At 49.7% G+C, this 71,641-nt stretch overlaps 3 protein-coding genes across 7 annotated transcripts in view; 1 reads left to right on the top strand and 2 right to left on the bottom strand.

The window, feature by feature from the left end:
* LOC144732758 (uncharacterized) overlaps window positions 1-10,021 on the bottom strand; it is a 14,594-nt gene extending 4,573 nt beyond the window's left edge. The window contains exons 1-7 of the mRNA XM_078614335.1: window positions 9,802-10,021; window positions 6,040-6,217; window positions 5,577-5,701; window positions 3,754-3,942; window positions 1,903-2,913; window positions 705-820; window positions 276-411 (exon numbers count right to left, since the gene is read on the bottom strand). Coding sequence (XP_078470461.1) covers window positions 276-411; window positions 705-820; window positions 1,903-2,913; window positions 3,754-3,942; window positions 5,577-5,701; window positions 6,040-6,173 — 1,711 coding nt within the window. The 5' untranslated portion in view covers window positions 6,174-6,217; window positions 9,802-10,021. The remainder of the gene's footprint in view (window positions 1-275; window positions 412-704; window positions 821-1,902; window positions 2,914-3,753; window positions 3,943-5,576; window positions 5,702-6,039; window positions 6,218-9,801) is intronic.
* Window positions 10,022-33,566: 23,545 nt separating this feature from the next.
* On the bottom strand, window positions 33,567-48,668 carry LOC144732794 (protein BTG1-like). Of its 3 annotated transcripts, none has more exons than XM_078614391.1 (4): window positions 48,279-48,668; window positions 46,460-46,538; window positions 40,321-40,435; window positions 33,567-35,916 (listed from the first exon to the last, which is right to left on the bottom strand). In XM_078614391.1, the coding sequence occupies exons 2-4, from the start codon at window positions 46,490-46,492 to the stop codon at window positions 35,315-35,317; spliced, it is 750 nt and encodes a 249-aa protein (XP_078470517.1). In that variant the 5' UTR covers window positions 46,493-46,538; window positions 48,279-48,668; the 3' UTR covers window positions 33,567-35,314. The 3 variants fall into 3 exon arrangements, with proteins under 3 accessions (XP_078470517.1, XP_078470519.1, XP_078470518.1); XM_078614393.1 differs by having other exon boundaries at window positions 46,490-46,538; window positions 48,279-48,667; XM_078614392.1 differs by lacking the exon at window positions 46,460-46,538 and having other exon boundaries at window positions 48,279-48,664.
* A 6,313-nt stretch (window positions 48,669-54,981) lies between these two features.
* Window positions 54,982-71,641, top strand: part of LOC144732795 (nuclear respiratory factor 1-like) — an 18,672-nt gene continuing 2,012 nt past the window's right edge. For all 3 annotated transcript variants that reach the window (XR_013588253.1, XR_013588254.1, XM_078614394.1), the window contains exons 1-12: window positions 54,982-55,514; window positions 59,537-59,704; window positions 61,580-61,700; window positions 62,183-62,297; window positions 64,806-64,932; window positions 65,468-65,608; window positions 66,743-66,901; window positions 67,779-67,994; window positions 68,994-69,095; window positions 70,479-70,633; window positions 70,964-71,073; window positions 71,332-71,641. The exon at window positions 71,332-71,641 is cut by the window's right edge. Coding sequence is in view for 1 of the 3 variants with exons in the window: in XM_078614394.1 (XP_078470520.1) it covers window positions 59,573-59,704; window positions 61,580-61,700; window positions 62,183-62,297; window positions 64,806-64,932; window positions 65,468-65,608; window positions 66,743-66,901; window positions 67,779-67,994; window positions 68,994-69,095; window positions 70,479-70,633; window positions 70,964-71,073; window positions 71,332-71,561 (1,608 nt within the window). In the remaining 2 variants the exon portion in view is untranslated. The remainder of the gene's footprint in view (window positions 55,515-59,536; window positions 59,705-61,579; window positions 61,701-62,182; window positions 62,298-64,805; window positions 64,933-65,467; window positions 65,609-66,742; window positions 66,902-67,778; window positions 67,995-68,993; window positions 69,096-70,478; window positions 70,634-70,963; window positions 71,074-71,331) is intronic.

Below are 71,641 nucleotides of genomic sequence, written 5' to 3' on the forward strand. Positions count from 1 at the left end.
GATAAACGGGCGCGGCACGGGGCTGGAGAAGAGATGGACCGATGCAGTGCAGGAGGATGTGGAGCTGACTGGACTTGCAGATGACTGGCACCTGCGATGTCAAGGTTGGCCTCTGAGTTAGTGAACTGATAACACCTGGGTTCTGTCCCATGACCTGCCAGTTTTCGACACTTCACGTGACCTCAAAGTGCACTTAGCCTGGCACAAGTGCCGTGGTAATGTCATCACCACTCAGTGTAAAATGGCGGCTGTTGTTGTTGTTGTTATCTCCTCACAGGCGAAGGTGTTGCGGTCGATGAACTTGAGTTTGTTGTCGTTGATTTTGAGCTCCTCGAGGGATGGCGGCAGTGGCGATGGGATGGTCGTGAGCGCATTGCCGTCGAGGAACAGCCGCTTCAACGTCGTCACATTCTACCGGGGTCAGGGTTCAAAGCTCAATCACACGACACATTGATCACGTGACACATCAATCACGTGACACATCAATCACGTGACACATCAATCACACGCCACATCGATCACGTGACATCAATCACGTGACACATAAATCACGTGACACATCAATCACACGACACGTCAATCACGTGACACATCGACCACATGACACATTGATCACGTGACACATCAATCACACAGCACATCGATCACACAGCACATCGATCGCACGACACGACAAAGTGGCAGATCGCCGTGCGGTGCGACACCTCAAAGGTTCCGTCTCTGATGCCGTGGCTCGTGAGTTGGTTCCTGCTCAGGTCGATCCACTCGATGCGTGGAAGCCCGCGGAATGTTCCGGCCTCAATCACCGCAATCGCGTTCCCTGCCACGAGACGACGGGAATATGTAATCGCGCGTGCCGTCGGTTGCACGGCTTTCGCGGAATGGACACCGCGCTGAGTCAGCATGCCCGAATGCACGTCGAGCAGCTGACCGCAGCAGCGCGTGGTCCCGTTGCGGTGCGGGGGACGGTGCCGCTATGGTGCGGTTACGGTGCTGCGATCCGCCGCTACGGTATTGGTACAGTGTAGCGCTGGTTCAAAGTTCAAAGTTCAAAGTTAATGTATTAGGTATAGCCCTGTGAGCCATTCGGCTCTTGAATCGGGTGCAACCGCAACAAACAAAAAACTAAAACATGAACAGAAAATCCAAGAAAAGACAGCAAAATATTCCACAAAAAGCACCGTACACCAACGCTGTGTGCAAAAATCCCAGTGGGATGCAAGTCAAACAACAACAACAACCACAAGACAACTTTAGATTAAGGCCATCAGTCTAACTCTGTACTACAACAAACAAGCATGGCCAAACGGTACCGCTACGGTACCACTACGGTGCGGCTACGGTGCCGCGTGGTGACCGCAACAAGTGCCCATCAGTCTGCGGACAGTGTGCGCTGATCGCTTTGTGCGCTCCGCGAGCCACTCGAGCAATTTTGGGCCAAACGCGGCGAAATTGGTCCGTGAATCTGTCACACGGTGCGGCTTGCTCCTGCAAGTTACGCCAGGGGACCTCGAGCGTCCACCGGTGAAGCAGACGACGCGTCGCACGTTCACGGTTGACACGCGCGCACACCGCAGTATTATCAATAATGATAATCATTTACGTTCATAAAGGGCTGCCCAGCCAGATCAGAACCGCAACCTCAGAAGCAAGCGGCGAACGCGCCGCTGCTGGGCCGCGTGGCCGAGCGACTTCCCGCTGCTCGAAACCGAGTGGCCGTCGGTCGGTGTGCTCCACTCCCGTGTACAGCCCCGAGGCCAGTGGTGGCAATGGCAGAGCTCCTACGGCAGGAGGGAGCCTCTCCGTAGCACGGCGACTTGGCTTCCCCACAGAGCGGCGCCCGCGTTATCCCGCCCCCGGAGGGGCGACTGAGCGCTCAACCGCCGCCGCCGCCGCCGTCACCTGTGAGGTAGAGCTGCAGGAGGTGCGCGTCGGTCAGGGGCGGCACGTACACCAGCTTGGCCGAGTTGCACGTCAGCGTCGTGTCCTCCGACTTGCACCCCCTCGGCAGCTCCGGGGCAAACGGCGCGGCCGGCGCCAACGTCGCCCCCTCCCCGGGGGGGTCCTCGCCGGGCGGCACGAAACCCCTCGGCAGCACGGGGACCGCCGGCGGACGCGGACGCGGACGCGGCCTCGGCGCCGGCGGCCGTGGCGCCGGCTGCAGGACCGGCGGCAGGACCGGCGGCGCCGGCGGTAGCCGCTCGCTCGGCACGTCGTCCGGCACGTCGCCGCGTGCCCCCGCTCGCTCGCTCGCTCCGGTGGGACCGGCGAGCGCGGGCGTCGCCGGCGCGGCCGCCCGCGCCGCCACCTCCTCCTGCTCCTGCAAGCGCAGCTCCTCCTCCAGGTAGCGCTGACGCTTCTCCTCTTCCTCCCGGCGCTTCTGCTCCCGCCGCCGCGCTCGCTCCGCCGCGTCCGGTTTCGCCGGCGCCGCCGCTGCTGGAGGAGGCGGCGGCCCGTCCGGCGATGCTCCACGATGGATTTCCGGCGCGGGGCCTTCAAATCGGCCGTCCGGATTCGGCGGGGCAGGCGCCAGCGCTGCCTTCTCCTCCTGCTCCTTCTCTCGCTCCTGCTGCTGCTGCTGCTCCTGCTGCTGCTGCTGCTGCTCCTGCTGCTGCTGCTGCTCTTGCTGCTGCTGCTGCTGCTGCTGCTCCTGCTGCTGCTGCTGCTGCTGCTCCTGCTGCTGCTGCTGCTCTTGCTGCTGCTGCTGCTCCTGCTGCTGCTGCTCCTGCTGCTGCTGCTGCTGCTCCTGCTGCTGCTGCTCCTGCTGCTGCTGTTGCTGCTCTTTTACGCCACCAACCTCATCGTCGGGTTTCTTGCGGCCTTTCTTGCTTCCCCGAGCGCGCTTCTTCTGATTCTCCGCTTCCGCTGCTTCTCCGGTCTGCGCCGTCCCCTGCTGCGGCTCTGGGTCTGGCTCTGCAATGGCGAGGGGCACGGCCACGGGCGGTTACTTTGGGGCGCGGTTACCGGCTCTCGCGGCGGTGGCCGGTGGTGCGATGTGCCGGGGACGTCACGCCGTCACTCCTCACATCACCACACGTGCATCGGCACTGTGCAGAACACTTCATAGCGCGCCTTGTGGCGTCCTCTGGTCTAACACCGTTTTGAGACGAGGCTCAAAAGAAAGCTGTCTCTGGTGTGGGCCAATCAGTTGCAAAGACAATGCATAAACTATCAGAGTGTGTTTTTTGGCTTGCATTCTGACCACAAGTATTGTGGTTAATGCAGACATGATTCCTTGTTCCTTGTATAGATTTCGGTTTGGTGTTTTAAGATCTTAACACAGCTGTTTTGTTGCCAGAACAAAGGGGAAAACCTATTCTCACTTCATAGTCATGTTGAGTTTAGTGACGGTTAGAGGGTGTGAGGGTGTAGTGGTTAGCGCACTGCGCTACGAACCCGCAGACCCGAGTTCGATTCCCGCTCACGGGCAACACCCAGGGCCTCCTCCCCTAGGTCGACTCAGCCTCAAATGAGTACCTGGTGCGACGTGTAAACATCGCCACTGGGGAAACAAAGGCGGTCGGGCGTGGTGCTGGCCACCCACCCCCTCGTGTGCCGTGCCGGCCTTCATAGGCGCTCGCTAACAGCACTTGCCCCTACGGTCTGTTAAGCCTACAGTATATGGGGAGATCTTCATATTTGTTTTGCTGGCGGCGGTGGTGGTGGCCACGTCAGCATCACTCTCTGCGGTGGCTGGTGGCGGTGGTTACCGGTGTTCTGGCACACAGGGCAGCACGTGGCGGCGGTGGTTACCGGTGTTCTGGCACACAGGGCAGCACGTGGCGGCGGTGCGCGCCGTCCTCGGGCAGTGCGGACGAGGGCAGTCGACCTCGTCGCAGGCGACGGCGCCGCGCTTGCACACGCACGTCACGCACGGCTTGGGGGACCACACGGCCCCGTCGAACATCTGCATGCCGCTAAACGCACAGTGGCCCGTGCGGCCTAGCGGAGGGGTAGAGGCGGCAACATCATCGCCGTCGTCGGTTTTATCATCGGTGTTATCATCTTCACTGTCGTCATCCGTTTTATCATCAGCGTCATAATCACTGCTATCATCAATGTCATCATCATCAGTGCCATCATCAGTGTTATCATCATTACTGTCATCATCATGAATGTCATCATCAGTGTTATCATTATGATCAATGTTATCATCATCAATGTCATCATCATCAATGTCATCATCATCAGCAGTGTCATCATCATCAGCAGTGTCATCATCATCATCATCAATGTTATCATCAATATCATCATCAGTGTCATCGTCATCATCAGTGTCATCATCAAAGTACTCCTATGTGTGTTTGTGTCGCCGCATGGCAGTCATTCGTCTCGTATCACTTTATGTGGTTTGTATGTGGCGAGTAGTGGCGCAGCGGTTAGTGCATTAGAGATGCTATTAGCATCATTTTGCGTTTCTTAAATTACTAGCTGCATTACATTACATTAGTGCGCTGAACTACGAACCCGGCATCCCGAGTTCGATTCCCGCTCACGGCCAACACCAGTAACGATTACCTGCACCGGTCATGGGCCTCCCCTAAGTCGACTCAGCCTCAAAAGAGTACCTGGTGTGCTGTGTAAACATCGCCACTGGGCAGACAAAGGCGGCCAGGTGTGGTGCTGGCCACCCACCCCCTCGCGTGTCGTACCGGCCTTCATAGGTGCCCGCTAACAGCACTTGCCCCAACAGTCTGTTAAGGCTACACGGGGGATCTTTGTCTTTGTTAATGTGGCAGTCCTCCTCCTTAACCGCCTTCCGTTCCTCTCTCAAAGCTCATCTCTTACCCATCGTCCACCGTCTTCCCTCCCCGCGCCCCTCCACTCTTTCCCATCCCTCCCCTTACCCTTTCATGATCTCTAAGTGCCCCCTATCGCGGTCACTCATTCCTCAACCCTTGCACGCCCTGCCACCTACATCATTCTGTTTTATCACCGTTTTTTTTTTTCAACTATGTCGAGCGCCTTGAGTGAAGGCGCCCTAAATATAAACAATAATATCAGAAAAGGTCGTGCAAGTCACCGTGTGCCCAAGCAGCTTCTGTTGGGCCGGATTAGAGGGGCGAAACGGGCTGTAGAAGAGATGGGCTGGAACGGTAAGGCGAGGATGTGGGGTTGGACTTGTCGACGACTGGTACCAGCGGTGTCATGGTCGGCCTCCGTGGAGGAGGCTCATTGAGGACACTACCGGGCAGTGCCAGGCTAGGTGCACTTTGAGGCTACTGGGCAGTTGGAGGCAGTCGCCCTCCAGCAACGATGGAGGGAGCGACGCTCACAACAACGAGAGGAGCACCGGGTGGCTAAAACGCTGAAAGTTGGCGCAGTGGCGAGTACGGTCGGTGCATCTACCAGTCATCTCAGTCAACCCACGGCACCTGGGTCTGTTCCGTGGCCTCCTGCCAGCGTGCCTTCGACACTTCACGTGGGCCTCAAAGTGCACCTAGCCTGGCACGAGCGTCGTGGTGACGACCCCGCCACTCAGCGGCGAACGGCGGTTGTCGTCGTCGTCGTTGTCGTCGTCGTCGTTGTCGTCGTCGTTGTTGTTGTCACCGCGTGGCAATCGTCCATCGTCGCACCTGGCAGGACGTCGTAGCTGGAGCCGGTGCCGCCCTCGTCAGGACCCGGGACGACGAGAGCCACCACGCCGCCCGCGTCGCCTCCGTGGCGACCGCGTGGAGGGGCGGAGAGAGCGGAGGGCGACCTGGGACGGGGGCATGAAGTAAACCGAGACCGCACGGCGAGAATGGAGATGATGATGAGTAATTTATTGATTATATTATGAAGACCGTGACTGATGATGATGATCACGGTGGACGCTGATGAGTGGTGATGTTGATGAAAGTGGTGATGGTAACAGAGATGATGAGTCACGATGGCGATGATGATGGAGCACGGTGTTAACGATGACAATCAGAGATGATCAATTGTGGTAACGATGGTGGTTACAGACGTGATGATGATGATAACGATAACATTGATGCTCGTGACAATGCTGCTGCTGATGCTGCCAACGCTGTCGCGTTAGCGGTGCTGCCTGACCTCTGTTGACCCCAAGGGTTGGGACGCCTCCGAGCGGAATTCTGGGGGGCTGCGTTCACAGGGAGCGGCCCCCAAGCGACGACCACCGCCACCACCGCCGCCACCACCACCGCCAGCCGAATGATGTCCCCCATCGCCGCCTGCGGTGACCACAACGAAGCTTGCTCCCTCGACTGTGCTGCGGCCGTCGCAAGGATAAGGAGTGCACTCGTAAATCTCGCAGAGCGCGCATCTACTGCTACCCTTCGCTGTTATTTGTTTCTAGCCACTTGCTTAGCGTGTGTCGATCTTGCTCTGACATAGTTTTTTTATTACTCACTGTCTGTTGTTGTCGTATCCTCAAATCTTGTAACTCAATTTTAACCCACTTCCCAATGTGGTATCGACTGCAAACTTGGTATACTTATGTCGTACTGATGACAATACTATATTCTATCAGTAAAAATAAAAAATAAAAAATTTTACATTCTTTTTTCCTGTTATGTTTCGGCTTGGGTCTAATTGACCACGGCCCCTTACGTTATGGAAAGCTTCGGGGCCACTTCCTGGAGTCGTGGAGTTCTGCCATTACTAGTACATTTCATAAAAGCGTGTTTTTTAAAAAGTGTTTTAAAATATTACTTATTTTGTATTGTTCACGTAACTCGCTGACCCCCCCTCCTTCCCTGCCGTCCCTGCTGGACGTCTGTGAAAAAGAGTTTCACAGCTAATCAGATTCCCCCTCCAGAATAAATAAAAGATTCCGATTCTAATTCTCAATTTAGATTCGTTCACCCGCGGCGAGAGAGCGAGAACGATCCCAGAGGCGCGCGAAACCGCAGACACGCAGGAAGGCAGCCACAACCGACGCCGACAATTTCCCGAGTTCTGTGGTCCTACACTGAGCGAGTTGTTTATACACACGGGAGGAAACCAGGAGCACCAGGAGGACTTCCCACGCGTGCAAGCGAGCAGCACCCCCCTATCCCGTGCAGACGGAACAGATGGAGATTAGTCCACACTCGCTGTAACCCCCTTCTCCCGGCAAGCCAGGGTTATGGCATCTCGACGCCCACGGAGAAGGGAGTTTCGCGTCATTTGCGCGATCCGCTAATCCTCGCTGCCTCTACCGCCCGCCCTGCCGGCTCCGTCGAACGTTGCAATCGCGGGACCACAAGAGGTGGCGGTGGGCCCGCTTGGGAAGCCCGTCATCCAGCAGTGGATTGACCATGGCTGCTGCTGCTGCTGATGACGGTGGTGGTTCACCACGGAGCACGGGCAACGAGGGTCGTGAATTTTTGTGACTTTTGGGCAGCGTTCTCAGAGGCTACTGTGAGCTGCGTGCGAGAACACATTTTTTTACTTTTTTTTAGCGAGAGAGTACAGTACGGGCAGTGGCCAAAAGTGGGTCGATAAAATCTCGAGAGGTGGTGGCGGCGGTGGTGGGGTGGCTCCTTTTCATGTTGGGAAAGAAAAAAATCCCATACTTCACCGCTTGACTTCTAGAAAGTGCCCTCCAACAGCCTTGCAAAAGGTGCCAGTGTGCTCAGAGCAAACACGCGGTGGGGGATGGTGGGGGTGGTGGGCATTCTACCACCCCCGCGCCCACTCGCCCACAGCAATATTCACAGATCCTTTGGGTCTCTCGGTAAAGTCACGTAGATAGGTTCAAAGAAAATAACAAAAAACGACGGCGTTTCGATCGCAACACAAGCGTTCTTCATCCTGATGACGGATGCTTACGATCGAAATGTATTCCCGCACGCATTGTTATTTTAATCTATCTTCGTGACTTTACCGAAAGACCCAAAGAATATGAATTCCTGCAGTCACGAAAGCTTTAAGTCAATATTCACAGACCCGGCCCAAAAGCTGCCATAGACAGAGCCCTCGCTTTGTGGCCGTGCCCAAAGTATTTTCGCTACCTCCATCCACCACGCCCACAATTTCCGAGCCCCCACCAGTCGTGGCCTCTTTTCTTCTCTCTCTCTCTGCGTTTTTATATTTTCACCACACTGGCACCTCGCAGCAAAGACAACGCCTGGTTTCGATTAACAACACGGGAGCCTCTCTTTTTGGAGTTTGTACGTTCTCTCTCTCTCTCTCCACACCACCGTTCTGCATGGGCGTTACTCCGTGTTCTCCAGTTTCCTCTGAAAGCTGACAAAATATGTATTTAAAAGTTACTCAATGCCAAAACAAATCACTTGGCAGGATCCTCCTGAAAAATGGAGTCTTGACACTCACCTAGGCTTCCACAGGTGAACAAGCAGACAACGTTTACAAACATACAAAGCATTGGCAGTGTCGACGTTGAGGCCAGAGGTGGATCTACAAACTTCACAGGGAGGGGGGGTGGGAGACTAGGGGGGGGGGGGTGGTGGATGGGCCCGGTCCCGAATTGTGGACATTTTTAAACAAGGGCCCTACATTTAAAATAGCAGCAAACGTATTCTCTCTCGTAATTATTAGTACAGTACCTAATGTCCTTGGGTCTCAAGGTGATGGGGTGGGAATCTTGGGGAGGGAATCGCCCCCCCCCTCCCCCCTTGGATGCAGCCTCTTGAACTCGCCCGCTTGCCTGCCCACGAGATCACCACACGTGAGATTCTGGTGGTCATTCCGCTTGGCCGGCCCCAACCTTGGATTCAACCCCAGGAACTCCTCGGTCGTTGCCAGCTCAAATCAGCACTCCACAACATCTGACCTCTACGCCACCCAGCAACCCAGCCACCTCTCTGGACTGCGCCAAGTTTCGCAGTGTGGTCACTTCCAAACGAGTGTACGCGCTTCTAGAGAGCGAGCGCAAACACGCGGCTTCATCTCACGAGACGCGGGCATTAACACACTTTGGCGCGTTCAAGATTATCGTTGAATATTTTTTATATTTATTCAAGCGATCTTTTCAAACGAAGTCACAGGTTTTATTTTTGACGCAAGTAAAACAATCACACGAAGCGTGCGCTATATTTTATTACGGGGGAAGTGGGGGTAGAGGAAATAGTTTTAAGCAAAGTTTGTATAAAAATAATATTTTATTGTGTTTTATTTTTATTATTTCCCTTTTACGTGATTTTACCGAAAGAACCAAGAAGATGAATCCCTGCAGTCACGAAAGCTTTAAATCGAAAAGTTTGTATACGCAAGAGACACCCGTGTTGGCGTGTCCTGATTGAACATCCTCTCCCCCCGTGGGTACGTTGGTACAATGGTTCCGATCGCATTTCGAGACGGCTAGGCGCACACGAATACGGATTGAGAGGCTCCTTGCCGATGAACATCTTCTGGAAGTTCATCAGCATTGGCTCAAGCAGCCTTCTGATGGGGGCAATGAACGTGGCAACCGGTCCAGAATTTGCTTGCGTTGCACCATTGCAGCTGGAATTAGGGCCTCCTTCCAAGGCTCTACGGCTGATGGGACGTGGACAAAATGTTATATTTTTAACGTAGAGGGGTAGATGTGGAAATGAGGCAAATCGTCCGTTTAATGAACACTGCAACCTGAGTTTGATTTCCGAACCACGGTTAACATTAAATTATGTCAGCGTCTCGCACCGTACCTAACACATCTCTCAGCACTTGCTCTGCATTCTCAATGGACTGGTCAACACGGCAGCTTCACAGCCCCGAACGCATCTCTCTGCACTCATCCCCTCCCCCCTAAAAAACCACCAAGCTCACAACACCGATGGCCCACCAAACTCGCAACATCCGATGGCCCACCAAACTCGCAACGCTCTTCGCTCCACGCGCATCCCAAACACGTCGCCCCATCGTCCTTACCTTTGTTGGACAGCAGCTCTTCCCTGCCTTTCGTGGACTCGAATCTTAGTTCGAAGATGTGTACATGCCTCGATGTTTGGTAAGTGCGCGTGCTGGGAGGGAGGGTGGGGGGAGGAATCAGTGTCGTGCTTGGCAAGATGCTGTCGGTGAGATCGTGAACTGAGTTCACAGTGTCTGGATTTCTCTCTACATCAACATGCCCTTCCCTTCCACATGGCCCAACACACGCACGAAAGCTGCCAGACGACTTAGCATGCACCCAGATTTCCCTCCTTCCCTCCCTCCCCAAAACTTTGCCACGCGTTTTTTATTTATTTTTTCCCTCCATAGGACTTAATTTTTGCAAGTGGGCACACCGCATCGAGTTTACCTTTCGCCATGACCAACTACTATTGGCACGACGAATGGTGAGGTTCGTTAGCTGACCTCATTTTCACTAAAAGGAATTTCGTCTCTTGCCCATAGCTGCACCCCCCCCCCCCCACTTAAGCAGGAAACGTACAGTATTTTAAACACATCCCATCAGCCACATGACCCTCCCTGGGAGGGCATCGTTTCAAGCAGCATTGGTTGGACGCACAGAGCAGACTCTGAGCCGGTTATAGTGTCTCGTCAGCATACTCTTAGTTTTTTCGGTAAAGTCACATAGGTAAAAAATGAAATTAATAAAAAATTAAGTAATAAAAAAAATAAAAAAAAATCACGACGTTTCGGAGGCAACACAAGTCTCCGTCATCAGGTGGGACCGTCACAGCCAGATTTGCTGTATTTTTTACCTACGTGACTTTACCGACAAAACTAAGAGTATGAATCCTTGCAATCACGAAAGCTTCAAATCTAGTCTCGTCAGCAGTCTGGCTTTCTTGAACCAGTGCTGATGAACCCGGTAAACATGCAACGTTGTCCGGTTGCACCAATGTTGCTGCAACGTTCCATGTTCATTGGGGAACTGCCAGTTGCGCGTAGGCAAGAACTGCACTCTGCGTTGTTTTGCTTGCGTTGAACAAATGCGACTAAATTTTGATTTAAAGCTTTCGTGACTGCAGGGATTCATATTCTTGGTTCTTTCGGTAAAGTCACGTAGAAGGGAAAAAATAAAATAATAAAAATATAAAACAATAAAATAAAATGACGATTGCTTGTGTTGCAGTCGAAACGTCGTGAGAATTATATTGTTTTATATTTGTATTATTTTGTTTTTTCCCTTCTACGTGACTTTACCGACAGAACCAAGAATATAAATGCGACTAAATGACGTATTCCCAGAAGGCCGTGCGCCCGGCTGATGGGATGTGTACAACGCCAAAACAACAAGATGTTATCCGTTCATGTGGAGGGGCTGATGTTGTTGGAAGAAGGACGGGTTTGTCATCCTGATTCATTTTGCTGCTTAAATCCTCCACAAGGTGGGGGGGGGCAGTCGAGTACAAATCGAGACGCATGTCTGTTCTCCTACACACGCTGGGAGAGAGGAGAGAGAAGCTGCCGATGATGGGAGCGAATTGTGAGGGCCGGGGAAGTGATGCGGATTGTTGCAGGAAATGATGTGGTCGCTTCAAATATACAGATGGCAACAGCACCCCCCGCCCCACACTCGCCCCGCTCCCCAATCCCAAACTCCGCTTTACCCAAAAAGCACCCACAAACACAACCTGGAATTTGTTAGCAAATAAGCCTGGAATTTGTTCAAACGTGAGCACAGCCACGCGGAATGCGAGCCCCACACGGCATGCACGCACACACGTGGCAAGAGCCTTTTATTTTTTGAGGCCGTTCGCAAACTGGACTCGAAAATCCAAGAGGCGCGCACGTTCTGTGCGTCACGGTGGCATGAATGTTCACTCCCTCGCCAGGTGTGCAGGAGGTCGTGGGTTCGATCCCAACCCTTGTGATTGCCTCTCTCCGCCCGCAGAATCGACGCCGCGTTTGCGAGTATTTTTTGGCCTGCTACAGTGAGGGAAAAAAGTATTTGATCCCCTGATGATTTTGTACGTTTGCCCACTGACAAAGAAATGGTGGAGAGTTTGGAATCTGATTGATGGATTGCTTCTGTGAACAGGTGTCTTTTATACAGGTAACAAGCTGAGATTAGGAGCACTCCCTTTAAGAGTGTGCTCCTAATCTCAGCTCGTTACCTGTATAAAAGACACCTGGGAGCCAGAAATCTTTCTGATTGAGAGGGGGTCAAATGCTTATTTCCCTCATTAAAATGCAAATCAATTTATAACATTTTTGACATGCGTTTTTCTGGATTTTTGTTGTTGTTATTCTGTCACTCACTGTTCAAATAAACCTACCATTAAAATTATAGACTGATCGTTTCTTTGTCAGTGGGCAAACGTACAAAATCAGCAGGGGATCAAATACTTTTTTCCCTCACTGTATCAATGTCCACACGATAAGGCACCAATCTTGATTTTAAGCTTTCGTGACTGCAGGAATCCACACTCGTTGGTTCTTTCGGTAAAGTCGCGTAGGTAGAAAATAAAATAAAACAAATCACGACGCTTCGATAAGCCATCACTTCGTTGAGCTATCATTTGTGATGACCAGGTCGCTTCTAAAAAAAAAGAGACATACGGTTCAGTGGACCTTCCCTGGTAACGTGAAGATAGTTCGTGTCGATTCAATCTGTGTATTGTTCGTTGTGAGTATTGCTTATTGCGAGTATTCTTTGTTGTGAGTATTATTGTGAGTATCGTTTGTTGTGAGTATTGTTCGTTGTGAACATTGTTCGCTGTGAGTATTGTTTGTTGTGAGCATTGTTCGTTGTATTGTTCGTTGCGAGCATTGTTCGTTGTGAGCATTGTTCACTGTGAGTATTGTTTGTTGTGAGTATTGTTCGTTGTATTGTTCGTTGTGAGCATTGTTCATTGTCAGTATTGTTTGTTGTGAGTATTGTTCGTTGTATTGTTCGTTGTGAGCATTGTTCACTGTGAGTATTGTTTGTTGTGAATATTGTTCGTTGTATTGTTCGTTGTGAGCATTGTTCGTTGTGAGTATTGTTTGTTGTGAGCATTGTTAGTTGCATTGTTCGTTGTATTGTTCGTTGTGAGCATTATTCGTTGTGAGTATTGTTCACTGTGAGTATTGTTCACTGTGAGCATTGTTCACTGAGCATTGTTCACTGTGAGTATTGTTCTGCTGCGCGTTACACAATTCCCCGTCGACCCAGGGCCCGTGTCCATCAGCGAGGCTCCACGCCGGCGAGCACGTGACCGCCTCAGCAGCACCACGTGACCGCCTCAACAGCACCACGTGACCGCCTCAGCAGCAGCACGTGACCGCCTCAGCAGCACCACGTGACCGCCTCAGCACGTGGCCGCCCGGTCGAGTTGGGGAGTCGCTCCCGCTGGGCGAGGTGCTCCTCACCGTCGCTCCGCGGAGACCCTCCGCTCGCGCACCGCGTGCCCTTCGTCACGGCGTCCGACGTTTCGCGGCGCTCCGCGAGCCTTTTCGGGGGATTCAATCGACGGAAGACGCTCCCAGAGGGGGGCACGTGGCGCGATATGTCGGGGACATCGTCGATGACCATTTCTGACTCCGCACGGCGCGTTCGCGTGACCATTTCCGGCCACTAGGGGCCGCTACATCCACGACGATGTTCAGCACGTGGCTTCAAGCAGCTCCAGAGTCAGGGATGCTGTGCCCGGTGTATCCTGACGGCCATTCAAGTTCTAACAAGCAGCACACATCGGTGCAGTGGCACCCAGAGATCACTCTCGCAGTAGTAACCCCTCCCTGCTCCTCCACTCAACACCTCCCCGGAGCATCGCATCAAACGAAGTCGCATCACAGTTCGTCAATTACAGTCGACAAAATCTGTTGTTAATTACCTGCCAAGTTTATTCTTCTACAGATTTATACGTGAAAAAAATATTGTTCGTGTTGAAAAGTGTCATTTTATTTGAGTGGGTTTTGAGGTCTGAAAATATTTTTTATCTCGGGTTATATAATAGGACCTTTATATGTGGAAAATTGTTTTCGATATACGTTAAGATTTTTTTCACTTCACGTTCAGGTTTTCAAGAACGCAAACCCGAAACGTAATATGGAGGATGTACACCCGTACATCGTTAAAATATACTTACAAAATCCTGCACTCCGTACAACAAGCCAATCAGACACAGAACTAACCCGAAATCCACCCCGACCACCCTTAAGAGGCATCCAATTTAAACGCCTGCGTGTCATTTTTGCTGTTTTTTTCCCTGTATTTTCAGTTTGCACATAGTCACATAGTCACTTTAAGATGTTTTCTTGTTCATGTTTTAGTTTGTTGCGGTTGCACCCGATTCAAGAGCCGAATGGCTCACAGGGCTATACCTAATACATGAACTTGAACTGAAAACTGAAACTGCAGCAAAACATGTGTTTATCTATTTGTTTGTGTTTCTCCCTTGTGAAGGTACTTTGTAGGATGAACGTTGAGATTTGTACGGGGCACCACGGGGTGACCACTAAGGTCTGAGTTGGTCTGTAATAATGTAGGCAGCAAGAGCGCTCTACCTAATAAATGAAAAACAAATGAACTTGAACTTACATTACGAATCAGAAACGAGCTGGATAGATACATCTCACAACATTGTCCCAAACCTCCTACACATTTCACAAGTAGTACTAATCGCATATCTGCATTTCCCATAAATATGCTAAATTCCTCTTGATATGCAAATTATTTTGTCAAGGCGCTCTTCGCCCCCTCCATCCCAGCTTAAATAGTCGCTCCAAGCCTGGGGCTTGTCATTCAGACTCTGTCTTCTCGACAGACCTGTTCTCCACCTGAGGACGGCTGCTTGCGTTGTGGCCGAAACGTCGTGAGAATTATATTATTATGTTTTATTTTTATTATTTTATTATTTCCATTCTACGTGACTTTACCGAAAGAACCACGAAAGCTTTAAATCGAAATTGCCCCAGATGTCCGTGAGTCACCACCCAAAACGCATGAGCGCACAGGCATTCAGATCCTGCAGGGACATCGATCAGTTCCACAGAGTTATCACGAAATATTCCACACGTCACTCCCGTCAACAGGGAGAGAGAGAGAGTCCCCTCCTCGGTATTGAAACCCCAGGGGCATCTACAAACGCAGAAGGCCCTGCTTTGAAGCCTCTATTTTTGGAGCCTACGCGTTCTCCCCGTGGTCACTTGGGGTTTTTTGTTGCGGGTTCCTCCAGATTTTGCCCTGCACGTGTTGGGGGAAGCACGCGCCGTGCGCGTTTATTTGACCGCTGCGATAAATTCCCACGTGCGATGATGATGATAATGATGATGGTGATAATGATGGTGATAATGATGATGATAATGATGATGATAATGATCATAATGATGATGATGATAATGATGATGGTGATAATGATGATGATAATGATGATGGTGATAATGATGATGGTGATGATGATGATGGTGATGATGATAATGATGATGATAATGATGATGGTGATAATGATGATGATAATGATGATGGTGATAATGATGATGATAATGATGATAATGATGATGATGATAATGATGATGATGGTGATAATGATGATGATAATGATGATGATGATGATAATGATGATGATAATGATGATGGTGATGATGATAATGATGATGATAATGATGATGGTGATAATGATGATGATAATGATGATGATAATGATGATGGTGATAATGATGATGGTGATAATGATGATGATAATGATGATGGTGATAATGATGATAATGATGATGGTAATGATGATGGTGATGATGATGATGATCTCGCCACCGCGATGAGTTATCGTGCGTGACCAGGTCGTCTCTGGAAGAATAGAAAAACAAACGCTAATAACTGTGGCCTTTACTTGAGTGAAACAAAAAGTGTAGCTTCATATCAGTTAGCCTCTCTTGATCATCTTGAAATCGATGCTTAAAGGTAAGGAGGGGGACTTTAGCAGAACATTGGACCCAGCGCAGTTCCCTCTTTTTCCCACCCTCTTGCGTGTTTATTTTGATATTCTTTTGGTCTGTCGGTAAAGTCACGGAGATAGGTTCAAATAAAAAAATAAAAATAAAAAACTACGACGTTTCGATCGCAAACGGTAGTCACCAGGCCATCATAGTGCAGCCAATCCCATACAATGTCAACAATGATCTCCGCATATAAAGACCGGCACGACCTGTAATGCCGGAAAACACGTGCTTATTGTTGGAATGTACCACACATCGAAAATGTGAACAAAAATACAATCTAAAAGACAAAAAACAGTCAGTTTAACACGTAGGCTTTCGCGACCAATATCCATAACAGGGGGTTTTGGGTGAGATGGCTCAAAAACTAACCCAAAAATGTACCCAAAACTTCTATTATGGAGAAAAGATAGTGGTGGAGATGATGATGATGATTAGACTGTAAGAATGGACGGAAACCCTGGCTCAGTTGAACGGACTTAGAAAATCCATCAGCAGCAGGCGATCCACTGCTGGATGAAATCCACAAAAGTTGCGACCATGTAACGCAGAAATAATCCGCATCCTTGTGGATAAATTAAGAAATAAAGAAATAATTGCCCCTCCGCATGAGAAATATAAGTGTATCTGACACCTCTCATCAGCCACGCGGCCTTGTGGGAGTGCATCATTTCAGTGAAAACTCTGCACCAGTTTCGACGTTGGGTGTCTCATCGGCAGAATCAGTTTCACCGCCACAAATGAACACGGTGACGGGCAGAATCTCCAGTGCATTGTTTGCTTTTTTTTAGCTTCCTCTTGCGAAGTGTGTCACAGACTCTTGAAGCGGCGACATCTCGGAGCCGTGAGGTCAAGACATCTTAAACTCAAGGCGCTCTTCTTCCCCCCTCCAACCCAGCTTGAATATACGCTCCAAGCTTGGTGGTTGTTTCATTCTTCACGGCTGCTTGCGTTGTGGCCGAAACGTCGTGAGAATTATTTTATTTTGTTTTATTTTTTATTATTTTATTACTTCCCTTCTACGTGACTTTACCGAAAGAACCAAGAAGATCTTAAACCCACTGAAGCTCCCCCATCACGTGGCACACCCCAAACATCAAGACAGCTGCGCCCAGACTGATGTTGCTATGCTACACCACCTACACCCCCAGACAGCTGTTGCTATGCTACACCACCTACACCCCCAGACTGCTGTTGCTATGCAACACCACCTACACCCCCAGACTCCTGTTGCTATGCTACACCACCTACACCCACAGACTGCTGTTGCTATGCTACACCACCTACACCCCCAGACTGATGTTGCTAAGCTACACCACCTACAGCCCCAGACAGCTGTTGCTATGCAACACCACCTACACCCCCAGACTCCTGTTGCTATGCTACACCACCTACACCCCCAGACTGCTGTTGCTAAGCTACACCACCTACACCCCCAGACAGCTGTTGCTATGCTACACCACCTACACCTCCAGACTGCTGTTGCTATGCTGTTTACAGGTGTGACAGATTGGCTATGGAGCATACCATTCTGTAAAATGGAGGTGGGGGTTGAGGAAAAATATTCGCTTAAATGTATCTCTAAACTTTCCTCAGCTTTACACCAACTTCACACGAGTTTGCGTGACAGTAATTAAAAAGGATATTTTCGTTATATTTCGTAAAAGCATTTGGACTCTTTGTTGATAAGATGGTGATGTTCCACAGCGCTTCCTGTTTTGCAGTGGTATGGTCCATCATGCCTGTGGGCTGGTTGCTATGCTGAAGTTAGGCCCCGGCAACTGTATTCCTATTGGCTGGCGGCGTGGGACCAATGAGTGGCCACGGTGAAGGTTGGTGTACACTGTCAGAAACCCTTTTGTGTTGAATTAGGGAAAAATTGTGGATATTTTGTGTTTATAACCACAGTCCCACAGTATGTTAGGGAAATATTTTTTTCAACAATTTTCCACGATGTCCCACCACAAATAAAATAAAATAATGAATAACTACATTGCCAAAAACCGTGTGGTAATTATAACTGTAATTAAGTACAGTATTGGAATAATCATGATGCCTTACCACTGACCATTGTTGTGAAGTTTGATGGTAAGATAACTTCTGTGACTGACAAAACATTGGGAAGGCCTTCACCCATAAGTGTATTGATAAATGGCTGTGCATCACGTTAATAACGATGACAATGAAGATGTTTATGATATAACTGCTACTGTATTAATAATGAAAATGTGATGATCACAAAAGCCTAAACATTGCATGTTAAAAAATATATAATTTACATTTAAGGAAAAATTACCGATCCTGCATCATAAACACGGACCCCAAGGAACATTGGACCTCAAAAAAAAGTTGTAAAGCGCAAAAAAAAACGGAAGAGATAAACACTTGAAGTTGTTTTATTTAAAGCTTTCGTAACTGCAGGGATTCATATTCTTGGTTCTTTCGGTAAAGTCACGTAGAAGGGAAATAACAAAACAATACAAATATCAAACAACAACAATTCTCACGACGTTTCGACTGCAACACAAGCAATCGTCATCAGGTGTGAAATCCACAGCAAGAAAATTTGATTGCTTGTGTTGCAGTCGAAACGTCGTGAGAATTTTTGTTGTTTTATATTTGTATTGTTTTGTTATTTCCCTTCTACGTGACTTTACCGAAAGAACCAAGAATATACTTGAAGGTTTGTAGAGCAGACGCCACAAGTGTGAACCCTGACAAGACACTGACTAGACGCGTCAATGGCCTGGGGCAGGACAACATCGAGATGGCTGATGGACGAGACGACCGGCCCACGGAATGACAGCCAAAGGACGGAAGCCTCGCACGGGAAGACGACGAGAATCAGATGGCGTTGCTGGAGCGAGGTGTGACAGCACTTGACCGACGATGTGGTCGAAGCCTTCATCCAGCAGTGGATAAACAACGGCTCGCCGATGACAATGACGAATGGACCCGCCAGTTCTGTTGTGACGAGCGCGCAGAATGAACGATGGAGGTCCTTCATCCTTCTCCGAGGGAATGACACGGACACGAGATGACACGCTGCGTTCCCACGTTGTGTGTGTCGTCCCCCCCCCCCTCCTGATGGCCAGAGTTGGCCATTGTTAACTTCAGATGTGGTGGTGGTCACTTATTTGCCTCTCCCGCATGCCCGAGCACAATACCCAGGGCGAATGGTGGGCCCTCATGGCCTCAAGAGCTGGCACGCAAAAGGCCCCGTGCGTAGGTAAAATAAATGCCCTGCATTTAAATGAGCGCCTCGGTTTTGGCTGTAAACATCAGAAAAATTGCGTGGCCTGGCTCAACGAAAATAAATATGGGTCGTTGTGTTGGCTACGTAAAGCCTACGTGTTTAAAACCAGTCGTACAACTAGGGGCAACCGAGTCCAAAAGTGAAGGAAATTAACCTCTTATGTAACAATTCAAGCAGACAACAACATTCCTCCAACCCATATCTGCCTCTCAGCGATCAATAATTAAAATATTTGTTTACACATCCCATTAGTTGCACCGGCCTTCTGGGAGGGCATACTCAAGCAGCATTTGGTTCCACAACAACAAACTCTAGACAGGTTTCCACATTCATTGTCTCATCCTCGTTCCTGCTAAATCATTCTTCCTTTTTGTGGCAGATGGTGACATTTCAATTTAGGCTCTCACAACTGACCAACCCACTAGGCACTCGGATTGCCACTATTCCGGGGAATTGGAATTTCCGTGGCAGGATCTTGCATTGTACCGAGATCTCATGGAATTGTGCTGAACTTTATTACACTTTACTGCACGGTTGTGATGAACGTAGGATGAATTGAGAAATATGTTTGGGCTGGTCTACAGTGGGAGAGTTGGTGACCCCGCCACCTCACCCGCTCATCCAATAATCACACAGCCGTAGCAGACACGCACAGACCACGAATTCCCACACCCGGCACATTGTCCCTCAGCAGCTGGCTGGAGAATCGCCTTTTCAAGCGATAGCGTCTGCCCAGGGGCTTCGGGGCAGGGAAGATGGGGGCGATTAGGGTGGGACGCAAAAGGGATTTCGGAACGCAGGGAGGCGTAGCGAGCGAGAGGTTGGGTGAGAGGGTGAGCGAGCGAATGAATGAGCGGATGAACGGGGCATTTGGACGGATGGGGGAGCAGGTGAGCGAGCGGGTGGGTAGACGGGTCAGCAATCGGCTGGGTGAGCTGGTAAGCAGTTGACAGAGTGAGCGAGTTGGTGATTGAGTGACAGTCACAGATCCAACGGAGGTGGGTTCGATCCCTCTCCCCACACTTGACCGAGGGTCTATGGCTGCAGAGTTTGGTGGTACATGTTGTTTACGTCGTTTATTGCGAAAATTCGGTCACAGTTCCTATGACCACTGTTACATTGCTTTTATGGATTTATTTTGGTGATATTCGAAAAGTTTTTTAGTCTGGCCATGTTTGTTTGTTGTAGTACAGAGTTAGACTGATGGTCTTAATCTAAGTTGTCTTGTGGTTGTTGTTGTTTGACTTGCATCCCACTGGGATTTTTGCACACATTGTTGGTGTACGGTGCTTTATCTGCAATATTTTGCTGTCTTTTCTTGGATTTTTCTGTTTGCACATAGTCACTTTAAGATGTTTTCTTGTTCATGTTTTTGTTTTTTGTTTTTTTGCATTTGCACCCGATTCAAGAGCCAAATGGCTCACAGGGCTATACCTAATAAATTAACTTGAACTTGAACACCCCCACGTAAAATATGTACATTTTTTTGGTTATTTATCTATGGCCCAATTTTTATCGATCCACCTCTGTTGAGTAAGTGGATTATCAAGCGGGCGAGGGGGGTAAATGGGTGAGTGATCAGAGCGAGTGGGTGGCCTCATCACGGAATTTCTCTTTTTCACGCCGAATAATCGCGGCTCTCAGCGGAATCGAGATGCAGATGTTGGCAATTATGTCCTTGAGTCCAGACTGAGACCCTTGCAAGACCCGCTCTCTGCTGGCATCAATGTAATCCCAGTAGCACGGAAGGGCCATCGATGCAGATGCTGGCCATGATGTCCTTGAGTCCAGACTGAGACCCTTGCAAGACCCGCTCTCTGCTGGCATCAATGTAATGCTGGCAACAATGTAATCCCAGCAGCACGGAAGGGCCATCAGCGTCACCAGCCATGGTCAATCCACTGCTGACCTTCCCAAGCCACCACCACTTCTCACGATCCTGCAATGTAACAATCCGCCTAGCTAGGCAGAGGCCACATGGGGACATATGGATGAGTGAGTGAGTGGGTGGTTGAGTTACTGAGTGACTTGGCAAATAAATGAGTTCATGAAATGAGTGAGTGGTCGGATTGGCATCTCTTCCACAAACCCAAACTAAGACATATTTCTGAGTCGGCCGAGGTCTGTAAGAACTGTGCAGTATATCGTACTGTAACATAAGTTCAACATAATGACGTTACCAGATTTCGGGACAAATAAATTCCTTGACGCCCGGACACAGATGTCAATTCCTGGAATTCTGGGTCAAAACCGTACAGGTTACGATCCTACTCCCATTTCTTGTACACAAACAGTTTTCATTGCTCCATCTCTTCGGCGGTCCCTCCTATGGGACGTGTTCCGTTCCTTAGCTGCTGTTCCGTCACTATATTAAAAAAAAACAGTCGGTGGTAACAATGGCTCTAAATTCACTGCCAATCATTCAAATGGTGAGACAATCCTGAGTTCGACTCCTGGTCATGGCGAACATCGGTTACGAGTGATATCTGCGCTGGCGCTGGGACCCCTTACTCCTTCACCAACCCACAATGCCCAGCGTGGTGAAGTATGGTCAAATAACTCACACGACCTGCACGGCGTGGGGAGGCCTTCATCCAGCAGTTTATTGGCTAAGGGCTGTCCATCATTATTATACGGCACAGTATTGCTATCCAGTAGTAGTTAATTAAATAAGATGTGTGTACTACTGATAGACTTGTACCACTGGCATGAGTGACTGGGTTAGCGTTGGGCTTGGATGAAACTGGGTTAAGATTCAGGTCACGGATTAGATTTGTTCTTAAGTGTTTTAGGTTTAAGAGCTTGGGGTTTACAGATTGTGAGTTATGTGAGATGCAGTGTTGCCACCTGTCCCGGGTTTCCCAGGATCATCCTTTTGTTGTGAAGGCAACTCCCATCCAGAAGTCTGTAAGACTAAGTGAGTGCGTGAGTGAGGGGGTGGATGAGTGGGGTAGTCAGTGAGTGAGTGGATGCGTGAATGGATGAATGAGTGTGTGTGTGGAGGAGTGGATGTTTGAGTGAGTGGGTGAGTGAGTGGGTCTCCCCTAGGTCGACTCAGCCTCAAATTAGTACTTGGTGTGGTGTGTAAACATCGCCACTGGGGAGACAAAGGCGTCGGACGTGGTGCTCGCTAACAGAACTTGCCCCGCCACAGTCTGTTAAGGCTATACGGGGGAACTTTGTCTTTTTTGTGTGTTGATGAGGGGGTGGGGTAGTGAGTGAGCGGGTGAGTGAGTGAATGGATGAGTGTGTGTGTGTGAATGTGTGAGTGAGTGAGTGGGTGTGTTGATGAGTGGGTGGGGTAGTGAGTGAGTGAATGGATGAGAGTGTGTGTGTGAATGTGTGAGTGAGTGGGGGTGAGTGAGTGGGTGTGTTGATGAGTGGGTGTGTGTGTGGATTAGATCGGGGAGCGGTAGTGTAGTGGTTAGCGCGCTCCGCTTCAAACCCAACGGCCCGATTTCGATTACCGCTCAAGGCCAACACCAGTGATGATGATCTGAACCGGCCCTGGGCCTCCCCTAGGTCGACTCAGCTTCAAATGAGTACCTGGTGCGGTGTGTAAACATCGCCACTGGGGAGACAAAGGCGGTCGGGCGTGGTGCTGGCCACCCACCCCCTCGTGTGCCGTTCCGGCCTTCATATGTGCTCTCTAACAGCACTTGCCCCAACATTCTGTTAAAGGCTATACGGGGGATCTGTGTCTTTGTGGATGATGTCCACAAAGACAAAGACAGCTGTCTTTCCGACAGACCTGTTCTTCACCTGAGGACGGCTGCTTGCGTTGTGGCTGAAACGTCGTGAGAATTGTATTTTATTATGTTTAATTTTTATTATTTTATTATTTCCCTTCTACGTGACTTTACCGAAAGAACCAAGAAGATGACCTCCTATACTCATTTATCCCGTAACTTCCTATGGAACTCTCACAACCGAGTCACTCCCTTTCCTCCCCGGGCTTCACTGCCTTTCATATACTCTCCTACTCTATAAGTTGCCCAAACTTTTCCCACGTCTGTCGCTACACGAACAACAAAATGCAAGTCTTTATTTTTATACCCCTATCCATCAGCCACACGGCCTTCCGGGAGCGAGTTCGTTTTCAGCGGCGTTGGTTGAATGCAAGCGGAAACTCTGGGCCGGTTTTGACATTTGGTGTCTCATCAGCAGAGGCAGCTTGCTTTGAGCTGATGAGCTACAAGATGATCATATGGCGAGGGCCTTGCTGTTAGATACAGGTCATATTTTGATTGAAAAACCCACATAAAGTGCAAGTCTATGGATAAACCCTCGTCAGAGTTCAGTAGTTTCTGCATCTATTTATCCTCACCTACACCAGCAGCCGAGTATTTTTAGATTTCACGAACCCAAAATGAACAAAGTAGCTTTTGTTCACGTCAGGCGAGACGCTCTGGCCGCGCGTGTCGGCCACACAGGGTCCTCTCTGTGCGGAACGGTGGTCGCGATCGACCCCCTCGCAGCTCCCGGTGAGACTCGAAAACACTGGGGGCTCTATTGATATTTACCGGAGGGAAACACGTGGAATGAATTTGTTTACTAATATGGGAGCCTTATAGGTTTGCCGTGGTGGGTGACAGCGCCACCAAAGGCGAATTACACTGGTCAACAAAAAAAATTCTGGCCTGGACTTTTGCAGCTGTTTTAGACTAATTTCAGGGTGCTGATTCCAAATTTGATCTCAGATTTGCTCTATCACATCTCATTTTTATGCTATCGGCATACCCCATTTTCATTGATTTTACCCGAAATTAACTCTGTCACTTACGATTGCAAGTTGTTTCGAGTCAGTGACTGCTTTAGTGTTAAAATATGGTGCTGTATTTTTAGCATAGTGTGTTTATAATATAATTTTATGTACATATCCACATTTATTTAATATTTTTCTTCTGCAGTTTTTATTGAAAATGCAACATTTGATATCTCAAAAACCTGATGTGATAGACAAAAACTGATGCCAGATTTGGAATCAGCACCCCAAAATTACCTTAAAACCGTTGGAATACCTTATGCCAGAAAAAGTGTGTTGACCAGTGTTATGTATCCGGAGAGACGCCTGCTTTGTGTGTCGTGTGACTGTGTATCACGCATCCGTCAAACTTTAAACTCTTTCAGATGCCAGGTAAAGCCCCAACTGAGCTATGGGCTCTTTTTCATAGGCGAACTTGCCAGAACGTGATGACTCATCACGATGGCCGATATCGTCGTCGTAAGAGCGAAAATTATTGAATCAAAGAGGCAAAGGCCGAGGCTGCTGGGCCACACAATTACGAATTGACCTCGATTCGAGGATATTCTGCAATGGGGGACGACAAAGACCCAGGTAATCAGTGGATGAAATGCCACATTCTTAGCTTGCGAAAGACACTGTCATTATACGCAGCTAATAGGAACACTGCAGAAGGTCGTGAGTCATGTAAATCCGCGTGGCGTTTCCACCCCTCTGCACATCCCAAGGGGATTTTTTCCAAGTGAAATGTTAACAATGAAAAAGAGCTCTTTAGAAAGCTCAAATGTCACCAAGAGTTGTCTCGAAGGCTATGGTTGTACTGGGAACTAGAATCAAACTTGCGTCATTCAATACAAGAGCAACGCTTCTCAGCCCTCTGTTAATCCACTGCTGGATGACCGCCTCCCCCCCCCCACGCATGGCGTGTTGGTCACATGGGTTGTTTGGTCATGAATCACGATGCAATTCCAACGATCACAACATCAACTCGCTGGCGTGAGTGGTAGGAGCAAGACGTTGGGGGGAGCTGGGATGAGAGGCGAGATCTCGGACGCGGAAACTTTAAAGCGAGAGCCTGGCAATCGTTGCTCCTTGAGGAAGACAAGAAAAACAAGATCATTTATAAAGCTCACTCGCAGAGGACCCCATTACTGCTACGCACATGGTCACGTTAATCATCTGCACAGCGATTGTTACTTATTTTTTCATACTTTTTAAAAATACATATATTTTAAAATATTGTTGCTGCTATTTACATTTTCTTGGTTCTTTCGGTAAAGTCACGTAGAAGGGAAGTAATAAAATAATAAAAATTAAACATAATAAAAACAAATTCACGACGTTTCGGCTGCTTGCGTTGTGGCCGAAACGTCGTGAGAATTATTTTATTATGTTTTATTTTTATTACTTTATTACTTCCCTTCTACGTGACTTTACCGAAAGAACCAAGAAGATGAATCCCTGCAGTCACGAAAGCTTCAAATCGAAATTTGCTATTTACATTCTTGTTGTTAATTTGCACAAGCTGAGAGAGAGCAACACGGGAACAGATCATTTCGCTGCCGTGTACCTCGTGCGGGCATGGGTATGTGATCAATAAAGCCGACTTGACTTGAATAATAGATCTGGACATCGCGTTTACGTTATTTTAGTTTTGTTTGATGTCGTTACGTGACTCCACTCCCACTCTTCCCTTTCTTCCCCTTCCCCGTTAATCTTCCGCTCGCAATCGCTGTCCCTACTGTGGTAAACTATGAAAACTTTTCTGTTATTTTATTTTACCAGGTAACACTCACTGAGCTAAAACTTTATTTCAAAAGCGACCTGGCCCATAAATTATAGGTCGACGAAGATGGCTTATCGTGTGGAAATGTCTACCAGTAGCCAAATACTCTTAACGCATGTTTCTAAATGTGGAGGGAAATCCACACGACCACGTGGAGAACATGCAAACTCCATATATGCAAGCCCATCACCCTACTACCCTGCCGGGTGATGAACACAAAATGTTCTTAATTGGTCTTCATTTGGAGGAGTTCTGTTCTAGTTTCGTTACACTGTGTTACGTTTGATTTCGATTTAAAGCTTTCGTGACTGCAGGAATTCATATTCTTGGTTCTTTTGGTAAAGTCGCGTAGAAGGTTGTTTTTACTAATAACATTTCTTTTTTAAACACAGTCCCATCGCCCACAACGCGTTCGTCAAGAACACACCGGCACGAGACCACGTGTTGTACAATGGGCATTGTCCAGAACATGGCCTTATTGTATCCATTATTCCTTGTGCGGTCTGGCCACAGCGTTGTTCACGAACGCGTCGACGTTTATTTTTATTTCCCATTTGCAAGAGTGAACTGCGTCGCCAAACACCGTGAAAACGATCACGTTTAACAACAACAAAAAAGTACAGCACATTAAGCCCACACGCGGTGCTATTAATGACACGGAAAGTGTTGAGGTTTTGCGTTGGCTGTGCTTGTGAGCCACCTGCCAACGCAGCAGAGGCATCAGCAACGCACGATTGGGTTCGTGAGCGAGACGACACCAAAATGATCTCGACGTTGCCGGTGGACTCGGAAGCTTGCGGTCATATCACGAGTCAAATGCGCAGCCCTGCAATTGCGTGCTCGTGCCACTCCTGGTGAAATGGGCCTCAACTGGAGGGCGATCTAGAGATGCGGCATTTCGGGTCAACTCTTCCAACGCTGAGCTAGACGTCTTGGAAGTTGGTGGGAGTATCCACACTTACACCATTGGAACCTCATTTGCCAGTAAAAAAAATATGATAATTGTTTATTTACCCTTTTATCTGGCAACAAAACTGACACCTTTTTTTACAAGGAGTCACGTTTGCATAGACCACAATACCTGCAGTCGTAATGCAAACAAAAAAAACATAACTCTGATAATGTATGCACTGTCCTTGAAGTTGATTGGTCTACACCCGAGTCAGCTTTCCTTAGAGCCTAGTCTCACATGGTGTTGGACCAGATGACGCCAAAAGGCGCACAACCCAAAGACAATGTACCATCAGAGTATGAGAGCTCGGGGTAAGCATTTTCACCATTGGAACCTCATTTTCCCCACTACACGCGATCTGCCGATCGAGCAGACCGTAGTGGTGTTTGTGGTGGTGGTAAACCCATTGACACTGCTGCCGTGTGGACAGAGGCGGTGTGGGTGGATTTGACAAACTTGACCTCATTGTTTCAATTGCCGCGCCGGGGAATCGAATTGAACCGGTCACCTCTGGGTCCCAAGTCTAGCAGCCCCTGCTGACCACTACACCGCTGTGGTAGCATCCGTTCCGACAAACAAATGCGTTTTTTAAAAAGTTTTACAAATATTGAATACAAAGTAATTTCCTGTAAATGTCGGATTTATTCTTAAAAAACAGCAACAATGAAAACCTCTGAGCTCAGGAAATCCTAGGGGAAGCCTCCAGGCTGTCTGGCCAATCCAGTGTGACAACACCCCCTTGGCAGCTATGCCACGGAGTCGTCCACACGCACCTCCACCAAGTAAAACCGAGTGTCGAGTCACTGGCGCCCACCTCTTCGCAGCCCTGCTCAGCTGGTCGTGGAAATTCCACATTCCTATTCCAGGGGGGCAAGTCTCTCTGTAGGACAAGCGCTGACTTAAAACTTTCGTGACTGCAGGAATTCATATTCTTGGTTTTTTCGGTAATCTTTGAAATACGTAATCAACCAGGCTATGCGTTAATTGTGTGTTGACCGACCCTCTGTGTTGTATTACATTACATTTCGATATTTTACTAGGTTATTTAATTTTAGTGTGTTTTCTCCTGATTTTCAGGCTTGCTTGCCGTGTAATCGTTCTTGCAGCACCAATTGATATGCTAATTTTTTCTCTAACCCTCCTCCCTCTCTCTGCCTCCGCCCCCCCTCTGTCTATTTAAGGCCTTTTTCGGTAAAGTCACGTAGATACAAAAACTATTGAAATGTAATTCCAATTAATTAAATTATATTAATTTAATCCATTTTTTTATCTATGCTAAAAAGTAATGACATTTTAAATGTAAGTTAAATGAATTTTATTTTCATTATCTATCTCCGTGACTTTACCGAAAGGACCAAGAATAGGACAACAGCTGTTGGCCACAACAAAGTGGTCCTTGTTGTATCCACCCCAGTGGGATGATGGGGCCGAGTCGACCCCCAAACCGGCATTGAACCTTCCCGATTGCGATCCACATCATCATCATCATCGTCATTGTCGTCGTCGTCACCAACATTCACGATGATCCAGCTCAGTGCGTTAACCACTGCGCCACCGCCCCCCCCCACTGAGATTTTTGCACACAGTGTTGGTGTACGGTGCTTTTTCTGCAATATTTTGCTGTCTTTTCTTGGATTTTCTGCTTGCACTTAGTCACTTTAAGATGTTTTCTTGTTCATGTTTTTTGTTTGTTGCGGTTGCACTCGATTCAAGAGCCGAATGGCTCACAGGGCTATACCTAATAAATTAAACTTGAAAAAAACTTGAAAACTTGAATTCCCTCTTCCGTTGTATGTTTCCCCCAGGCTACATCAAGAATATTACTGGTAGGAACCTCCTGGTTACACCAACCCACAGGGGATTATTGTGTCCGTCCGTCCGTCTTGAATCCAAAAATGGGAGGGGTGGGGAGGGGAGGGTGGGGAGGGGCTGGGTGGGGAGGGTGGGGAGGGGCTGGATGTGGAGGGTGGTGAGGGGCTGGGTGGGGATGGTGGGGCTGGGTGGGGATGGTGGGGCTGGGTGGGAGGGGTGGGGCTGGGTGGGGAGGGGCTGGTCACCCCGTGGTGCCCTTATAAAACTCAACGTTTAACCTACTCACGCCGGCTTGTGCCCGCCCTCACAGTCGGACATATTTGCAGAATACACCACGCCGCCGTTGACCTTGGCCATTGACCGAGCAACCCAACGTTGCTACCAGCTCCCTCCGCAGGAATGTGTCCTTGCTCAGTTCAATAAACGTGTTACACGCCCTTACACGCGACACCTTTCAAAGGTGCTGTCGGTTGCTGGCCGCTTGGCGTTGTGGCTCTCTGAGCCATGCGCCCCTGAAACCGCGCAACGAGTTGCACTGGATTGCGGATGCTGAACGACTTGCACACGAAAAGCGCTTGCCACAAATGAACCACGATACCTCGCTGTGCTCAAGGGGCATGAACCACCACGCCAACTCCGCTCGTCATCAGCAGCAGCAGCGGCGGCTTTTGGCTGCTGCCATCAACAGAGACGGCGGCCACCGCATCGCGTGGCGCTTTCAGATGCGCTTCTGCGGCCGTCTGGAACGCTCTTGCTTCCGATATGAGGAAGTCACTGGGAGCTATGCACTTTTAACTCATCATCCGGATTGAAAACGAATTTCTTTAAAACGTGTTTGTGTGTGTGTGTTGTCCACCCCCCGCACCTCCGATTAGCACGCTTGGCCACGTACGGTACGAAAGAAGTTCAACACAGTACACACACAAACGAGAAATAATACGAGGGTCTGCCCAGCAAACACGCTGCCGTTCGTCGCGGGCCGTACGCGGCCCCAAGGACTTCTTCAATTCCACGCGACCCGAAGAAGTGCATAATTTCAGCAGGTTTCGATATTCAGGGTCTAGTCAGCAGAGTCAGGCTCGCTTTGAATCGACGCCGGTGACCTGCCGGATGTTTATTTGGCAAAGGGGGCCTCTCCTCCTTCTCTCATTTCAAGATAAGGCTCCAAAGCTTGATGCGGATCCTCTGCAGAGTTCGTGTGTGTGTGTGTTTTTTATGGCCGCCCGCTGGATGGGAGAATTGCCGGGGGGCAGCCGCCTCGAAACCTCACACCCACCGGGGCCCCCACGCACTCCCAGAGCGGAGTGATGACTGGCTGAGGCAGGCGCAGACAAAACCCAACAACAGCGGAGAGAGAGAGGGAGGTGGTGGTGGTGGAGGCGTCACCAGAGAACAATAACAAAAAACTACAAAAAAACTCCCCCAAAAGCCCCTTTGTGTAAGAATAGGTTTAACCCTTTCTGGCAATAAAACAGTTGTGTTAAGATGTTGCAACATCCAACTGAAACCTTTTTTGCAAGGAGTCATGTCTGCATTAACCACAGATACTTGTGGTGAACATGCAAACACAACAAAAACACATGCTCTGGTTGTACATGATGATGCATTGTCTTTGAAACTGATTGGTCCACACCAGAGACGGCTTTCTTTAGAGCCTCGTCTCAAACGGTGTTAGACCAGAGGACATCGCCAAAAGGCGACCAGCACAAGGGCAATGCCACTATTGGTACCTCATTTGCCAATAAACAATATGATAATTGCTTGATAACAATGCCAACTGTTAGGACATTGAGAGCTCGAGGTGAGCGCCTGCATCATGGGACCTCCCTTGCCAGTATCAAAATATAACAATAGGTTTTCCCCTTTCTGGCAACAAAGAGTTGTGTTAAGATGTTGAAACGCCAATCTGAAACCTTTACGCAATGAATCGTGTCTGCATTAACCAGATCTGCTTGTGGTGAACATGTCCAGCGGGCCGGTGCTTCGGGGACAACAGAGATTGGGAACGGAGCGGAGCGTCCGCTTATGGATCATTTTTTTTATTTATATTCCGCACAACGAAAGCTCATGATCAGTGTGCGCTGTGCATTGCATCGTTTCTGTGTATTTGTGCGTGTCGTCGAACTTTAACCCATATCTTCACGGGAGGAAGCTTTGCGTAGAAATATTTGGCAGTTTGCCAGCATTGCTATCGGCGAGCCTGACTGCTGATGACACCCTGAACGCTGAAACCGGTTCAGAGTTTTTGGTTGTGTTGAACGAACGCTGCTGACGTTTTAATTCGTTTTAGATGGGGCGGATTTTTGTCTCTGTTTTGTATTCTAATGGGACGAGAGGAGTGGCAAAGTGACGGTGTTGACGGTGGTGGTGGAGATGATGATGGTGTCGATGTTGATCTTGTTGATGGTAATGGTGGTAATGGGTGTTATGACGGTGGTGGTGGAGATGATGATGATGGTGTTGATGGTGGTCGTAATGGGTGTTATGATGGTGGTGACGGTGGTGGTGATGATGGTGTTGATGGTGATGTTGATGGTGGTGGTGACGGTGTTGATGTTGATGGTGGTGATGTTGACAGTTGGGGTGATGGTGTTGTTGATGACGGTGGCAGTGTTGATGGTGGTGGTGATGGTTTTGATGATGGTGTTGACGATGGTGGTGATGGTATTGACGGTGGTGGTAGTGGTGGTGGTGATGGTGTTTGCGATAACGATGGAGATTGGTGTCGTGACGAGACTTGCCAACCTTTCTCCTCCCCGCGCCGTGCAGGCCATGATGGCCCTTTGACCATACTTCACCACGCTAGGCATTGCGGGCAGGGTGGAGGAGGAAACAGGCAGCACCGGTCTCCAGTACCCCCCGGCACTGCTGCTAGTCGTGCCACGGGAATCGAACTCAGATCGCCGGAATCATAGAGCACCGGGTTCGTCCTTTTGCGCCCCATCAGCGGAATTTGGCTTGCTGAACAAATGCTGCCGGTTGTATTGGCAATTAAAGTCGCTCTCGTGGCAAGGTCCTATCTGCATACACACAAACACAACCAACACACACACTCACTCACACACACCAACACACTCACTCACACACACACAACCAACACACACACTCACTCAAGACACTCACTCACACACACACTCAGACAAAGATCCCCTGTATAGCCTTAACAGATTGTAGGGGCAAGTGCTGTTAGCGAGCACCTATGAAGGCGGAAACGGTACACGAGGGGGTGGGTGGCCATCACCACGCCCGACCGCCTTAATCATTTATGGACGGCCCCTAAACATATTTTTTTGCATTTAAAAAAATGTGTCCCTCCATCGGCCTAGACTTACGTCAGCGATCGGCATTGGTTTAGTTCGAAAAACTGGACCGAGTCTGTACGCCTGTGGAACTTCTTTCGCACCGTGCGTAGCCCACCGTGCTAATGGGAGGTGCAGGCGTGCATGCAAAACACTGCCGGGTCACTGGATGTTATTGGCACGAGCTCTCTCTCTGGCTAACTTGCACCTTAAAGGTCAGGAAGCGACATATACATACATGCAAGAGTTTTTTGTTTGATAATTGTTTTTTTAGCCTTTTATCTGGCAACAAAACTGACACCTTTTTTACAAGGAGTCATGCTTACCCCGAGCTCTCATACTCTGATGGTGCATTGTCTTTGAGTTGTGCGCCTTTTGGCGTCATCTGGCCCAACAACATGAGACTAGGCTCTAAGGAAAGCTGTCTCGGGTGTGGACCAATCAACTTCAAGGACAATGCATACATTATCAGAGTTATGTTTTTTGTTTGCATTCCGACTGCAGGTATTGTGGTTAATGCAAACATGACTCCTTGTAAAAAAGGTGTCAGTTTTGTTGCCAGATAAAAGGGTAAAAAACCAATTATCATATTTTGCTACTGGCAAATCAGGTTCCAATGGCGTTTTTTGTTTGTTACAATAACCACCACCTGGCAGCGAATTCAATAAAAGTTGCCACGTGGGCAAATATGGCAACTGCTTCGTTTTTGGAACCAACCAGTTTGTTGAAGAGCTACGCTTCTGACAATTTTGTTCCGACGTTTCGCTCGAGATTACAACCGGCATCACCGGGTGTTAACAAGAGCTCAGTTCTCGCGAGACTGCAAGCACAAGTTTGCGTTGGGATTAGATGGGACACTGCTGTGGCGAAATGTTAACTCCCTCGTACTCTTAGGTCTTTTCGGTAAAGTCACATAGGTAAAAATAATAATAAAATAATAATAAATGAAAAATAACTAAATTTCATTAATTTTTGTTTTCTTTTTTTCTCTACGCGACTTTACCGAAAAACCTAAGAGTATGAATCCTTGCAGTCACGAAAGCTTCAAATCTGTTAACTCCCTGGCCTGGTGTGCAGGTGGGTACAATCCCGACCCCGACGCCTGTATATTTGGAGTTTGCCATGTTCTCCCCGTAGACACGTCCATTTTTCTCCAGGTTCTTCGGTTTTTCCCGCCGCATCTTAGAAACACGAATATTTGTCTGCTATAAATGTCCACACGAGAGCCACTTTGTTGAGATATCACGTGGCCAGGTCGCTTCTGAAAAATAGCCATACAGCTCAGACAGCCTTGCCTCGTAAAACAAAGTTTAGTTTTAAGTAGTTAAAGTTTATAACAATGTTAATAAATAGCTCGTGCACGGGTGCTGGGTGGATTTTGACATAGCAGGATCGTGGGAGGTAGCAGTGGGTTGGGGAGGCTTTCTTACAGCAGTGGATTGAACACAGCCGACGACGGTGACCTGGGCAATGGTCGCAAACGTGTTTTGATTCCGTACCCGTACCCGGCCGCACCAGGGTCGCAAACGGGTACCCGTACCCTACCCGTACCCGATACCCGGCTACCCGTACCTGGCCGGGTATCGGGTAGGGTACGGGTACCCGATTGCGACCTCTGGGATGAAGCCATGTTGCAGGCGCAGGTGGGTTGATTCTAGGAACTTGAATTGTGAGAAGAGACAAGACGTTGGGAAATGGGTGACAAACAGCGACTCACCAGTGACTCACGGCCTACCCGTACCCGGCCGCACCAGGGTCGCAAACGGGTACCCGTACCCGTACCCAGCTGGGTACGGGTAGCCGGGTATCGGGTAGGGTACAGGTATCGGGTACCCGGTTGCGACCTCTGACCTGGGCTCTCCGCAAGTCACCGTATTCGTTGATGCGTGATGCGAGGGTATTCATCCGAGCTCCTCCACGCGGCTGAACGCACCGTGAGGTAGTGAAGGAAACCGCCGCAGCAGCAGCAACGCGCGAGGTTTTAAGTGTCACAATTTTATTACAGTATAAAGCGCAAAGTGTTCTCGTGTTTTTCTTTTTAAAATAGAAATCTCATCAAAAGTCAAACTTAATTCATCTATACAACACTTACTCTCGCTTGTACGTTACGCTTAAGAGCTTGTGACCGAATACAAATTCAACAGGAACTTTTTCACTCTGCTAAAACCTACCCGCCCCTCCCCGCGTTAGGCAGTCTTTTTCGTTGTTACAATTTTTTTTTAAGGCTCGAAAACTTTTCTTGTTGCCGAGTGCCAACGCTCAAATTCTGCCAATCGTTCCCCCTGGCTAAAAGGTGCATCCCTGCAACGTATTCGCTCGCCCCACTGCTGGTGGAAGAGCCTCCCCCCGCCCCGCTCGAGGAATCTCGAGAGGGCCCCCTTGGGGGTTAATTTGGGCAGACTCTTGCACGCCGAGACAGACGCCTTGGAAGAGGTGGGAGAGGCCACACTTTACCCCGCCGCATCGACCGCCGCGAAGCGATTAACACCGCCGGGCGGACAGTGGGTGGAAAAGTGGATTTGAGAAACTTTGCCCCCCATTGCTTCGACTGCCACGCCAGGAGATGGAACCGGCGCCCCCCCCCCCCGCCTACCCACCCACCCCCCGCCGGAAAACGGAAAAACCGTCTCACCGTGAACGGCAGCGTCTCCTTTTCTTTGTCACTCCTTTAAAATAAATGCACGTATCATTTTCTCGTCTCGTTAAACAGCTTTCTCGGTGATCATTTGTGACGCGGTGCCGCGACAGACACTCGACAGAGAAAACACCAAAAGTAGCTGCCAAAACAACAACAATAATGATGATGATGCAAATCTTTTTCACCGACTCTCCTTCAACAACGAAAACAAACGTCTGGCCCGGGGACTCTGCCACCAGTTGGAAAGAGCGAACAGATCAACGACGACGACGTGCACTCACAGACTCGAGAGTTTCTAATGAGTCTACGAAGATCGACGACAGGACCTAACAAGTTTGTGCCGAAATAGAAACGGTGACGCCGAACTGACGAATGTCGCCGGTGGTGAGAGACCTGCGGCCAGACCCGCGTAGGCCCGGGGCTGCCGGGGGCTGCGTCGTTACTCTGCACGACCGCGAGCGGCAGCGGTGGCTTGGGGAAGCGATCGTCCGGCATTGGACCGACCACGGCCGATGCCGACGACGATGACATTCAACAAGAGCTAACGATGTCCGAAACGTCGTGAGGGAGACCTGCGAGCGAGGTGACTGTAGAGCTTACGAATTACATTGTGGGGGTGGATTCCTGACATCGAGTCGACGGGGGCGGCCGTAGCGTGGCGCTAGCCGAGGTTCTGCGCAAGAAACGAGGCGGCCGAGCAAAGCTCGTCGCCGGGACTTGGCGAGCCATAAACAATCGTCGCGGCAATTCTCACAGCGGCACAAACTTCCATTCTGCCCTCACGGAAACCTCGCCGACCAAAGATCGCTCTCCCCCGCTGACGCAGAGTTCCCTCAACAACAACAACAACAAGAACAACAAAACACTAAACGTGTAAAATTGTCAGAAATCTCCCCGTCCCTTTCAAATGTACTTTTATGACAAATCCTTTATTTCCGATGACCAACCCCGACACCCCCCCCCCTCCCCCCCCAACAAAAGACAAATGCCTCTAGGCTACCGGCTCGCACGAGCCGTCTACCAAAAACAAACAAATCTACAGTGCGGTGCGGCGCGCGCGGCGCGGCCGGCGAGCGATGGCGGCGGCGGCTAGCTGTACACCGCCATGACGTTCACAAAGTGCTCCGCCCCGCGCAGGTGCACCGGCCTCTGCTGGTGCGACGCCGACCCCGCCGACGCCGCCGCCGCCACCTCCTCCTTGCACTTGGTGGGAGGGTGACCGCCACGGGCCGCCTGCCGCGTAGAAGCCGCCACTCCCGCTCCCACTCCCGCTCCGGAGCCCCCGCCGCCGCCACCGCCCGCGCCGGCCGCCCGTGTCGAGCCGGCCGATTTTGCCGACGCCGCGGCGCACCGAGCCTGCGTGCCGGGCACGCCCTTCACCCCGCGAGCCTTCGTCGGGCCCTTGTACGGCGGCGCCGACGTCCCTTCCGACGGGGCGCCGGCGGTCGTGGCGGCGCGGCCGTCGTAGAGGACGCAGATGGAGCCGTCCTCGCCGATGCGGTAGGAGACCTCGTAGGGGTCGACCCAGAGCGTGAGCTCCCGCGGCAGCAGCCGGAAGAGGCTGGGGGCGCTCAGGCCGATGGAGAGCGCCGCGCGGCTCACCAGGGGGTCCATCTTGTGGTTGATGCGGATGCAGCGGTAGGCCGAGCCCTTGCACGGGCGCTCGGGGAACCAGTGCTGCTGGTAGTGCTCTGAAAGGAGAGTGGGAGGGGGGTGCACACATCGCCACGGACGCTTAGACAGGGATCGCACAAGTCCACGGGGCCCCTCCGGTTGTGTGTCTCGTTGTGGTCCTGGCGGTCTACGTGTCTCTAACTGTACAGGACCCTGTCTATATCAATCATTATCCTGCAGAGCGCCGTTGGGGAAAATATCACCTTAAGGCATTTCACAGAAGTGAATTCATAAAAATGAAAAAGAAACTGCAAATGGATGTATGTGTTTGTCTATCTTACTGCATGGGCTGTCCCAGATTTTAACATTCAAAAGAAATATCTGAACATGTGGACGAGATACGAAATATCGGACAATCTGAAAGAACCCATTAGTTTTGTATTATTCTGAAGATGACATTACGTACTATGTCATTTCCACGCTGTTCACGGACACGGATAAAACCTGAAACTCATCCCCATTCTAGAGATGTGTGTAAAGGTCAGATAGGTGAACACTGATAGAACATAATAGCAATAATTACACCGTCATCGAAATCGGTGACGCATGGGGAAAAACGCTCAAGTGTGCTGGACAAGTGGGCGAATGTACCAAAAATAAAGTTCAGCAATGAAGCAAGCAGAAAATCTGAACTAAAATAACTATCACAGAAGCAATCTTCAACACTGCAAACATAAATCAATGCTATGTAAAAAGCTAAATGTAAAAATTCCCTGCAGCGCAAGTCGGCTTGGCCAGATTATTTTTAGACCGATCACAGAAGGTTAAGTTACAGAAACATTAAACATTCAACAGATATAGGGCAATTCCAGTGCTAACAAGTAAACAGACGAAGATGTGTGTCAAACAACCGCAGTCGTGACCAAGTTGGGCCTGGGAACAGCAAATGGCGGTTTGCGCCGTAGATCCACATGCACTGGATGGGTGTGGGCGGCGGGTAATCGGTCAGGGCGGATATGACGCGGTCGGATATGCGACGTTCTTCTGCACTGCCAAATGTTGCCTTCCGTGGAATTTTTGGGGCAAAAGTTGTTCACCAACGCCCGGGCGCAACGCCAAGCCGCCACCGCCGCCACCGCCGCTACCGCCGCCACCACCACAGCTGCCACGGTGCATTCAAGATGTTTTGGCACCGTGTCAATCTCACCTGACATCTGCTCATCATTATTATTATTACTCTCGAACGTTTTTACAACGGAAAGCCCCGCTGGAGTCTCTCTTTCTAGGAGGGACCTGCCGAGCTTTCAAGTCAGGGGGTGATGATTGCTGCTGTGTGTAATCCCAAGCGAGTGATTTGCAAGAGATGTTAACTACCTCGCCTGGTATACAAGAGGTCGTGGGTTCGATCTCGACCCCGATGCCTGCGAATTTCGAGTTTGCATGTTCTCCCCGTGGTCGTGTGGATTTTTCTCCGGGTCCTACAGTTTTTCCCTCCACATTTAGAGTCAAACATGCGTTTTAGAGTATTTGGCTGCTATCAATTTCCAAGTGATAAGCCAATTCGTTGAGCTATCATTTGTGAAGGCCAGGTCGCTTCTGAAAAAGAGCTATGTAAGCTCATTGGGCCTTAACTGGTAAAATAAAAAGTTGAAAAAGGATTCTGTAACCAATTGAGACAGCCGTTTGAAATGCATGAACAACACAACTCGCATTCTCCACAACGATGCTAATGATTATGCCGTGTTGCACAGCTTTGTGTCACCAACTAGGACCCATGTCAAACAGAGTGTCCTCGCCGATAAACATCTGTTCACCAGCATTAGTTCAAGCGGGCCTGACTACTGATGAGACGGCAAATATCAAAGCCGATTGAGAATTTGCTCGTGTTGAACCTGTGCGTCTGGAATGATGCACTCCTAGGCCGTGTCGCTGATGGGATATGTAAATTACTTATACTGGTAGGAACCTCCTGGTTACACCAGCCCACAGGGGATTATCGTGTCCGTCCATCGTGCATCAAAAAATGGGATGGGTGGGGCTGGGTGGAGAGGGGAGGTTGGGGAGGGGCTGGGTGGGGAGGGTGAGGCTGGGTAGGGGCTGGGTGGGGAGGGTGGGGCTGGGTGGGGGGTGGGAGGGGTGGGGCTGGGTGGGGAGGGGCTGGTCACCCCGTGGTGCCCTTATAAAACTCAATGTTTAACCTACTCACGCCGGCTTGTGCCCGCCCTCACAGTCGGCCATATTTGCGGAATACACCACGCCGCCGTTGACCCTGGCCATTGACCGAGCAACCCAACGTTCCTACCAGCTCCCTCCGCAGGAATGTGTTATATTTGATGGAGGGACTGGTTTTAAATATTGTCATGAACATCTATTTTTACTATTACGATGTTATGAATGACTTATTCATTACAATATTTCACCTGCAGCCTCCCTTGGGATGGAACAACCCCATACGCACGTGCCGACGGACACATGTGTAACACACGGGCATTGCAAACCTCTACAAACCTCTACGACACTGATGTTAATTATTACCACTCGTGAAAGCGAGAGAGCGCGGTGAGGTGCGGTGTCACGCCGTCCATTCAATACCACCGAGATTCATGAAGTCAGGAACCCGGTGAGAACCAGTTCACATTATTCCTCCATCAGGGTCAAGTTGACGTTGTGTAAACCAGGAAACGACAACGAGTCGTCATCTGCCTCTAGGGGTATCTAACCACCTGCCCGGTTTTCACACACAGACAGTCTGCATCTGCGTGCGGGCCGGCAGGGATTGAATTTGGCCTGGATCTGTTAACGGTATTGCTGTGTTGAAACGCTATGAGAGTGATTAGGCCTCGGCCGCCTTGGGAAATATGTCCGGGTTTGGTCTGTCATACTCTTAGTTCTTTCGGTAAAGTCACGTAGGTAAAAAATGAAATAAAAATGAATAAAAATGAAACAATAAAATCACGACGTTTCGGAGACAACACAAGTCTCCGTCATCAGGTGGGACCGTCCCACCTGATGACGTGACTTTACCGAAAGAACTAAGAGTATGAATACTTGCAGTCACGAAAGCTTCAAATCTAGAATTGGTCTGTCATCTTACATATGGAGAGGACTGTGGAGCTTCGGAAAATGTTGGCGTCAGCGCACCGCCACGCTGCGTCCTCCCGGCTCGTCTGTGGGCTGTTCGGCGGCTTGCGCGATGCAAGTTTGCACGAACGAGGACGCCGCCGTTTTATAAAATAACAAATACAAATAAAAACCGCAACCACGCGGCGGCATTGACAAGGTGGCGACCCAGGGTGGGTCACCAGCGTGACCTGAAGCTAATCGACTAAAAGCAGCGTGCACCGATTGAGCCAGCATAAATCGCGTCGGAAGCAACTGCGTTACAGCACAAAATAAAAATATAACGGCACGAGCATGAATCAGGGCTGAAGAAAATAAATTTACTGTGACGCGTGGTGGACTAATTGCTCTTAGAACTCAGAGCGTTCAAAGTGCGACGAGTTTATGGATGGAGAATGTGTGTACACGTGTCAGTGCGTGTTTGCCGTGTGTCTATCAGCACCCCTAACAAGGGGTCAACATCGCGAGGGAATTCCCGGTGAAATATTGCAATAAACAAAACGAGTTGCAGGCGCGTGCGGCACGAAGGGAACATCGACAAGGAGAGCCAAAGGCCCGTCCCACTGAGCTCCACCAGGTGTTCTGCACGACACACCTGGGTGACCCCGCTCATCACGCCGACATTTACTGCTTGGCTACAGTGAGCGTGGAGGCTGTGCGTGCCTGCAATGCCCCAGCACTGTGGAGGCAAAGGTTGGTGCACCAAGCAGAGTTTGCGTGAAAACTCCCAAACTCGCCGAGCTCTGGGTTTGTGGCCGGGAGATGGGCAGCACAACGAGCCGATACGCGAGTCCCTTTGTTATCCCCTCACATGCGTGGAGGGTTTTCCCCGGCTTCTGCGGTGTAAAAATACTCAACTCGAAAGCAGGCGGCCAAACATGGTTATGCGGGACGCTACTGAAAAAATATTCTTTGAGATGCGGCGAAGCCTTCGTGGATAAATAAACTACGGTCGAGCCTCACGAGGGATGAGGGCCCGTGGCGGTGGTGAACGACGGAACTACAACCAGAGGGGTGAACGAGCCTTGCCTGATGATGATATTCGTGGGATCAGTCAATGTCTCAAATGTCTGACTCGTGCTATGATGCCAAAATCTGGGTTTTTATTCTGCAGGACCACTGGATTGTGGTGGACACGAACAAGTGGTGTTGTCCACCCTTCCTCCCACTCGCCTATCTATCATCCTTTCCTTGTCCACCCTTCTAGGCCTTCTTCTCCAGTCCCGTCCCTCTACACAATCGGTATCACCAACCCCACCTGCACAGCCTCTATCATCTGTACTATAACACTGCCTGCAACACCAACACCACCAATACAATCCACACCGCTCACACCGCCCACACCCCCAGAGCGCACGTACCTGCCAGCAGCGACTCCAGTGATGTAATGAAGGTCGCGACCTGCGAGTGGGAGCAGCCAGCTGACTTGAGCAAACCCGCGATGAACTCCACCGCACTGCCAATCTCGGACTTCATCTGCACACGCGGGCACGTACACAACACGCTTGTCAACACACAGGCACGTGTACGCACGCATGTCAACACACAGGCACGTGTACGCACGCATGTCAACACACAGACACGTGTACGCACTCATGTCAACACAGGCATGTGTACGCACGCATGTGAACACGCACTCGTGTGGTGAAGAGGTTAGCACATTGCACGACCTGAGATTCATTCCCGTTCATGTCGCTAGCGAGTAGCTATTAAGGCCACCACAGCGCACAAGACATGGTGTGGCCAGAACCGCGCCCGGCCGCTTTTGTCTCTCCGGCGGCGATGTTTATACACTACAGGCCGAGCCGACCTAGGGGAGTCCCAGAACCGGCTCAGATGATCGTCACCGGTGTTGGCCGTGAGCGGGAATCGAACTCGGGTCGCCGGGTTCGCAGCGCAGCCTGCTGTACTGCTACAATATGTGCACGCGCACGCCGATACACAAAGACACATTCATACACAAACACGCCACTGTACCGACACAAAGACCCCTACCAGCTGCCAGTGCCCGCAGCCATAGGTCAAGTGCTGTTGGGGAGGGGGTGAAGCGGGAGGGGGGGCAGGGCTGTCTCTCTCTCTTCTGAGATGGGTGGGTGGTGGGCCTCAGCGTGGATACCTTCATGTCTCCTCCTCCACCCCCCTACCACACACACACACACCCACCTCCCCTGTCTTTGTGTGAGTGCAGTCACATATTTGCAAAGATATAATAAAGACAGCTGACTAGGGGCACTTAAAGAGGCGAACCGCGGGACTATTGTCCTGCACTATAGACCGGCGGTGGTGATACCACCACCATACCACACCACACCCCACAATAAATACACCCCAACACCACCACATACCACAACAATACACCATAGCACCACCACACATTACTACACGACATAACACAACCCCAGAACACCACCACACACAATCACACCACCACACCCCACAACAAATACAGCATTACACCACCACATACCACAACATTACACCATAGCACCACCACACAACATAACACCACCACACAATACCACCACACACAATAACACCACCGCACCCCATAAAACCACAACACACAATGGTACCACCACACCCCACTACACAAAATAATTCAATGACATACAATAACACCCATGTACACCATGACACCACTATAAAACCATAACATGGCAATTTGCTTAAGCAAACCTCGCCTCTGCTGATTAGACATTGAATGTCAAACCGGTTCACTTTGCTCGTGTTGAACAAATGTTGAAATGATGCCCTCCCAGAATGCCGTGATTGATGGGATGTGTTAAAAAATATATAAATATTCTTACGGGGAGGGGCCGATATGTGAAGGCGACGTAGTCTGCTTATTTATGGTCTTCCTATATACTCCATGAAGCGACTGATCATTTTGTGCTGTGCATTTTATAGACCACGTCGCTGCTATCGACCATGTCACATCTCCAGATCATGTCACTACTAGAGACCATGACACTGTTATAGACCACAACACTACTAGAGGCCTTGTCACTGTTATAGCCCATAACACTACTAGAGGCCTTGTCACTGTTATAGACCATAACACTACTAGAGGCCTTGTTACTGTTATAGACCATAACACTACTAGAGGCCTTGTTACTGTTATAGACCATAACACTACTAGAGGCCTTGTTACTGTTATAGACCATAACACTACTAGAGGCCTTGTCACTGTTATAGCCCATAACACTACTAGAGGCCTTGTTACTGTTATAGACCATAACACTACTAGAGGCCTTGTCACTGTTATAGACCATAACACTACTAGAGGCCTTGTTACTGTTATAGACCATAACACTAGAGGCCTTAACACTGTTATAGACCATAACACTACTAGAGGCCTTGTTACTGTTATAGACCATAACACTAGAGGCCTTGACACTGTTATAGACCATAACACTACTAGAGGCCTTGTTACTGTTATAGACCATAACACTGCTAGAGGCCTTGTCACTGTTATAGACCATAACACTACTAGAGGCCTTGTTACTGTTATAGACCATAACACTACTAGAGGCCTTGTTACTGTTATAGACCATAACACTAGAGGCCTTGACACTGTTATAGACCATAACACTACTAGAGGCCTTGTTACTGTTATAGACCATAACACTACTAGAGGCCTTGTTACTGTTATAGACCATAACACTAGAGGCCTTGACACTGTTATAGACCATAACACTACGAGAGGCCTTGTTACTGTTATAGACCATAACACTACTAGAGGCCTTGTTACTGTTATAGACCATAACACTACTAGAGGCCTTGTTACTGTTATAGACCATAACACTACTAGAGGCCTTGTTACTGTTATAGACCATAACACTACTAGAGGCCATGTTACTGTTATAGACCATAACACTACTAGAGGCCTTGTCACTGTTATAGACCATAACACTACTAGAGGCCTTGTTACTGTTATAGACCATAACACTACTAGAGGCCTTGTTACTGTTATAGACCATAACACTAGAGGCCTTGACACTGTTATAGACCATAACACTACTAGAGGCCTTGTTACTGTTATAGACCATAACACTACTAGAGGCCTTGTTACTGTTATAGACCATAACACTAGAGGCCTTGACACTGTTATAGACCATAACACTACGAGAGGCCTTGTTACTGTTATAGACCATAACACTACTAGAGGCCTTGTTACTGTTATAGACCATAACACTACTAGAGGCCTTGTTACTGTTATAGACCATAACACTACTAGAGGCCTTGTTACTGTTATAGACCATAACACTACTAGAGGCCTTGTTACTGTTATAGACCATAACACTACTAGAGGCCTTGTTACTGTTATAGACCATAACACTACTAGAGGCCTTGTTACTGTTATAGACCATAACATTACTAGAGACCTTGTTACTGTTATAGACCATAACACTACTAGAGGTCTTGTTACTGTTATAGACCATAACACTACTAGAGACCTTGTTACTGTTATAGACCATAACACTACTAGAGGCCTTGTTACTGTTATAGACCATAACACTACTAGAGGCCTTGTTACTGTTATAGACCATAACACTACTAGAGACCTTGTTACTGTTATAGACCATAACACTACTAGAGGCCTTGTTACTGTTATAGACCATAACACTACTAGAGACCTTGTTACTGTTATAGACCATAACACTAATAGAGGTCTTGTTACTGTTATAGACCATAACACTACTAGAGGCCTTGACACTGTTATAGACCATAACACTACTAGAGACCTTGTTACTGTTATAGACCATAACACTACTAGAGGTCTTGTTACTGCTATAGACCATAACACTACTAGAGGCCTTGACACTGTTATAGACTATAACACTACTAGAGGCCTTGACACTGTTATAGACTATGCCACTGGTACAGACCATGACATTGTGCAATTCGGCTACCTAGAAATTTCCTCAAACTATTAAATAAGTTACGTAAACTTAGCAGCACATATTATGTTTGTGTACGGACTCTAGAGATAAGGTATGACTCAAGGCAAGACTCTCTTTAAAACAGACTCACTCTCTGACTTCCTGGGTAAAATTACTCACGGACGTCATGATTAGAACAAGAGTTGGGTGAGGACCAAGCCTTCGCCATTGCAGCATCAACTTATTGGAACAAGCTTGCTTCCCTCCATTAACATTGTAAATATTCCTTTAAAAATATATCCTGAAGCAAGATTTGGTGCTGTATACAGCCATAGTTTCAACGCGTGATTTAGCAACTCTGATCCTTCACCCATGTCAACATCATCACGATCCATGCATGGGCATACCACCCCGTAGATTCATACTATTTGTTTTTTCGGTAAAGTCACGTAGGTAAAAAATAAAATAAATGAAAACTAAATTAAATCCCGACGTTTGCATCAGCAGCAGCAGGCCATGCTTGTCCACCTAATGACGGACGCTTGTGTTGAGCCCGAAACGTCGTGATTTATTTTAGTTGTTTTCATTCATTTTATTTTTTACCCACGTGACTTTACCTAAAGAAAAAAAAACCAAAGAGCATGAATCCTTGCAGTCACGAAAGCTTCAAATCTAGAATTAACCCCGTAGGTGTCCACTGCACATTTCGTAATTTGTCTCCACGTCCCTCTCGTCTTGTGCCAATTTGCTCAAAGAAGTGCGCCACCATCTTTTCTTGGCGCCGATCTCCTTGCGTTCTCTGTGAAGGCCTTCATCGCTTCCTTCCATTTATCGCGTCCCGAGAGCGACATTTTAAACGTGCAATTTTATTGAGGGGCGGTATCGTTGTTGTTGTTATTCTTGGTGTAGTCTAAGACTTGTTAGTGTTTCGATTTGAAGCTTTCGTGACTGCAGGGATTCATCTTCTTGGTTCTTTTGGTAAATTTACGTAGAAGGGAAATAATAAAAAAATAAAACATAATAAAATAATTCTCACGACGTTTCGGCCACAACGCAAGCAGCCGTCCTCAGGTGAAGAACAGGTCTGTCGGAAAGACAGCGTCCGAATGACCTGTTTTTCACCTGATGACGGCTGCTTGTGTTGTGGCCGAAACGTCGTGAGAATTATTTTATTATGTTTTATTTGTATTATTTTATTATTTCCCTTCTACGTGACTTTACCGAAAGAACCAAGAAGACTTGTTAGTGTTATTTTATGTTTTATTTTTGTTCATTTTTATAATTCCCTTCTACGTGACTTTACCGAAAGAACCAAGAATATGAATCCCTGCAGTCACGAAAGCTTCAAATCGAGATCTAAGCCTTGTCGTTTTCCTGGCCTTGCTCTCGCTTGCATTTTTAGTGTTGAAAAATCGGAAAGAATGTACTCATGCACTTTGTTTTTACTGTACTCATCCTCCTCCTTCCACGCGTTTGCCCCACTCGTGCAGTGTTTCCCACCGTCATTATCAACCTCCTCATCCACGTAGCCCTGTCCCTGTCCCATCTCTCTTTCCACTCCTCTGGCCACCACCATGTCCGACCGCAACACATCGCCACCCCACCCCCCCACATCATCTTCTGCCTTCCTCTTTATCTATTTCCTTCCACTTGCATCACTTGCACCTTCTGACCCACAGAATTGTATTTACTGTACCGTTTCTACTTTATTTCTCATTTCTTTGCTTTTCGTGACTTGCTCACATTTTCTCTAGTTTCGCACTGCTATCGTGTTGTTTATATTGCTTGTTGTTGTTGTTGATGTTGTAACTTGCTAACCCAGTCCCATACTGGACATGTCAAGAATAGCTTCATGGCGAATCGGATTCCCCCTCCAGTTTCAATAAAGATTCTGATGTGCAATGTACACCAGCACCATTATTATCCGCAAATGTAGACGCTACATACACACACGTAACTTGCTTGTATAGCTGTTTGCCAAGCTACTTTCAGACGGTAAAAACATTGGTTTGTCGGGCAATATTTTACAACGTTACATTCGTTGCACTTCTATCGCACCGTACGTAAGCCGACTCGTGCCAATCGGTGGCATGCAGTGGCGCCGTTCGGGGCATTGTGAACCCCATCTGTGCGGACATTTGAGTGTTTTTTTGTTTACCACCCCCCCCCCTGGATGCCTGACGGGGCTTTCTGAAACCACACGGAGCCATTTGCAGTAGCAGGACCCTCCTCAAAAGCTGCCTTGATCTCAGAGCCAGTGAAGAATTTGCCATTGTACAGCCCTCCCCCTGTTGTGCATTGCACCGCTTGATAAAGTCAACAAAAACCCCTCCACCCACGCTGTATCAGAGGCGTGGGAGTTTTTTTGACCATACTTCACCACGCTGGTCAGTGCAAGGGTGAAGGGAGTGGGGAGAGTGGGGGCCAACCTTCTCGGCTCACTCATGTGAGCCGAGAAGGTTGGGATGGGTTTATCAACACGCCGTGAACGCACACACGGGGGCACTAATCACTGCGCCACCGCTCCACCCACACTACTCTTGAGAAATATATAATGAAAATAAACTCCGCGCTCCATTTTGTTTACAATCGCAAAGACGTCCCCCCCCCCACCTACATCGCCTTTGTCCGCACGTGCGCACGTTACCATGGCGGGACCAGGTCCATCCACGCCCCAGCAAGCGACCACAACCCCCCTGCACACGACAATCACAACCACCGCTTGAGTGGTCACGAAACTAACTAACTGGTGGTGGTGGGAGCGTTGCTCGCAGTCGTATTACATATGGTGGGCATTTTGTTGAGCTTTTAAGCAAGTGATGTTGATGGGTGGGTTATGGTTGGTGATGTTTGCTCTTGATGGGTGATGTTGGTGATTGTGGTGATGGTGGGTGATGGTGCTCATCGTATTCTCTTTGTTTATGGCGCCGTGGTGGTTATAGGAGTTTAAATCAGTGCACACTGGCCAATAAAGCACAATAGACATACACGAGACACAACACGAAACAATGACCAACAACACAACGTGAACAAGATAGACACGATAACAGACGTGACACAAAGAGCGAAGGTAAATAACTCATGCAGCAACACAATGCAACACAACAACAACCCCACATATATAAGACACACCAAACACAACAATCAAGGGATACACAAAAATACAAAAACACAATAACCATCACACGACCACAAAGACAAAGCTCCCCTATGTAGCCTACACGGAATGTTGGGATAGGTGTTGCCTGCTAGCACCTACAAGTATTATATATATACAGTTTAACACGTAGGCTTATTATGAATTATATACACAACCTACACCACACAACAGCGCATACACAAACCACGCACATATACAACCGACGCCACACAATAGCACAACAACCACAACAACCAACATACTAACAACAACCAACGCCACACAATAGCACAACAACCACAACAACCAACACACTAACAACAACCAACGCCACACAATAGCACAACAACCAACGCCACACAATAGCACAACAACCAACGCCACACAATAGCACAACAACCACAACAACCAACACACTAACAACAACCAACGCCACACAAACCACACAAAAACACCACACAATCAAAATATTGTAAATGTTGTGGATTTACTCTCCGCTGGGCTGAAGTAAACTAATTGTCGCGTTTTGTTGACGTGACAAACCTTACTGGCTGTGTTGGGTGGTGGAGAGTTAACGACAATATTTATACTTAACGCGATCTAACCCTTACTCATGAACCAAAATAACACACGGACACAATAGGACAAGACACGCTACAAAAACCGCACAATAGCACAGCAACACACCACACTTTCACATCACACACAACACCACAACAACAACACCACAATAGCACAGCAACACAAAACAGCGCATATTGACATACAATGACCAACACCACACTTACACATCACACACAACCACAACACCACAACAGCACATTAACATACAATGACCAACACCACACTTTCACATCACACACAACACCACAACAACACCACCACAACAACAACCACTTTAGCACGACGGCACAAGCAATAATTGCCCGTGTACACAAAGACCAACACCACACTTTCACATCACACACAACACAACAACCACAACAACAACACCTGCAACAACAACCACTGGAATTCATTGCCCGTGCACACAAAGACCAACACCACAATTACACATCACACACAACACCACAACCACCACAACAACAACCACTTTAGCACGACGGCACAGGCAATCATTGCCCGCGCACACAAAGACCAACACCACACTTTGACATCACACACAACACCACAACAACACAACCACAACACCACCACAACAACAACACCACAACAACAACAACCACTTTAGCCCGACGGCACAGGCAATCATTGCCCGCGCACACAAAGACCACCACCCCCCCCCAGCACCACTCACTCTCATGGAGGACTCCTTTGGTGGCAGCCTCAGCGTCCGCGTCTCGATTCTCCGCGATAAACACCGAGCCCCGGACGAGGACGACGACAACAACAACTGCTACTAATCACCCACAAGCGAATTGACATGTAAAAAAAAATCAATGTAATCGACACGGAAAAAAAATACCCGAGATATTTTTTTTTCTTCTAAAAACAATTCCAATTATTTTCCCCACCAAAAAACAATCTCGTTAAATTAAAAGCAAATGCACGATGAGAGGGTTGTGTTAAACTAAAAATGGGGATATTTAGCGATGGCGAAGGCGACGAGGAATGAGAGAGAGCGCGCCTTGGCAGCGAGCTCAGAGCCCTCCTCCTCCTCCCACTGACAACAACAACAACAACCCGGGGGGGAGGGGGCGGGTGACGTGACGTCAATCGGTGGGGGGGGGGAAGGGCGTGACGTTGACCACAGGGAAAACTGGGCCGCGTGACGTCACCGCACGAGTAGGCCCGCGTAACGTTTCTGCCGAGAATAAGGGGCCGCGTGACGTCACCGCACGAGTCGGCCCGCGTGACGTTTACCACAGGAAAAACTGGACCGCGTGACGTCACCGAACGAGTAGGCCCGCGTGACGTTTACAGCTAAGAATATTGGGGCGCGTGACGTCAAACTGCGGGAGTAAGCCCTTATGACGTTATCTCCACGAGTAATAAAGGGGGGAGTGATGTCATCCCGCGGGAGTAAGACCGTATGCCGTTTTTCTTCCCGAGAATAAGGGGTCCGCGTGGCGTCATCCCGCGAGAGTGAGACCGTATGACGTTGCTACGGGAAGAAGGGCCGCGTGAGGTCTTTTACGCAGTGAGAGCGCGCGTCAAGTCAGCCTGTGGAGACGGTTTCCTGCGTGACGTCATCCAGAGAGGAAAGGGCTCGTGACGTCACGCGGTGGAGACGGTGGTCGAGAGAGGTCACCCCGGCAGTCAAGTTCGCGTGACGTCACCTCATGTGGGGGCGGTAGCCGCGTGACGTCGCCTCCGGGGAGGCCCGGCCAATCGTAGGGCGGGATGACCACAACACGCGGTGACGCGCGCGGGAGTTGAGCACGTGACTTCCGGCTATGCACCCCCCCCTCCCCCTCTCAACTTGTCACCCTCCCGCCCGGCACAGATTCGATTCGATTCTTTTAGACTTTATTTGGATTCGATTGTATTCCATTGTTTTCTGTTGGGAGTATGTCGATTATAGCGCTGATCGATTCTTTTGAAGCGATTACAGTAATCGCATCGACTTAATGCTGCTGCGTTGGCAATGGGAGCACAAATCACACAAAACTCAACAAACGTCCCGGGCAATGGCCCTTCATAGAACACTAAGAAGGGGCATTGCGCGAAACGTCGTCTTTTGTTTCCTTGTAAGGCCACACAGTGTTATTGGCGAAATTGTTGAGTGTTTTATTTTGATTCGATTGCAGTACATTGATGACGCCATAACGTCTGTGAAAAAACGCTTTGTAGCTCATCGGATTTCTCTAAAATGAATAAATATTCTGATTCAATGGTCAGTAGCGGCATCAACAACTCAGCTCGTCATGGCGGCAGCAGGCTTATGCCGAATGAACTGCAGTTCAGTTCTTTTAATTCAAATCTTTGATAAATCCAGCAACGCACAAGCACGAGGCGACAATAATGTGAAATACATTGGCAAATTCTAGATTTGAAGTTTTCGTGACTGCAAGGATCCATACTCTTTGTTTTTTTCGGTGAAGTCACGTAGGTTAAAAAAATATTAAATTAAATTTATTGTTAAAAATAAGATAAGTAAATTTTATTTACTCTTAAAATAAAAGAAATTATTTAAATTATTTTTTAAATAAAATAAATGAATGTAAAAAAATAAAATTTATTTATTTTCTTTTTGAAATGTATACTCTTTGGTAGGTATAAATTAATTAATTTAAAAAAATTAAATAAAATAAATACATTTTTTTTCTTTGGCAAAGTTAAACAGACTAATATCGCCGTGTAATCGTGATACAGTATCGTGGAAATGTAATGTCGAATAATTGAACATATCGTGGGGAAAAAAGTGCAAGCGACAGCGCCGCCTGCCGTTCCACTCGGGGTTCGAGTCCAGACTAACATCAGTGGCGAGTGATTACAGTGATCGCTAGTGATGTCAGTTCAGTTCATTTATTAGGATTTACCCCGTGAGCCATTCGGTTCTTTATTTGGGTTCAACCGCAACACACAATAAAATTACAAGATACACCTAAAATTAATTGTACACAAATCTAAACATCACATAACTAAAAATAAAATCCTACAGAAAAAGCACAACCCGTCCATGCTGTGGCCAACCCCACTTTAACCAAACGGCGCTGATAAAACAATCCCCATTGACCCAGGACCAAATTCTCATGTCACAGAAACAATTCCAAATACGAAGGCGTTTCTGATCGCCTGCTGCAGGCAGCCTCTCTCTTCCACGTCAGCGCCTCCCTCCAGCAGATTCATCGCTGGCTCCGTTGCCCAATTCTACAACCACATCAAGTTCCCTCTGGGTCACCCTCGACTCCACCTTCTTATCCTTCGACACACACAGCAACCACAAGCTTTGTGATCTTGCGACAACCACCATCAGGGTGTGGCCACGGAACTCTTCTTGCAAATCTGTCCTTGTGGTGATCTTCAACAAGTAAAATGTGATGGGACCTTATTTTTGTTCTGCCGGTATCAAATTGATGGAAAATAAAAGAAGGCTTTTTCCCCTTTCCGGCAAGAACACAGGTCCAAAATTGAGATTCTTGGGTGAGATCGCGTAAATATGTGTCGTTAAACCCGCCGCCACCCGACACAGCCAATTAGTAAGGCTTGTCACGTAAACATAACGTGCCAATTCGTTACTAGTACAGCACACCGGTGTGTTGGGGATTAAATCCACAACATTTACAATTCGAGTACGACGTTTCGCCAGTAATTACAGCTAGCATCATCAGGCGACAGCCAGCAGAAGCTCTATTATGGATAATATTGGTCGCGAAAGGTTACTTGTTAAAGAATGCAGGTGTTGAGATAAGATGTTAAAACACCAATGGACACCTATAGCAAGGCATCAAATCTGCATTAAGCACATACGCGTGTGGTAAAACGTGCAAATGTGGGCCTTACCTGGAAAAATAAAAACTCGGTTACAGTTTCGTCTGCCAATACTGAATTGATGTTTTTTGGTCTTTCGTTTGTGTTATTGCTATGCTCACACATCACGACAATTGACTAAACTAGACCATCCGTGTAACAAATCAAGTGAATCGTCTTGGTTTTTTCGGTAAAGTCACGTAGAAGATGAAATAAAAGACGCTGTCTCCCCGACAGACCTGGTCTTCACCTGAGGACGGCTGCTTGCGTTGTGGCCGAAACGTCGTGAGAATTATTTTATTATGTTTTATTTTTATTATTTCCCTTCTACATGACTTTACCAAGAAGATGAATCCCTGCAGTCACGAAAGCTTTAAATCGAAATTTAAATCAAGTGAACTCAAACTCAATCTTCTCGTACAGCCACGATGTGTCCAGATTAACTCTTCTTCATTGTCAATCAATGCGACGACCACCTGTGATTTTGGTTTCCTGAGCCATGTGCTCCTCTCTCTGTCGCTCAGCCTAATTGCAAAGAATCATCATCAACATCGCGTTGTTGTCAACTCAGACGGTTTACCCCGTATTCTTTTACAGGGAAATTGAGTTTTCAGGTCCATACGGCGTCCAGTCGTTTCAATACGGGCAAAACATTGTGTATGTTAATGCTTCTCCCTTGTGATGGGACGTTGTAGGATGAACGTTGATATGTATAAGGGCACGGGGTGACCAATAAGGTCTGAATCGGTCTGTAATAAGATAGGCACCGATAAGGGGGTGACAGGTATTATTATAGACAGAGACCCATATAGATCCATAGAGAGCCACAGCGATACATAGAGATTCATAGATATACATAGAGACCCATAGAGATACATAAATATAGCATACATGCAAACCCAAACGGTTTTCCCCGTATTCTTGCACGGGGAAATTGAGTTTTCAGGTCCATACGGTGTACATCCGTTTCAATACGGGCAAAAACATGTTTTATTCGTTTGTGTTTCTCCTTGTGATGGGACTTTGTAGAATGAACGTTGAGATTTATAAGGGCACGGGGTGACCACTAAGGTGTGAATTGGTCTGTTATCAGGGAGGGCACTGATAAGGGGTTGACGGATGTGTGAAGGCCTTGACCAATCCAGGGCTGGAACAAAGCTTCCCCCCCAAGCCGTTGCCACAATGTCAACGTCATTATCTTCACGGTCATCATCATCCCATCGGTACTGGAAGTTGCATTGGAAATGAAATAATAATTTGCATTCGTGAGACGCATTTCAACGTATTACTTATTCATATTTATTGACTTGCTTACCATTTTCTCAATGTTGCACTCCTAATCGGTTGTTTTCGCATTGTTTGCTGTTGGAAGTCGTTGATCCGCCCGTATTGGACATCTGTGAAAAAGAGCTTCATGGCTCATCGGATTCCTCCCGCAGTCTAAATAAAGGTTCCGATTCTGATACAGATACCAATGCGCCGTGCATGGAAAGCAGGAAAAAAACTGAACCACAGGGTAAACGGCCAGAACTAGGTTGGGGTGGGTTGGGGTGGGTAAGGCCAATTTAAAGTCGCGGGTTTTCAAGACACACTGATGTAACCCGAACGGCATTGATCGTCTTATGAGCAAAGGAAAAGCAGCGTCTCATAGTCTGGGAGGCGCACAGTGGCAAAAGCCCGGTCACCCCAGGACGTGAGCGTTGACCCGAGAGTACTTAGAATAAGACGATTCGAAGACCTCAGTGACCTCGTTGGCGTATAAAGACGGTGCAGTTCCTCTAGAATAATTCAGGGGTGGGGAATGTCTGGCCCGTGGGCCCTATAAGGCCCGCGAAATCATTTGCTCTGGCCCTGCCAAGGCAACCGCAGGCGGGACTCGAAATTCAATAAATCTCGGAGCAAACCTGGAGCAGCAGTTGCGAGTAGCAACATCATCAATAGCAGCTAACATCACACGCCTCTCCAAAGAGAAGCAGTTCCAGCCATCGCATTAGGGGTGAGTTAATTAAATGTCGCTGCTGTCACCGCATTTGCGCCTGCCCCCCCCTATCCACCGTCCCAGTTAATTAATTTCCGCGACCCAACAATCACCGCGAACCCGCAGTAATTACACAACTGATAATGAACCCAGCATCACCATCATCGGTATCATCGCCACCGCAACCACCACCGCCACGTGGTGTAAACTCAGGGCGCAAGATCCGAGGCTCTGTCGCTGTCGATGTGCGTCGGCGGGTTCATTCCTTTATTCGGGTGGAGGGCTTGAATGGAGTTAATTGGGAAATCCGACCATTGACGAAACGGGTTACGTCCATTACAATGTTGAGGGGGGGGGGGGTGGCGCATGGACATTCACAGTTCGTCTATGCAACCGGCATCTCTCGGCGTCGATGTTACAGCATAAATGTGTCGTTAAAACCCGCCACCACCCGACACAGCCAACTCGTGAGGGTTGTCACGCAAACAGAACGTGGCCAATTCGTCACCAGTACAGCGCACCTGTGTGTTGGGAGAGTCAAGCCACAACACTTAGAAATCGGAGTAATTGTTATAGCCCTGAGTGGCCTTTAGTGCGGCCACCGAACAATCAACAACAAAACACAAAGAGTGAAGACAACGCCACCATCACCACCATCACCACAACCATCATCATCACCACCACCACCCCCATAACCACCACCATCATCATCACCACCACCATCATCACCACCACCACCACCATCATCATCACCACCACCATCATCATCACCACCACCACCCCCATCATCATCACCATCACCACCACCACCACCCCCATAATCATCATCACCACCACCATCATCACCACCACCACCACCATCATCATCACCACCACCATCATCATCACCACCACCACCCCCATCATCATCACCATCACCACCATCACCCCCATAATCATCATCACCACCACCATCATCACCACCACCATCATCATCACCACCACCATCATCATCACCACCACCACCCCCATCATCATCACCACCACCACCACCCCCATAATCATCATCACCACCACCATCATCATCACCACCACCCCCATCATCACCACCACCATCATCACCACCCCCACCATCACCACCCCCATCATCATCACCACCCCCACCACCATCACCACCACCACCCCCATCGTGCCCCTGCCACAAGCCCCACTCTCCTCCCCCAAAATGGGTTTCAAACGCGTCTGGCGGCCCTCGTAAACACTGCCGGGTGTCTCGTCGGCGGCGAAAGCGTCACCGATGAGGGGGGACAACGGCGTTACGCCGTCGACTCAACATCTACGGCCGGTGGCGATTAAATAACAAACTTTGGTCAATTCACGATCCCAAAACAACGAATTGGGGGCCGAGAGCCGCCACCGCTGTTTGACACTAAAGTCCGTTAGGCGGCCCTCGTACATTTCCCACATCGCTTGGGCGCGCAGCCGCCAGCCTATTGGCCGACTTGCATCACATGACGAGCGCGCCGACCAATAGCAGGGCGCGAATCGCGTATCCGCGCTAGGAAATCCGAGCAACCCCCCGCCCCTCCTCCCTCGAATCTAGCTCCGCTGCCCCCCCCCGCACCCCCCCCCCGCGTCCCGCCGAGAGCCGCGAGGTTTTTCCTTTGAGGCGAAATTTCGTCGCTGACAAAGAATCAATCTCCGATGTGTGGAACTATCGCGAGCAGCACGAGCTTAGCGGGATCGACAAGGCGCGCGTCGCGGCGTGCGTAAGGAAGGGGGCCGTTAACCGACGCAGAAACAAACAAAAATTGTTTTGCGAAATTCGCGATTCAAGCCACAATCGCCGCGGCCTACACCGAAGCACCGCAGCCTCGCTGCTCCCAGTTCAACTCTCAACATCGCTCCAGCGAATAAAAGCGGGCAGGGTACGAAGACGACCACTCGACAACGTCGGCTGTCGCCTTGGGCGTTTTAAAATCAAGGAAAGTCGTCGCGGCGTCGGCCGCGGTCTTCGTTCAACTGCGAGGTTGGGCCTAGTCCGGGCCGGGACAGCCTCGGGTTCGCCTGGCGGCTCTGCCCGCTTGGGTGGTGCTCGGGCCGGCTGGGGAGGCGGAACCGACCGGAGGCGACATCGCTTCAATCTCGTCGGTCTCCCTCGTAGTGAGTACAAGGGGGTGTTCGTGTTTGTATGCCGGACTTGCAGTGGAAGGCTTGGAGGTGGATGTCGGTGTGCGGTGAGTGAGTTGCAGCGTTTTGTTTTGCTCAGGCAGAAGATGTCTTGGAAAGTTGCGGTAGCTGTGTGTTGGTGTGGTACGTTAACAGTGGATGGTCGTAGTGGTAGTAGCAGTACGCAACTGTAGGTGTTCTGAGTTAGCTGCGTGGGGTATCGACACAGTACGTCTGTGTGGTGCTACTTTATTAGTAAAGTACGTGATTGTTGCAGGCCTCAACCAACACGCAGCAACCAGCGTGGTGAAGTATGCTTAATTAACCCACACGACGTGGTTCAGGCCCTCAGCCAAAAGTGGACCGACAGAAGACAACATGTACACCTGCATGTGCATTCTATGTGGATTTTCCTGTGTTGCATGTCCTCTATAGATGTGTGTCGTGTTTAACGTGTATACGTGAGTAACGCGTGTGTGTGTGTGTGTACAGTGTATGCATGTTCGTTGGTATATATGTGTGTGCTTATATGCTTATGCGTGTCTTGTGTGTATGTCGACTCAGCCTTTAATGAGCACTTGGTGCGGTGTGTGAACATCGTCACAAGGGAAACAAAAGCGGCCGGGTGTGGTGCTGGCCACACCAACATCATCGCCCGTCTTCCCTGTCTTAATAATACGGTACACGCTGACAGGACGTGCCCCAACACCCCTGGTGAGGCTAAATGGGTCTCTCTGTCTTCAGATTAATCTTTGCGCATTGTTTCAGTGTTTTGAGTGTTCATGTCAGCATATTGTGTGTGTGATAATTGTTAATTCACGTCGTATACTCTTTGTTTTTGCATGAGGATATCCACTGTACAATTTTCAACAATGTTCGCACGGCGATTGTAACTCTTGATTCGGGTTAGAGCCTACTATGTATGTTGTTCAGCACAGCTCCTGTTCACTAGAATATTAGTTAATTCTCTTGACATGGTTAACGCCACCATCATCTTAACTGGGGGAGTCATATCTCAAGGGTTGGTACAGTGAGCACTTCCCGGTCAGGCTGTACTGATTTATGATTGGAAAGCAGCAACACTGGTTCCATCAAACACTATAGACGCGTACTTGCCATTGGCCTGCAACCAAATCTCTCGGAATGTGCTCGAACTCGTAAGATCTCGTAAGCTAACCAGGGCCTGGACGGTGCTTGGTTGGGTGACCACCGTGCACACACATCAGGCCATTCATTGTGAGCTGCTGCGAAGCGTCGTGTGTGTTGGGCGGCAGATGGCAGTGCAGGAAAATCCATTGTATCTTTCTGCCGTTCTTTCTATGTCACCGAGGCAAGCTTTGGGGTGCCCTCCACGAATCCCGCGACCATTGGGAAGAGAATACCTAAGAGTAGTAGGTGGGATGCAATTAGGGCAGCGCTATTGATCTCTTGTGTGAGTATACGGGCTCACTGTGTGTCTGCTGGTCTCTACGTGGAACTATAGGTTTCTGTATGTTTATGTAGGTCTCTGTGTGAGTCTATGAGCAGATGGTGAGAGACTGTGAGGGCAGAACTTCCGAGGCCGTGTGTCGGCTGTGCAGCAGCTGCAGGATCTAGTGGAGAGTTGAGATCATTGGTGGCGAGGAGGTGCGGTGGTGGTGGCATCGATGGCTTCGGCCACGTTGACTGCTTGATCTTCCAGTGCTCCCATGTTCATGCTTCCCCACCTTTCGCACTCCGTGCTGGTCAAGTACCAATGTTAAGGATTTGCATGTATAGTGGCGCTTGCTTAAGTGCCCCGGCATCTGAAAGCTCATTGCTTCGCATCTCAACCATTCGATAGTTTGTTTATTTTAACCGAGGGGACTCCCTGTCATGAACAAGATAATACGAGCCTGCAAGTAGGCAATTCTGTCAGTAGGGGGAATAACGTTATTGGTTATTCAGATGAAGTCCTTTGTTATAAATTTACAACATTTTACTCGGTGACGCCAGCACACAGGACCGGCTCTTTGAATAATGTCGCGGAATCTTTATCGTCCACTGTGGTGCACACGCCACCTATTTTTGTTTCATTCACCTGCGTTATTAACCAGGGCAGCTAGGGGATTGAACTGCAAAACTCGGCCATGGTTGAATAACATGAAGCCTTTTCTCAAGTTGAAAGCAGTTTGTGCTTTTTTATGTCCATTAACTGCCGTGTTCACAGGTGTTTACGTATCCACCTATACCTCAGTCCCCAGCGAGGCAGATGTGAAAAGTTTTACTGTACTTGTTTTAGCATTGATATTGCGGGACAATATTGCAACTATGAATTTTAAATCGTGACGGCCTCGGTCTGGTTCAGTTGGCGAATCGGCGCAAACGTGATGCGGTTTAGCTATCGTGGTCTGTTGTGTAACATTCGCAGAGGAACTGAGCAAAGAGTTTTTTCGAGAATTGTCACAGCCTGAGGAGGGCGAGTGGCTCAGAGGTCAGTGAAACTGAGCCAGCACTACTGAGATCCTGAGTTTGAATCCAGGTTTCAGCCGCCCGTGATTTAACCAGGTTCTCGAGCCTCTTGAGTTAATGGTCTCAGCCCGGTCTCCAATAGCAACACACACACACAAAAAACACCATCACATTAAATTTGGTTGTGCATTCTATTGGGATAAATTCCAGATCTGAGAATGACAAATGTCAGCCATGAGACGAATATTATTCTCATTTGCAGGGTAGGTAGGAAAGTGCTGCCTCTTACGCTGGGTTAGAGGTCACTTGAAGAAGGGATCTCGGAGGTAGCTTTGTGATATCTGCTTCCGAGGGCCATTCTCCAACACAAAGGGTTGCGCACTGCTTTGCGAGATATCTGAATGTATTCTTCGGCTCACGATGTAACGCTGAGAGCACAGTCGGGAGAAAAATTGCAAAAGAAGTTGGTGATTAAAAAAATTGTTCACATTGTTTGAGTCACGCGCTTGTCTGTGAATGATGCGCATCTCTGTAATTCCCGGCTGTAGAGATTATCCTCTGTTTGTCGTCTCGAGATTATCTGTGACCTGCAAACTCCACAAAGAGACATTCCGTACTAAAGGCCTTATCCGGGTGTTTTAATCGTATTGCTCGCAATGCCACTTAGGAATATCAACTGACGGGGGGCAGTTCCACATGTTTGGTAAGCCATATTGTCACAATCATCCATGTATTATACGTGTTGGTCATTTGGAAGGTAATTAAATCTGTAGTTTTTCGAAAATATTTCTTATTTATGGAACGGGTCAATGGTTTGACAATTACGCTCTAATACCGTCCCAGTGTGGATGAAAGTGTCGATTTGTCAGCGTGCTCATGTTTGGCATCCGTTCCCAGGTTTAACTCCAGTTTGGGGCAACCATTTGATCACTGAGGCCGCTCGACAAAACGGAAATTCCTAAGTTTCAAATTGGACCGCGTTCATGAGAGCGTCATCGTGACCCCCTTTACAGACGGATGGATGGATGGAATGCATAAATGCTTTAAAAATAAAAGAAGACATTTAGAGGAGCATGTATAGGGTGTATGTGTGGGTGGATGTGTTTGTGTGTTTTGGGGAGCAGTTGTGTAGCGAACCTGACGACCTGAGTTTGATTCCCTCTTGTGGCCAACACCAGTGACGATTATCTGAACCAGTCCTGGGCCTCCCCTAGGCCGACTTGGCCTCAAATGAGTACCTGGTGCGGTGTGTAAACATCACCACTGGGAGACAAAGGCAGCTGGGCATGGTACTGGCCACTGACCCCCTTGTGTTTTGTGCCGTCCTTCATAGGTGCTCGGGAACAGCACTTGCCTCGAAAGTCTGTTAAGGCTAACAGTGACGAATATGTGAACCGTTGTTGGGCCTCCCCTAGGTCGACTCAGTCTTAAAATGAGTACCTGCTGCGATATTAAACATCAACCCTGGAAAGACGAAAGGCGGTCTGGTGTGCTGTGCCCACCTTCATCGGCGCTTGCTTACAGCACGTGTCCCATCAGTCTGCGGAGGTTACATGGGCGGATCTTTGTGCTTCGTGTGCGAGCAGCGGGCGGTGGACGTGCTGGAGTGGACGGTGACGCGGATGGACGGGGGCGTGGGGGAGCTGGTCACCATCAACGGCCACCACGCTGCCATGGGAGGCACCGGCGACGACGACGATGGGGACGGCGGCGCCCAAGCCCAGGGGCACGCACTCGACCCCTACGGCACCCAGGTGTGTGTTGTGTTATTGTGTGGAGGGTGCTCGTCGTGGACGCTACCGGGCAGTTGCAGGAAAGGAGTACAGCGAGGCTCCTGGGCAGTTGGTGGCAGCCGCCCACCAGCAACGTCGGAGGGCGGAGAAGCGACGCTCTAAACAGTGAGCGGAGCACAGAGGTCGCAAACGGGTTCTGATTCCTTACTTGTACCCGGCCGCACCAGGGTCGCAAATGGGTACCCGTACCCGGCTGGGTACAGGTACCCGTATCCTACCCGTACCCTACCCAAAATGAGTGACAAACGGTTACTCACCAGTGACTCACGGCCTACCCGTACCCACCCGCACCAGGGTCGCAAACGGGTACCCGTACCCGGCCGGGTACGTGTAGCCGGGTATCGGGTAGGGTACGGGTATCGGGTACCCGGTTGCGACCTCTGGCGGAGTGCCAACCGGCTAGAACGCAGCGAGGCGGCACAGTGGGGAGCAGAGGTGGCGCATCTGCTGGTGATCTCGGTCAACCATGGCACCGAGGTCTGTCCCGTGAGCTACTACCCCCAGCGAGCCTTCCACAATTCATGTGATGGTATCAAAGTGCACCTAGCCTGGCACAAGCGCTGTGTTGAGGTCACCATCACTTTGTGCCAAATGGCTGCTGTTGTTACCATGGACAAAGTGGAGAGTTTTTGGAGAGTGGTTAGCACACTGCGGTACAACCTCGGCGACCCGAATTCAATTTCCGCTCGCAGCCAATACCAGTGAGATATTATGCGGCCGTGCTTGGTGCTGGCCACACCACTCCCCACACCCCCAATTAGTATGGTTGGCTATGTACGGTGCAAAAGAAACACAACATACACATGTACGTGTGCCGTTCCGGCCTTCATCGATGCTCGCTAAGAATGATTACCCCATCGGTACTTTTGAGGTTATTTGGAGGATCTTTGTGTTACCATGGAAACCAAGTGTTTCTCATAGTTTGTAGTAACATCTGGTAATCCAGCAGCATTTATTTAACAAATGTGACTCTGCTTAAACCCAGAAGGTTAAAACCTGTCCAGAGTTTACTTTTGTTAATAAATGGTTTCAAGAAAATGTAGGTCAATTTAACACAGAGATCTCAATGTCAATATTGGCCTTGAACCCGTGCTGATGAACTGCCATTTTTTTCTAGGCAAGGCCCCTCTCGGGTATGGGCCCGAGTGCAACGAAACACTATAACACAGAAAGGATTTTATTAAAAGTCACCATTTCCTTGAGCCCCTTGATGGCCTGTGCCAAGTCGTCGGCAGGACGGTGCATTGGAACACTCGTGCCTCAAAGCAAGAAAAACGTGGGTTTGAATCCTGACCCGGGCACCAGGTTCTGTGGTTTCCTCCCATAAAAACAAAGCAATGTAATCGGTATTGGCCAAAACATGCCGATGCTGAAAAATTACCTGCAAATCACATTGGGGTCACACACAGCAGCAACATCGCCCCTTATTGCGAACACCCACTCCCGAAACTTATGTATGAATATATGTTGAATTTCTTTCGCACCGTACGTAGCCAACCGTGCTAATCGGAGGTGCGGGGGAAGGACAACAAACTAAATACAAAAAGCAGTTTTAGAGAAATGAGTTTTAAATCGATATTTAAAAGTGCATCACTCCAGGGGCTTCCTTTTATTGGAAGGAAGAGCGTTCCAGACGGCCGCAGAAGTGAATTCGAAAGCACGCGACGCATTGACCGTCTTTGTTCGATGGCCAGCCAAACAGTGTTGTGAGACTCTGCGAGGCTTTCCTGGGTGACCGAGCTGAGTAATTAATAAACTATAACACCGCAGCCGTGTGGGAGGGTGAGTCTGGCCTGACGTGACGATCGTGGCCGCGTGCACCGCCCCCTCTCCCAGGGGATGCTGGAGGGCGACGACTCCTCGCCGTCGTCGGGCGATGACGACAACGCCTACGACGACTCGGACATCCTCAACGCCACGGTGGCCGACGAGGTGACGGCCCACCTTGCCGCAGCCGGTGAGAGACGGAGAGAGAGAACAAAAAATCCTGCCGCTCAGTCGAGCTTTGAGGCATTGGTGCACATCTCCTTTATACGGTCCTGCAGTGCCAGTGTTGGGAATTTGACATTTCTATGGCAGGGGCGAGTATCCGTAGGACAAGCGCTGTTGTTTCTTTCACCACTAAGTGGTCCTCATTTTATCGTCATTCATCAGGATTTGATCGTGAACGATGGCAACAGGCTGGGAATGCCTCCGTCCATCAGTGGATAGATCACGGATAACGAGGAGTGTAAAGGCAAAATAATGAGCATGGTGACTCGCTTGGACTTGAGGACCGGGCTAACGCCGGTCGGGCGGCTGAAGCCCGGATTCACACGGAGGATCTCGGCGGTGCCGGCTCCGCTTCTCCGGCTCCCGAGCTACGTGATCGCCTCGCTTGAGTCGCGTCGTCAATTTGAAGGAGGGCGGCTAACGGGCGCCGCTTCCTTTCTCCGGCAGGACCCGTGGGGATGGCGGCGGCGGCGGCCGTGGCGACGGGGAAGAAGAGGAAGCGACCGCACATCTTCGAATCGAACCCCTCGATCCGCAAGCGACAACAGACGCGGCTACTCCGGTGAGACGGGTGGGGAGCAGGCTTCATCTCCTCACCATCACACTCAACTACCACCTCGGCGCACTTAGGACCCTCCTCATCATCTCACTTAACTCTCATTATATGTGCTTGTGCGTACGTATTCATATTTTTTTGGTGTTTCCACCGTGGTGCTTGGTGGACAAAAGTGGTAGAAAAAAGTGCCGGGATTAATATACACCTATGTGGCTATAGGTGATCTGTGTTTGTGGTGCGTGTTATAATTAATGTAGAGTGCTGTACAGCGCAGGAGGTACAGTCGTGTGTAGGTGTAGTGTATTGTGGTGTACAATGGAGAAAGTTGGCACAGTAAAGAGCACACTTGGTGCTTTTGCCAGTCATCTGAGTCGGTCCACACCCAACTCCGTGGCAAGCTTTCGACACTTCACATGGCCTCAAGGTGCACCTAGCCTGGCACAAGTGCCGCGGTGATGTCACCGCCACTTGGTAGCAAATGGCGGTTGTCGTCGTAGAGGGATCTGCGTGTTTATTGTATGTGGCTATGTGGAGGATCTGTGTTCATGGTGTGTGTGTGGCTATGTTCTGTCGCTCCGCACGAAGCTTCAGGTCCTCTCGGCCACAGACATTCCCCCCCTTCTCTATGCTTGCGAAACGTGGACCCCCCCTCATGGAACATCTTCACCAGTTAAACATTTAGGCTGGCCTGCCTACGATCTATCCTTGGTTTAACCAGACTGGATTGTGTGAGGAGCTCACAAATCCTTGAAAGATTTGGACAAAATCCCATCGGTGAGCTCCTCCGGCAGGCAAGGCTGCGTTGGCTGGGTCATTTAGCCTGCATGCCCAGCCTAAACAGCTTTTGTTCGGCCGGATTAAAGGGGCTAAGCGGGCACGGCACGAGCTAGAGAAGAGATGGTAGTGATGTGGTACAGGAGGGTGTGGAGCTGAGTGGACTTGCCAATGACTGGTACCAGCGGTGTCAGGAGTCTCATGAAGGACGCTACTGGGCAGTTGGAGGCAGTCGCCCTCCAACAACGGAGGGCGGAGGAGTGACGCTCACAACAACGGGCAGAGCGCCGGGTGGCTAAAGCACAGCCAGTTGGCACAGTAGGGGGCACAGGTGGTGCATCAGCCAGTCATCTCGGTCAGTCGACCCGTGGCACCTGGGTCTGCCCCGTGACCTCTTGCCAGTGGGCGTTCAACACTTCACGTGGCCTCAACGTGCACATAGCCTGGCACAAGCGTCATGGTAAATGGTAGTTGTTGTTATGGAGATATCTGTGTTTGTGATGTGTGTATGTGACTATGGGGGGGATCTGTGTTTATGGTGTGTGTGTGTGTGTGGCTATAGAGGACTTGGTGTGTTGTGTGTGTGTAGCTTTGGGAGGATCTGGGTTTGTGGTTGTGTGTGTGTGGCTATAGAGGACTTGGTGTGTTGTGTGTGTGTAGCTATGGGAGGATCTGGGTTTGTGGTGTGTGTGTGTGGCTATAGAGGACTTTGTGTGTTGTGTGTGTGTAGCTATGGGAGGATCTGTGTTTGTGGTGTGTGTGTGTGGCTATAGAGGTCTTTGTGTGTTGTGTGTGTAGCTATGGGAGGATCTGTGTTTGTGGTGTGTGTGTGGCTATAGAGGACTTTGTGTGTTGTGTGTGTAGCTATGGGAGGATCTGTGTTTATGGTGTGTGTGTGTGGCTATAGAGGACTTGGTGTGTTGTGTGTGTGTAGCTATGGGAGGATCTGGGTTTGTGGTGTGTGTGTGTGGCTATAGAGGACTTGGTGTGTTGTGTGTGTGTAGCTATGGGAGGATCTGGGTTTGTGGTGTGTGTGTGTGGCTATAGAGGACTTGGTGTGTTGTGTGTGTGTAGCTATGGGAGGATCTGGGTTTGTGGTGTGTGTGTGTGGCTATAGAGGACTTTGTGTGTTGTGTGTGTAGCTATGGGAGGATCTGTGTTTGTGGTGTGTGTGTGTGGCTATAGAGGACTTGGTGTGTTGTGTGTGTGTAGCTATGGGAGGATCTGTGTTTATGGTGTGTGTGTGTGGCTATAGAGGACTTGGTGTGTTGTGTGTGTGTAGCTATGGGAGGATCTGTGTTTATGGTGTGTGTGTGTGGCTATAGAGGACTTTGTGTGTTGTATGTGTGTAGCTATGGGAGGATCTGTGTTTGTGGTGTGTGTGTGGCTATAGAGGACTTTGTGTGTTGTGTGTGTGTAGCTATGGGAGGATCTGTGTTTATGGTGTGTGTGTGTGGCTATAGAGGACTTTGTGTGTTGTGTGTGTGTAGCTATGGGAGGATCTGTGTTTGTGGTGTGTGTGTGTGGCTATAGAGGACTTGGTGTGTTTTGTGTGTGTAGCTATGGGAGGATCTGGGTTTGTGGTGTGTGTGTGTGGCTATAGAGGACTTGGTGTGTTGTGTGTGTGTGTAGCTATGGGAGGATCTGTGTTTGTGGTGTATGTGTGTAGCTATGGGAGGATCTGTGTTTGTGGTGTGTGTGTGGCTATAGGGGTTGTTGGTGTGTTGTGTGTGCGTGCAGGAAGCTTCGGAGCGTGATTGACGAGTACACGACGCGCGTGGGGCAGCAGGCCGTGGTCCTCTGTCTCTCGCCCTCGAAACCCAACCCCGTCTTCAAAGTCTTTGGAGCCGCGCCACTCGAGAACGTGGTGAGTGCCGCACTTCGCCGCATTGCGTGCCAGCACAACACCGGCCGACCGAGCGTCTGGCCAATCGACCAACACAACCCAACGGGCCGTCTGGCTGCCCGACTGTGCATCGGTGTCTAGGTTGTAGAATCTAGCTGCAGGCTTCTAGGCACAATGAGTGTAAAACCACTCATGCTTTCGGAGAATGCTCGCGGTGGACACGAGCTCACACAGACATGGGCTCACACATAGACTCACACAGGGTCCCATAGGCTCACACAGGGTCCCATAGATTAAGACTCACATCGGCCCTAAGTTCCCACAGAGATCCATTGACTTACAAGCCAATTATTCCTCCGCTAGTCTCCTATGCTGCCTGGCATGCGGTTGAGTCTTGTTACCGTGTTCCCCAATGGCATTTCATGTGCATTTCTGTGAGTGTTGAGGTCGTTGTCTAGGCGGCGGGTGTCTGCCTGTCCTGACCATTTGACCGACTGACCGACTGACAGACAGATCGGCCGAGCGACCGGCTAACAGAGTGCGTGACGTTTGGCAGGTGCGCAAGTACAAGAACGTGATGCTGAGCGACCTGGAGCTGGCGCTGACGGAGCACGCGCCCACGCAGAGCGACCTCCACCCCGAGCTGCCGCCCCTCACCATCGACGGCATCCCCGTGTCCGTCGACAAGATGACGCAGGTCAGTTGGGAGTGTGGGGGGTGGCGGGGTGGCCAGGTGGCAGGGTGCGGCACTAACACTGACGCAATCACACCGACCGAGCAGCTGAGCGTCTTCACCAAATCAGTGAGGAAACCAGGAACTGGGAGGCGGGTGGTGGACAGGTTTGCGAGTGCAAAAACACTAGGGGGCAGCACTTGGATGAATCGCGTGATGTAATAATGTGACGGCGTCTTCTTGGTTCTTTCGGTAAAGTCACGTGACTTTACCGAAAGAACCAAGAAGATGAATCCCTGCAGTCACGAAAGCTTTAAATAGAAATTTAATGTGACGGCGTCTTCGTGCTCACAAAGGTCATGTCACCAGATGCCCGTCGGGAAATGCCTAGGAAGAGATCTAATATGTGGCGTCACTTCCGGAGACGTTGTACTCTCCGATCAATCCAAAACAAACACAAAATCGAGATCGTGCAACATTTTTTCTCTATCCCAATTTTCGTATTTTTAAGATTCATATAAAAATCGGGAACGCATCCCTTGGTGGCGCTAAACGTGGCACGGTGCATGCGGGAAGTGCAGCACCTGGCAGTGTGTGGGTCAGAGGTCACTTGAAGGTCCCTGTCTCGTTTGTACCACTGGTTCAGGCTGATGTGTGTTGTAGACAAGGCGGGGAGCATCGCATGTGCAATGTGTTGAGCACATGGCCTGGGTGCAGGCTTATGGATGGGAGTCGTGCCTTCCTGCTGTTTGTGAGCAGCACGCCTCCGCGTGTGGTGAAATCACCCGCGCCGCCACGTGTCACGTTCGTCATTGTTAAACGATGACCGGTCACCGTTTTCAGAATCGGTTACCAGCTCCAGTGGGATTTTGATAGAAGCTTGCACTATTGCTTCATCTGCTGTGTGGGGAGGTGGGATCACTCCTGCGACCTCTCGATTGCAAGTCGAGCGCACTGCTGGCCATGACACCCCACCGTGGCAACTCCCCCCTTTTCTCAGTCACCTAAACACATCGTGTTTATTGCTCTAGATGTTTCTGTCTGTACAGCACGAGTTACCGGGGTTTTACGGGTTTTCTCTTGCGGTTACCGGTTATGACAAGGACCCTGGTCGTTGCATCTACCCATCCGCTAACGTTCGCTTGTGCGGTCGGGCAGGCCCAGCTGCGGGCCTTCATCCCCGAGATGCTGAAGTTCTCGACGAGCCGCGGGAAGCCGGGCTGGGGCAAGGAGACGTGCAGGCCCATGTGGTGGCCGCCCGAGGTGCCGTGGGCCAACGTGCGCTCGGACGTGCGCTCGGAGGACCAGAAGCAGAGGGTGCGGAATTGTCACTGTTGCTCCTCGCTCGCTCGCCCGCGCATTCATGATGTTCGGGAAATTACTCAAGCGATGGACGTGCTACCGTTCGGCCATGGAACCGCCCCGATGGGGGGCTGCTAGGCCTTGGCACCGCCTCGCTGAGGGCCATTAATGTTGAACTTAATAGGTTGAACTTCTTTCGCACGGTACATCGCCAGCCGCGCTAGTCTGAGGTGTGGGGGAAGGACAACAAACTAAACACAAAAGGCAGTTCTAAAGAAATTAGTTTTTCAATCTAGATTATTTAAAGTGCGTAGCTCCAGTGGCTTCCAAATACCGGAAGGAAAACCGTTCCAGACGGCTGCAGAAGCACATCATTAAGCCGTGGTCCTGCCTCATTGAGGGTGATGATTTGGCTGAGCGGTAACGCCTCTTGTTGCAGAGGGTGCACAATTCGAATCCAGCGGCAGCCCTGATTCATTCTGTGGTGTGTATTAAACCAAAAAGAAATACGTCACGTTGAACTTCTTTCGCACCGCACGCGTTAATCGTAGGTGCGGGGGAAGGTCAACAAACGAAACACAAAAAGCACTTGTTAAGAAATTAGTTTTTAAATCTAGATTTAAAGCACACGGCGTGTGCGGACATTAAAGATCCCGCGACATTCGCAAGAGTAGGCCATTGTGTACCGGCGTCACGGTCCAAATTTTCCCAAATGACCCGCAAATCACTCAACGGTGATTATACGCACACAGCAGCAATCATCGCCCCCCCCCTCCTACTGAAGGACCCTCCCGAAAAAGAGTCACAAGACTGTGTGAGGCTTTCCTGTGTCAACGAGCGAAATAACAATATTAACGATGACTGGTGCCCGTCCCCCACCAATGCCGCGCAGGTGTCGTGGACGCACGCCCTGCGAACCGTGGTGAAGAACTGCTACAAGCACCACGGCCGCGAGGACCTGCTCTACGCCTTCGACGAGTCGGCGCTGGCCACGTTGACGACGCCGCACGGCGCCGGGGCCGCCTCGCACACGCTCACGGCGCAGCTCGTGCACCCGCAGGCCATGGTGCAGGCCATCAGCCCCGACGGCGTCGTCTCGCTCATCCAGGTGTGCCGCAGCGGTCACCCCATGGGGTTCGGGGGGGTCGGCACCACCCGACGTTGAAAATGCTATTCTTAGTTTTTTCGGTAAAGTCACGTAGGTAAAAAAAAAACCCTAAGAATATGAATCCTTGCAGTCACGAAAGCTTCAAATCTAGAAGTTGAAAATGCTACCGGGGTGTCGGCCGCGCCTGTTGTCATCACCGCGGGCGGTTTCGCCACGGCAGCATTGGCAACTTTTGCCATCCTGGGCGGGAGAGCCGAGACGTTTTTGGGTGACGGTCTCCTTCGCCCCTGCACAGCGCAAGACTAAAGGCGGCTAGGGGATTTACACGGCCCTTGACTGCCTCTGCTGCAAACTTGTAGTCAATCGGCCAGAGCAGAATTCGATACCACTCGCGGTGGCAGATATTTAGTGATGCCCGTTTGTTTACGTGGCTGATAGAGGTGGATTGTGTGAGAACGTGATTACTACTCAATGTTTCTGCGGCATTCACTTTGATTAGATATTTAAGGATGTTGGTGCAACTCATGTGTTGCCGACAGAGTGGCACCAACAAGGAGGTTGTTTGGTCCGGGCCCATTGACTATAAAAGCACATTTCGTCACATCCCATCTCAGCCGATTCCGTGCGCTGCTTCTGTCTCGCCAAGGGGAGCTCCTCAACGGCAGCCGCCCCTGGGCAGCACTAGGCGCGTTATTCTAATCACGGTCGCTGAGCACAGGCTCAACATGTCAATTTGTCAGCAACAAATAGCACTATTGAAGGAGTAATAGTTTATGTCTGTGTTTGTGTGTTTTTTGTCATTGCGTCTCTCTGTGTCTCTGTGTGTGCCTGTACCTCTGGTTCTCTGTGTCTGTCTCTCTGTGCCATCACATGTCTCTGCACGTTGGCCTCTCTGTGCATTTGTCTAATTGCGCCCGTCTCTCCGTGTGTCTCGGTCTCTCTGTGTGCCATCATATGTCTCATTGTCTCTGTGCCTCTTGCGTCTCTGTGACCGTACAGGTGGACGCTGGCACGGCTGCTGCCCTGGCGGAGAGTGGGGAGCTGCCCCAGACGGTGACGGTCACCCAGGTCTCCTACCCTCCCAACTGCTCCGATGGGGAGGTGAGCTTCCAGTGGCATCTCCATCCTTGGCACTCATCAGCAGCAGCAGTAGATTGTAATTACAGGCAGACCTCGCCGAACGCGGGGGTTGCGTTGCTGGAAAATTCCGCGTTGGAGCGAAACACACGTTCATTGAAGCCGCGATGGGCAGAGGTTCTCCTCTACATTTTTATTATTAAAGAGTTGTTTTTGATAGAGCCACCCACATTTACGTCAGGGCATCTTTGCAGCGCCTCACACGCAAATAAGTGACTTGCATCACATCTCATCTCAACGCAGGTGCAGCCCCAGTGGCAGCTGTCTCTCAGCGGCACAAGTTGTCTCGACAACTGGCCTGCAAGCGGGGGCACCAGCACTCTGATTGTTGCGTGTTTTCCATTCGCGAAATTCGCGGCGTGATTTTTCGAATGACGTCATGCGTTCGTCAACGTCCACCGTGAAGCAGACGGCGCGAAGTTTTATTTGCGTTTAACCCACTGCAGTAATAACCAGGGCGGCCTTCCGGACTAGAACCACGAGCCTCTGCAACGAGCGGCGATTGCGCCACTGCTGGGCCCCATCAGCAACTGTCGCTTTTAACTCAAATAATGACGCAATATTTTTTGTGTGTGTTTAGCTTGTTGTCCTTCCCCCGCACCTCCGATTAAGCACGGTTAGCTACGTACGATGCGAAAGAAGTTCAGCATACATTCACATACGTGCTGTGTGCGCAGTTTCTGTAGATTCAGAGGTGCGGGGAACGATGAAATAGCGGCAAGGCAGCCAGAACCATCACCAACAACCCTTCCTTAAGCTCTTGTGGTCCATTATTGGGGATGTTTTATCAACTTTATGAAAGAATGTTAATGCATGTGAGAGGAAACCGCGGGGGTAGGCAACAACCAATCCCCCGTCCGGTTGGAAATTAACCCACTTGCTGTACTACCATACCCTGGCGGGCCAGCAGGTGGCGACCTCGCAGCGCAGAGGTTTTGGGAAGTTTCTGAAAGTCGTGTGATTGTTGAGCGTTCATTTGTGTATTCTTAGGTTTTTCGGTAAAGTCACGTAGGTAATAAATTCAAATTAATAAAAGTAAAATAAAATAAAATCACGACGTTTCGGAAGCAACACAAGCCTCCGTCTTCAGGTGGAACAGTCACAGCACAATAGCTTCTGAAAAAGAGCTACGTAGCTCAGTGGGCCTTACCTGGTAAAATAAAAATATAGGAATAGAAACAGGAGATGGATTGTGGCACCGCAATACCAGGAGACATGGTGACGGCTTTGTGTGTTGGTTGGAAGTGGGGGGGGGGGGGTAGGCGGGTGGGCGGACAGAGGCCTTCATCCAGCAGTGGATAGATGACGGCGGACACTGACGACGCCGATGGTGCGTGCCGCGAGCAGGTGGGGCGCGACTGGACGACGCTTCACAACGCCGAGATGACGCTGCACGCCTCGCAGGACGCGTCGCACGCCGTGGCCACCCTCGCCGAGGTGGCGGCCGCCTCGCAGCGCGATGGCGGCCGGCACCCCACCACCGTCACCATGGCAATTAACAGGTGCGAGTCTGGGTGTGTCTGGTGCCGGTGTGTGGGCTGTGTATTGCGGTTTTTGCCGGGCGGTTTGTGAGCGTGCTCTTGTTTGGTAACACAGGGTGGTTGTAGTGGTTGTAGTGGTTGTTGTGACGGTGTAGTGTGTGGATGTTGTGGTTATGGCGCTGCAGAGATGGGTGGTTAATAGTGGTTGTGACTGTTTCTTGAGTGTGGTTGTCGTGGTTATTGCGACGGTGTGTGGTTGTTGTGCTTGTGACACTACAGTGAGGACGGGGCGGTTGTAGTGGTTGTTGTGACGGTGTGTTCTGTCTGGTGGCTGTGGCCGCGGCGGTGCAGTGACGGGGTGGTGCACGCCGTCACGACGCTCTCGGAGGCGTCGCTGCAGGACGGGCAGCTCGTGCTGTCAGGAGACGGGACCACGCTCACCACCGTGCACCACCACAACGGTGAGCACCACGCTCACCGCATCCACCACGCCCGCCACACGCCACGATAACCCCCACGCCGCTCATTGCGCTCGCCAAGCGTGCCTCGCTCACCCTGCCTCCCCGTACCCTGTCCCTGTTTCCCCTGTGGTCCCCTGCATCTCCCTGCGACTCGCCGCATCTCACTGCGTCTCGCCGTGTCTCGCTGCGTCTCCACACCCCCCCCCCACCCCGTACATCCCGTGTCTCACTGCGTCCCCCTCCCGCGTGTCCCCGTAGGCATCCCGATCCCCGTGAGCGTGTACCCGACGATGTTGGGCGGCCACGCCGTCACCGTGACGCCCGTCTCCACGGCGCACGGCGACGTCGCCATGGAAACCTTCACCGTGACGCCCGTCACCTCGGTGCTGTCGTCCAGCGGCGAGTCTATCACCATGGAAACCAGCTCGTCGACCAAGATCGCCATGGTTACGCCCAGCATGGAGATTGTGAGTCTGAGGCCGACTTAGCTCTACGTGGAGATGCGTGGGATTCGTCCAAGCGAAATGGGAAAGGAAACCGTGAAGGTGAAGTGAAGGTGAAAGGGCAA

Source organism: Lampetra planeri, chromosome 44, assembly GCF_965212315.1.
Source record: "Lampetra planeri chromosome 44, kcLamPlan1.2.h2, whole genome shotgun sequence".
NCBI classification, from domain to species: Eukaryota; Metazoa; Chordata; class Hyperoartia; order Petromyzontiformes; family Petromyzontidae; genus Lampetra; species Lampetra planeri.

Excerpts from the sequence above, each read along its gene's own strand:
- LOC144732794 (XM_078614391.1), bottom strand. The coding sequence starts at position 46,492 with ATGGTAACGTGCGCACGTGCGGACAAAGGCGAT. Across the intron at positions 40,436-46,459 it reads CACGTGCGGACAAAGGCGAT|ATGAAGTCCGAGATTGGCAG; the intron begins GTAGGTGGGGGG and ends CCGCGTGTGCAG. Across the intron at positions 35,917-40,320 it reads ACTGGAGTCGCTGCTGGCAG|AGCACTACCAGCAGCACTGG; the intron begins GTACGTGCGCTC and ends CTCTCCTTTCAG.